The following is a 61,691-nucleotide window of genomic DNA, read 5'->3' on the forward strand; positions in this document are numbered from 1 at the left end:
CTCACGGCACATGCCTAAACAGTGCCCAGCGTTTGGTAAGCAATGCTCCAGTTGCCAAGGCAAGAATCATTGTGCTAAACAGGGGAAGAGAGGAAAAACTGTAAACTTAGTGGAGGATCCAGATCTCAGTGACACGTTCTTTGTTGATATGCTGAATTGTGAAAGTGAACAAATAAAGAATCCAGACAATGTAAATGATGTCACTAGAGAAGACAAATGGATAGCTCCTCTAATGATAAATGGACTTGTTTCATCTCAAGGGTTAAAGACTATTTGGTGGTAATGGATTACTACTCAAACTTCCCTGAGATGGCGCTACTAGCAAACGCAACATCAACCTGTGTCAAAACACATGCAAAATCTATCTTCGCCAGGCATGGCACTCCACACACTGTGGTGAGCGACAATGGCCCCTGCTTCAGCAGCAAAGAATGGCAAAAGTTTGCAGGGAAATATGATTTCAAACATGTGACATCAAGCCCACACTATGCACAGTCAAACAGCCAAGCTGAAAAGGGAGTTCACATTCTCAAGCAACTCCTAAAGAAAGCCGCTGACAGCAACTCGGATCCATATCTGGCTCTGTTGAGCTACAGAGCATCACCTCTTCAGTGCGGTCTATCACCAGCTGAACTGCTGATGAAGAGGTAGCTAAGAACAACCTTGCCGAGTCATCCAAACGACAAATTAAAGCAAAAGAATCCCTCAAAGATTAAACAAAAGCTACAACAGCAGAAAATGATACAAAAGTCATTCTATGACAGAAGAGCCAAGCATCTGCCTCCACTGACTACCAAGAACACAGTCAGGATTGAGGATGCTGATGGATGGATTACAAAAGTAACTGTGCTGCAAGAAGTTGCTCCACGATCATACACTGTGAGAACTAATGATGGACAAATCCTTAGACGCAATCGTCGCAGTCTGTTAAAAACTCCTCAAGGGACTGTTGGTGAGCTCAGTGTAACCTGTGGTGAATCTCAGGAAATACCCACACCTGCTATGGACTGTAACACTGACTCTCACACACCTACTCCAAGTGAACCTGAGTTAAGAAGGTCCACAAGGGAAATCAGAAAGCCTGATAGATCAGAATGTGTTCTGACTGGTCTAGTGTTGGTCTAGGTTTGGGTTATGCAATTTGATACACTGGTTATACTGCAGATGTGTAGCAGAGTTATGCTGAAAGAAAAATGGTTAAAATGACTGACACAACTAATGTGATAGTCAATACTGGGCAATACTGGTTTTGTAATTAACTTACCGTATCAGGTAAGGGGTTTGTAAAAGAAGACACATGTATGCTATGGAGATAAAAAAGTTAAAAGTAAAGAGTTACTTGTTAACAACACGGCCTCATCCTTCAAACACGAACATGACAGGATCCCTCTCCCAGGACGGACAGACGTGCAATAGATGTCACGTGTACAGGACAAATCAACACAAACTTATTGTACAATTACAATGACTGACAAAATGACAATGAATTACAATGAATGATAAAATGACAATGAATTACAATGAATGATAAAATGTTTACAGCAGCAGTGGAACCTGTGATAGAGATAGAGAGACACAGATGCACAGCAGCAGCAAATCATAAACTAATTATAAAAAATGCTGTAAATTAATAATGCTTTAAAAAATGTCAATAGTAATTGTTTATTTCTATCAATTTACAAAATGCAAAGTGAGTGAACAAACGAAAAATCTAAATCATATGACTGTTTGGTGTTATTGCCCTTTGGTATTTTGTAGAATTATGATCAACCAGTTATACCAAAGAGGTGCTAATAATCAATATCATGTGTAGGTCGAAAACACAATCACTGACTGAAACTGAAACAGCTTCAAACTGGGTGGGAAACATCCAAATTCTGCTACCAAGGTGAGGTTGTGGATGTCACAATCAGTCCCCGCTCCGCCTACTCCAGTCTCCCAGTTTCCCGCCTTGTGTTTGTCACGCCCCTAATAAAATAAACCCTTTCTTTCCCCTTCCCTAGTGCCAGATTGTTAGTGTACCATGTGTCCTACTTTCCAGCGTTTTTCTAGTGTGCTTTTTGGTTTCGACCCTTGCCTATTTTTGGATCCTGCTTTTGCCTTACCCCTTTGGATTGTTTGCCTGCCTTACCTGACTGAACACCTGTGTACTTAACCTTTGCCTGTGATTAAAAACTGGTTACCTCCTGCATCTGCCTCCCAAGTTCTGCAGTTGAGTCCTGTGTCCGTGCCTTGTAATAGAACAATCTGGCCAGCCATGGACTGGTGATTAACAAACTCAAGGACCACAAACAGAGTTTCCAGGGCAGCTGCCCCCCTGGCTCAACCGGATCGATTCTCTGGTGTGGTAAGTGTCGATCATTTCTGGTCCAGTGTAGGCTTCACTTTGAGCTACATGCTGGGAGTTTCCCCACTTAGCGAGTGAAGGTTGCCTTTATAATCACTCATCTGTTTGGCAGAGTGGAGGCCTGGGCCACAGCAGAATGGGCACGGGACTTTCCCATCTGCTACTCTCTGAGTGGATTCGTGGACTCTGAGCAAGATTTTTGACTCCACTGCTCCCAGGGTGGCCCAGGCTCTGATGTCGCTACGGCAGGGCAGACGTCGCGTAGCGGACTACGCCATTGAGTTCCGCACACTAGCAGTCGACAGCGGGTGGAACTCTGCATCACTGTTCAATGCTTTCCTTCATGGTCTCTCCGCCTCTATTAAAGACCTTCTTGTCCCTCTTGACCTCCCCTGCGTCCTGGACTCGCTTATCACCCTCACCATTCGCACCGACAATAGGCTGATGGAGAGGGAGAAGGATAGGGGCCGGCATGCAGTGGTCCCTCCTGGGCAGAGAGGGCAGACGACGCCATTCCTGGGTCACTTGCCACAGTGCTCCAGTGCTGTCAGCTGCAGAGGAGCCCATGCAGCTGGGCCAAACACTGGTGAGCCAAACCATGCCTTACAGCGATCTCTCCCGACCTCCCCTATCTTCCGAATCCGGGGCGGACCCCCTGTGGACACTATGAGTATCTCGTCATGCCTTTTGGACTAACTAATGCCCCAGCTGTCTTCCAGGCTTTGGTGAATGACGTCCTGCTGGACATGTTAAATCGTTATATCTTTGTGTACCTGGATGACATCCTGATTTTTTCCCCGGATGAGGCGACGACGCACATCCAGCATGTGCGGTCAGTTCTGCAGCGTCTTCTTGCCCACAAGTTGTCCGTGAAGGGTGAGAAGTGTGAATTCCATGTGACTTCGGTCTCCATCCTGAGATTCATCATTTCCACTGACCACATTCAGATAGACCCAGAGAAGGTTAGTGCTGTAGCCAAGTGGCCTACCCCTACTAATCGCAAGATGGTGCAGCATTTTTGGGGGTTTGCAAACTTTTACAGGAAGTTCATAAGAAACTTTAGCACTGTGGCAGCACCCTTGCATGTACTAACCTCTCCTCATGATAAGTTGTCCACCTTCCAAAAGCTAAAAGAGAGGTTTACTTCGGCTCCATTTCTTGCCCTTCCTGATTCTCATCTCCAGTGCATAGTGGAAGTGGACGCATCAGATCTGGGTATTGGGGCGGTGCTCTCCCAGTGGTCACCTTCCGATGACAAGCTCCATCCCTGTGCATTTCTCTCCCAGAAACTTAACCTGGCGGAGAGGAATTATGATGTGGGTGATTGGGAACTGTTGGCTGTGAAAGTGGCTTTGGAGGAGTGGCAGCACTGGCTGGAGGGAGCTGAGCAGCCGTTTCTGGTGTGGACCGATCATAAGAATCTGGAGTACATCAGAGCAGCGAAGCGCCTCAACTCCAGGCAAGCCAGGTGGGCGCTATTCTTCAATAGATTCAGTTTCACCTTATTGTACCACCCGGGTTCTAAGAATACCAAACCTGACGCCCTTTCCAGGATGTCCGATCCTGACCCCACCCCAAAGACTCCCTGCACAATTCTCCCTTCCTCCTGTGTGATGGGAGCGGTCACATGGGCTATTGAAAAGAGAGTGAAAGAAGCCTCGGCCAACACCCCTGCCCCGGCAGGGTGTCCACAAAATTGTCTCTTTGTGCCTGTCTCCTTGCGTCCACAGGTGATCCACTGGGCCCACACCTCACGAGTTGCCTGCCATCCGGGGACTGCTCGGACCATCTTCATTATCAAACAGCGCTTCTGGTGGTCAGCGATGGAGAAGGAGGTGGGAGAATATGTGGCTGCCTGCCCTGTCTGTGCGAGGAACAAGGTCTCCCGGCAACCTCCAGCAGTTCTTCTGCAAGCCCTCCCAGTGCCCCATCGTCCCTGGTCCAACATCTCTTTGGACTTTGTGACTGGTTTGCCCCTATCTGATGGTAACACTACCATCCTCACTATTGTGGACAGATTCTCCAAGGTGGTACACTTTATGCCTCTCCAAACTGCCCTCTCTGCCAAAGAAACGGTGGAGAGTCTGTTGTATCATGTCTGTTGTCTTCATGGTTTCCCCAGGGACGTGGTGTCGGATCGTGGTCCACAGTTCGTGTCTCGGTTCTGGAAGGCTTTCTGCACCATCTTGGGAGCCACTGCCAGCCTGTCCTTGGGGTTCCACCCTCAGTCTAATGGACAGACCGAGAGACTTAATCAGGAGTTGGGAACTTTGTGTCTTTGTTGCCTCGTCTCCCAGAACCAGAGATCATGGAGAAAGCACCTCATTTGGGTGGAGTATGCGCACAACACACTTCCCAGTTTCTCTTCTGGTCTCTCTCCCTTCCAGTGTGCATACGGATACCAGCTGCCATTGTTCCCAGAGTCTGAGGTGGAGGTGGGGGTGCCATCTGCCCAGGTGCTTATTCGCCACTGCAGGAAAATCTGGGGCCCGCCACATACTGCTCTGTAGCGCTGCATGGAGCAAGAAAGCTGCAGATCGGCACCGGACGCCAGCTCCTTCATATCGACCAGGAGATCAGGTTTAGCTGTCAACTCGAGATCTGCCACTGAGGGTGGAGAGCTGTAAACTGGCCCCTCACTTTGTCGGACTGTGGAGGGGGCGTGGAGCATTAGCTGTGGAAGAGAGGTGTGGAGAGGGCTCAGGAGAGAGTGATTAGCACACCCGTTTCATGTTGAGCTAATCAAACACAGTAACGTGCTGGACCTGGGAGAGAGACGCACGAAAGACACACACAGCACTGATTGAGCAGAAGCCTGCGAATGACACCGACTGAGCTGTTTGTGTGGCATGAACCATACAATAAACTAAAGTCATCACCGTGTGACCCCTAAAATATACAGCATGCGGAACGGCTGCAGAACGGCTCCGCTCTGGAACGGCTGCGTACTCCGCCGTCCGCCAACTCACACATGATCCGTTTGTGATGCGCTCAGGTGCGTCTCCACAGGCCACCGAGCGTCGCGAGAACGCATGAGATCTCGTGAAGTCACGCATAAACGCGTGATATTGCCGGCTGTAGTCTCTTTGATTTCTGCAATGGCATTCCACGCCGCATCTTTTTTCTGGTGTCCTTATAAAAAGGATGTAAGGTGTATTTTAGGCTTGAGTCTTACCTGCCGAGAAACCCACACTGGCATCAGTCCACACCACATTGACGCCCAACCAACGTGCTTCGGCAGGCAAAAAAAAAAGACAAGGGATGACGGAGCCACAGCAACCGATTATGTTGCTGGCACAAATGCTGGCGGGGATTGCGGCCATTAACTGGGACCAAGTCGTGCTCAGCAGGCAACAGATGGCAGCGCTCCAGGGTCAGGTAGAAAGACAGACCCAGCTGTTGGAGGTGATGATAAACGCTCGTCGGACGCACGCTCCACAAAATGTCTGGACACGACGACCCACAGACATTTCTGGAAATATCTGAGGCGACAGCAACAGCATGCGGCTGGCCGGGGGCGGATTGGGCCGCACGGCTGCTCCCCCTGTTGTCGGGGGATGCATAAACTGCGGTGCTCGGCCTGCCTGCCCCCTCCCGAGGACATTATAGGGACATAAAAAGGGCCATCCTCGATCGGCTGGGTTTCTCCGCAGAGGAGCATCGCCGCAGGTTTCGGGGAGCCAAGCTGGGACCCGCTGATCGGCCGTTTGTCTTCACCCAGCAGCTGAAGGATGCGGCAACTTGCTGGCTGCAGCCCGGGGATTCCGCTGGCGAGGGCCGGTTAATGGACAAGATAGTATTGGAGCAGTTCATGGAGGGGCTCCCAACTGCCACCTCGGACTGGGTGTGCTGCCACCGCCCGGCGGACCTAGCTGTGGCCATCACCCTGGCAGAGGACCATCTGGCCGTTCTTTCCAGAGCCCGGGGACATGAGGGTCGGCCAGCCTCTCCCACCTGTCCCACGCCGGCACCCTGGAGAAGACCTGCGCCTGGCCCCCTGCCACACACACCTGCTCGACAGATTATACAGAGTGAGCCATGACACTAGGACAGTTATCACGTGAGAATTTGCTCTGGGGCCAGGAACGTCAGCAGCGGCTGTACAACAGAGGATCTACAATTCTCACCGGGAGATAAAGTGCTTGTATTGTAAATGTAAATGTAAATGTAAATGTACTTTATTTATACAGCCCTTTACAACAGTCCTTTCAGTGTACCAAAGTGCTTTACAGCAGATAACAAATAAAGAGAACAATAAGTAAAAACAATAAAGGAACAGTAAAAACAATAAAATACAACAAAATCAAATAAGATAAGATAAAAGTGTCATCATACTACTGGGCAATAAAAGCCACCCTAAATAGGTGGGTTTTTAGCTTGGATTTAAAGAGGCCCAGGTCAGAAACAAGACGCATCTCGACGGGGAGCTTATTCCAGAGCCTGGGGGTGGCAACGGAAAAGGCTCGGTCACCCCAGTGTTTATATTTTGACCTGGGCACTTCAAGCAAAAGTTGATTTGTAGACCTCAGAGCTCTAGCAGGATTGCAGACAGTTAAAAGCTCAGATAAATACGATGGGGCAAGGCTGTTAAGAGCTTTAAAAACAAACATTAAAAGTTTAAAATCAATTCTATAAAGGACAGGAAGCCAATGAAGGGAGTTAAGAACAGGAGTGATATGCACACGTCTGTTGGTGTTGGATAAAAGACGGGCAGCAGCGTTTTGCACAAGTTGAAGGTGACTGAGAGAAGACTGGGAGACGCCGACATGAAGTGCATTGCGGTAGTCTAACCTTGAGCTTATTAAGGCATGGATGGCTTTCTCAAGGTCGTGACGGCTTAAAAACATTTTAACTTTGGCCAGAAGACGCAGCTGGAAAAAAGAAATAGTCCTGACAACTTGCCTGTTTTTGGACCCAGCTTCTGCCTTACCCCTTTGGATTGTTTGCCTGCCTTACCTGACCTTACCTGAACTCCTGTGTACTGAACCTTTGCCTGTGATTAAAGACTGGTTACCTCCTGTATCTGCAAGACACAAGGTAGTTCTACCGCATCAGCAGGTCTCTCCCAGACAAAGATTTAAAATTTCAGATTTCAGATTTCAGATTTCAGGTACACCCGTCTACTGTCCAGAGAAGTCTGGCCAGAAGTGGTCTTCATGGAGGAGTTGCAGCCAAAAAGCCAAACCTCCATAGAAACAAGGCCAAGTGACTCTGCACCAAATGTACCTAGAAGAATTGATGCTGTTTTGAAGGCAAAGGATGGTCACACCAAATATTGATTGATATAGATGATCTCTTCTGTTCATTGACTGCATTTTTGAAAGCATTTTTAGTTTACAGCATTTCTTCACACCTGCCTAAAACACATTACTGCACATATACTTAGATCCTATGTCTTCCCATTTATACTCCATCACCTAACAGCTAGACAGGAAATTTGTTTGTTGTGGCCATGGTGTGCTGTTTCTTGTGTTTATGTTGGAAAATAAAAAATAATATAAAAAATAAAATAAAATTATGCATATATAGTTATTGTTGGAGGATTAATTCAAATGGCCACATGGGTTAATAATATTAATAAATCAGATTTTTTGTATTGTGATGATTCGATCATAGACAGAAAAATTGTAGTACATTTCTTCCAGCCTCTAAATGAAGAAAGTATGTGATGGAGTGTAATATTATACATTATATATAATATTCCACTATGAAGTATTAAGTAGCGGATAAATGTAAATACTCAAGTACTTCACATTTGTACTAGTACTTCAGTAGGCAAAATATGCTTAATTTCCACTACTGCCTTTTACTGAAAAGTTCAACTACTAAACATTCTGATGTACTAAAAGGTCTCACTGGAGGGCAGTGTTTCCCTGCTGTATAAAAGGTGTACGGTGCAGTAAAAACCAACAGACTCTAAATTGTTTCATATCATGTTAATGTAAAAATGAAAGGTCAGCTTCAAAGAAGTTCACACAAAGTTAAACAAGCTGAATGACTGACCATTGTTGGTAAGCTGTCACATAATTTGGAGTGAGATGATGAGAGGAATGGCAGGGTGAAGTGAGAGGAAGGCAAGGGGAGACATCTAGGCGAGAAGATATGGGGATATTCCTTTTTCCTCTTCTAAATCTTCTCTCTTTCTTCCCTCTCCGTCTCCTCTTTCTTCTCTTGTTTCTCTTTTTCCTCAGCTTCTTCTTATATTCATAGTTCTGCTCAGTTTTCCGCTCAGTGGCCACTCTCTTCTCTTTAACAATCAATCGACTCTGCCTCTCTGCACCGATATGGGTCACAGTTTTATCACAGGAACAAACTAAACTCCAAGCATGCCTTAAGGATATAAAAAGTTGGATGACCTACAATTTTCTGATGTTAAATTCAGACAAAACTGAAGTTCTTGTAATTGGACCCAAACACCTCAGAAACTCTCTTTCTAGAGACTCGGTTACTTTAGATGGGATCACCCTGGCCTCCAGCTCCACTGTAAAGAATCTTGGAGTTGTCTTTGATCAGGATTTGTCCTTTAACCGGACTATTGGCCAATAGTCCAGACTACCAGCTGGACTATTGGAACTCTTTGTTATCAGGCTGCTCTAATAAGTCTCTTAGGACTTTGCAGTTAATTCGTAATGCTGCTGCACGTGTTCTGACAGGAACCGAGATCAGAGATCACATCTCTCCCATTTTGGCTTCCTTGCATTGGCTACCTGTTAAATCTAGAATAGAATTTAAAATTCTTCTCCTTACTTACAAAGCTCTTCATGGTCAGGCACCATCATATCTCATGGTACCTTACTACCCCTCTAGAACACTGCGCTCTCAGGACGCTGGGTTCCTTGTGGTTCCTATAGTCTCCAAAAGTAGATTGGGAGCCAGAGCTTTCAGCTATCAGGCTCCTCTTCTGTGGAACAAACTACCATTCTGGGTTCGGGAGGCAGACACAGTCAACACTTTTAAGAATAGACTTAAGACTTTCCTTTTTGATAAAGCCTATAGTTAGGGCTGGCTCAGGTCATCCCTTAGTTATGCTGCCATAGGATTACACTGCCGGGGAACCCCACCGAGGGTTATGCCTAGCCAGGCCCCGTTATGGTTGAAGATGCAGCACATTCCCTTACCGAAAACCCTCCTTTCACTTTCACACTCTCTCTTCTTTCTTTCTTCTTGTTTTCTCTCTCCGTCTCTCCCTCTCTCTCTCCATCTGTGGACAACATGCTCATTAATGCAGTTACAACCAAGCTTCCCCGGTTTCTGTGCTCTGTCGTCCAGCAGGTTCCGTGGATCGTGGCTGTTGCTGTGATCCTGCACGACGTCCACTACAATATTATACTGTCATTATTACTACCATATCTGCAGTGTGGTCATTTTATCATTCATTGTGATTTGTCATTTTGTCAGTCATTGTAATTGTACAATATGTTTGTGTTGATTTGTCCTGTACACGTGACATCCATTGCACGCTGTCCGTCCTGGGAGAGGGATCCCTCCTCTGGGCTCTTCCTGAGGTTTCTTCCACCTTTTTTCCCTGTTAAAGGTTTTTTGTGGGCAGTTTTCCTCACTGAACCGAGGGCTAAGGACACTACATCTTTCCCATACTTCCTGTGTAATTTCTGACCATGAACTGAGTTGACATAAACTGTCCATCTCATTTAGCAGCTTCTTTTTTCTTGCTCCCAGCTGAGATCCCTGTTGACAATCTGCTCCTCAGAGCAGCATTTCTGCAGCCAGCTCCTTGTTTCTGCTTGGAGTCCAGAAGGGCTTGTTGCAGAGAGTGCAGATTTCTGCTGAGAAGAAAGCTGTGAGTGCAGCCAGAGCCACCACACTCTTCAGAAACCTGTAGGTGACGTCGCGGATACTAATCCATTGATACTGTCTATGGTCTGCCTCGGAGTACTGCTGGTCTGCACCAATGGTGAAAGATCATTCAGTTATTTACATACACTCTGTAAATCAAAGAACACATGAATGAGCAATAAAAAATTGTCATAAGAAATATTTACTATTAGTTTTCTCCTTCACGTTTTGTTGAACGGGAGGGTGAGTGGATTGTGTTGAAATCCGTGACTACACTGCTCATTATTTCCTCATCACGACCCTAAACACAGGAGCCTGGACTAATTTATCTTGCTCCGGAACTTTCAGTCAGTCGTTTGATTGTGGTCCATTTTTAAAACAAAACAATACAGGCCCCAACTTAAGTCGGACCCACAAGGTGAGGTCCAAGCGCAGTTGTTGAGCCACCATTTTTCTACAGCACCGAGCAAACAACCCAAAGATGATCTAGAAATGGCTTTTTTTATGTGAATTTCTGCTACTTCACTGCGGGGGCCACTAAATCCTACACACTGGATAGGGATGTAAACGATGCATCGTGAACGCGATTAAAAAATCGGTACAAATGCATGACGACCGCATCCAGTTGACACAAAAAAGGAATGTGTTTTGTTGTTTAAGATGTAAGTTGCACTTTTTATAAGAGAACACAAACTGTTTGAGAGTTTCTGTAAAGAAAGCACCTGAGATTTTCTTCCTACAAATAAAAAGATAATTTTATTCGGTCATAATTTGTCTGTAGCTCATTTTGATTCTAAAAAATCGTGAAAAAATCGTATCGTGAACAAAAAATCGTGACTTGAATCGAGTCGTGAGTTGAGTATCGTTACATCCCTATTGTTCAGGTGTCTCATACAACAGATTTGTGTACATTTGAAACTACTGGAAATTCAAAACCAAAATGCAACCAAAGCTCAACTCTGTATGATATGATGTAAGATATGAACATATTACACAGGGGAAAAGACAAGAAGACTAATGGCAAATTAGTCTGAATGGAGGCCATGGTGTTAAAATACCAGCTTTAGACAAAAGATGAAGAAATAAAAGAAGTGTTGCACAAAAAAAAGTGCCTAGAAGTGATTAGAAAATCTTACTTTGTGTCCTGAGTTGTTGCTTTTTTCCGTATCGAGCTTAACACAGGTAATGTAGCAGTAATGGGGTGGTAGTTTTCTAAGATTTGCTTGTAGTCTGCAGTCTATGTGTGTCTAATTGGAGGTCAGGTTTGAACTAACTGGAGAATGCATCACAGGATTCTAATTCTAGAAATTCTAAAAAAAAAACTTTCTGTTTGAAACAAAAGTCCAACTGCTGTGAAAATAAAAAGGCATTCCCTTAGCTGTGAGTTTTATTGTTTTATTTATTTTGAACTTATTTTGAAGCTAGATTTTTTTTTTATGTTTGGAATCCACAACATACAGACAAGCAACAAATTAAAAGAAAAACCTGAATAAAGACATCTAAAAATGCTGAGCCAGCAGTTGGACTTCAACTTTAACTGTCCCAGCTGGTTGCCATGCCAGCAAAGATTTGCATTTGAGTGTAAGCTACCTTCTCATTACCTGCCAGGCTGTGGTCTTTACAGTCCGCTTCAGGTCCCTGATCCTGTTGCTGTGGTCAGAGCTGGGCAGTATTTCAAATACAAGTATTTAAAATACGTATTTAAAATACTTTAGTGTATTTTGTAATTTGTATTTTACAAGTTTGTTAAGAAGTAGTTTGTATTTTGTATTTAAATGCTTTGAGGTACTGTATTTGAGTATTTAAAATACAAAAATACTTTTCTATTTATTATTATTGAATCAGTAAAAGATAAGCGTCAATCAATCTAGCCTGATTAAACCAGCCTAAATGTGAGACTGGATACGTAAACAATCACCACGAGTCAAGACGTACGCCTAAATCACGTGACACGCCCATTGAGGCTTGAATGGGATCTTGCTGTTTCCGCGCTACGAGAGTCACAACAGCAGTGAATGGCGAAGAGACACTGTACCAACAAGCGGGCTTTTCGAGGCATGGAAACAACACTAAGGTGAAATGCTTTGTGAAAAATATATGGTTCCGTCTTCCCACACACACACTGTCAACCAAATTACACAATAAGCACGAGCTAGGGCATACATTAATTGTTAGCATAGGGCCTACTCATTAATGGTGAGTGTGTTTGATATGCACAGGTTGTAGATAGATGACGGTCGGTTGATTAACAAGTTGCTTAGGTCAGCGATCTTTTTTCTTAGAGGATAACTTATCAAATATCGAGCAGACAGGTCAAACGTGCCTGACTCGCAAAAGGTAAATTAAACACGATATGGCAGTGATGAGGATGATGACGAGGCAGTCATGCAGCTTTCTCTGTCGGATAGCTTGACCTTGGTCAGTTTTTTTTGTTGCCTGCCTACCTAGCGATCGGCAGCCTAGGCTACACAGGAACACTGGCCATATTGTTTGATGTGCAACGAGAAAGTATCAGTTTGCATGATCTACAAATAGTGTCAAATATATGTTCATAGCGGAAACAACCCCGGCCTGTTTCTGTTTACTGGTGTTGTGGGACCTGTCGAGGCATGTTCCCTCCACATAGTGACAGACCTGGCTCGAGACCAAATTCTATTAGCCAAAATTCAGATGAGCCCAGAAGTTGTGCCTAATTGTTATGATCAATGATTTGCACACAAAACCATAACCAGTCAGTAAAGTATTACGGTCTACTCATTAAAAATCTTTGTAATCGCCAAGGCAAGGCCTAAATCATTGCAAATTGTAGGCATACTGTAGCCAATAGAGTATATTATGAAAATTATATTAGGAAAGTGTGATATTGAAGGGCTTGGCATATCTTTTACTATAAATTTTCACAATCTTTGAACTACATATGATTCAGATTCAAAGCATTGGCTATTCACACTTGGCTTATGTAGGCCTGTTTATTGTCATTGTCCATCAGAGACCAGGCATGTTGTAGGCTATATTAAGATTTCTTAAGCATATTAATTCTTTCATATTAATGTATTAATTGAAAACTAATCCTATATCTGTAGATTCGTAGATCTGGAGTCACTGCCTATTATTTCTGATTAAATTTCCTTTTTTGTGATGATGTGATTTAAGTGTGTGTCTGAATATCAACTAACTTTTTTTTTTTAACAATTTAGTGTGAAATGAAGGCGGTCCTGTTGAACTGAAATGAGTGATGATCACAGCAATGAAGAGGTGTCAGATGAGCCTCAAGCCACCACATCTTCAGATGGGTCGAAGTGTGCTATATTGGATGGAAAATTCTTCAAAGTTGTATCTCAAAATCAAAGTGGAAAGATTGAAGCGGAGTGCCAACTCTGCACTACCAAGAAAGTAATTATTTGTGGCTCGTATGTCGCAACAACAAATTTCAAGACGCATTTGAAAAGACGGCATCCAGAAAAAATAGAGGAATTTGAAAATCATAAAAAGGAATATGCCAGTGGCCAAAAGAAAAAATCAAAAACTTTCAGGCAGACTCGTTTGTTCGATCATGCCAGCCCATCAATACCACAAACTAAGGTTGACTCCCTTGTCAAATCCTTTATTGTCAAAGGCATGCACGCACTTGCCACAGTTGAACAACCCGAATTCATTGACCTTGTGCAAGGCCTTACCCCTGGTGCAAATGTTATGTCCAGACGCACACTAGGACGAAGGATTGACGAGGAATTTCTGGCGAAAAAAGCTGCCCTGAAAGAAAGGCTCAGAAATGTGCAACATGTTAGTACAACAGTTGATATTTGGTCTACAAAGAAAACCAGCTATTTGGGAGCAACAGTGCATTGGATAAATGGAGACACACTGGAAAGGCAATCAGCCGCTCTTGCTGTTAGGCATTTTCCCAGCCCACATACTTATAACCGAATAGCTGAGCTTTTGGATGAGATTCACACAGAGTATGGGCTGTCTTCAGACACTATAGTGTCTACAGTGACTGACAATGCGTCCAACTTCGCAAAGGCCTTTGTGGAGTTCAGTGTCACTGGAAAAACAAGTGATCCAGATGAAGTTGAAGAGCTGGACGAAGAACTGACCTTCCTGGTCATAGACCCTGAGAGAGAAGACACATCTGAATGTTCCATCATTTTACCACCACACGTCCGGTGTGCAACACATACACTCAGTTTAATCTCAACTACAGATGTCAAGAAATTGATCACCAGCAATGCTACTCTCAGCAGGCTGAATCATTCAACGATGGCCAAGTGCTCAGCACTGTGGACAGCATCTGGTAGACCAAAGAGTGCTGAAACGCTAGGCGAAGTAATTGAACAGCAACTGAAGACACCCTGCATTACAAGGTGGAACTCCCTGTATGACGCCTTGAGCCAGCTGTCATTCTTACGTGACAAGCTCCCTAATGCCATGATTGCCCTGCAACTTCCACCATTCAGGGAAATGGAACTTGACTACATTGAAGAATTTTGCAAAGTGTTGAGACCTATTGCCATCTCAATTGATCGTCTTCAAGGTCAAACCTCTTGCTACTATGGCGAGCTTTTGCCCACTCTGTTTGCGATACAAGCAAAGCTTGACGACCTGCAAGCTTCAAACCTGCGCTTCTGTTCACATGTGCTACAAGCTACAATAGCGGGCTTCAGAAAGCGATTCTTGAACTTCTTGCAGCTGGAGCATGATGTTAACGAGGCCATCTTGGCAACAACAACGCATCCATATTTTAAAATGCGATGGTTACCCCCAAGGTTGGCTTTAGAAAAGAAAAGAATACAACAACTGATGCTGCACTCAGCTGACGAAATGGGTCTGCTGTCAGAAAGTGACATCACAACATCAAGCACAAGCGAGGGGAATGACGAATTCTTTGTGTTTGCTGATCAAGGTGAGAAGTACTTATTTCCACTTAAAAATAATAAATAAGTCATGTACACTAACATGTTTGTAGCTTTAGTGCCAATTTCTGTATTCATACTTGAACTTATACTATTTATACTTTAATTTATATGAAGAATGCCATATTTATGATTATCTGGTCCACAGGATGGTGTTCGGCCAGATGTTGCACTCTGGTTGTTGTTCATCTGTCTGTTTGTCCTGTCTGGTGAGAACCAGGTTGCTGTCTCTGATTGGCCCTGTATGCCCCTTGTGTGTTGTCTTCAATTTTTACAGGACCAGACAACCAGATGCAGGATGAAACCCTGCCGAGCCACAGCAAGGCAGAATTGGAGACCCTGCACTTCCTGGAAGATCCTAGGAAGGACCTGTCTTCCCTGGATTCATATCCTTTAATAAAACGTCTCTTTGTTAGATTCAACACCACACTACCATCATCAGCCCCAGTCGAGCGTTTGTTTTCTTTCGCTGGACTTGTCAACCGGCCTCACAGACGCTCGTTGACACCTGAAATGCTCGAGAAGTTGGTTTTCCTGAAAAACAACTGAACACTTACTGCTCTAACTGGTCTGTGATTTCTGTTTTGTAGCTTAATTTTTTTAATCTTTGGATTTCAATTTAGCAACCTCCACTTTTATTTGCTGTATGCTCGAAACACTGACTTTTACATGTCATTGTACTCATAGTTCAGTGCAAGCAAACAAATTTCAGCTTGAAGAGTACTTTTTTTGAGAAATAACTTTAAGGTGATGGAGTACCACCATTCACAAGCAATGTTTTGTTGTTATAATAAGAAGAATAAAAGAAAATCCTGGCATTATTTCATGTGTATTTTTGTATTTTCAAAATACAAAATACTTGTATTTTATCTTGATACATTTTCTAGACCAGTATTTTTGTATTTTATTTTGATACATTTTTTGACCAAGTATTTGTATTTTGTATCAAAATACTTTATGATGTATTTGTGCCCAGCTCTGGCTGTGGTTCTGTTTCTGTGTGCTGTTCGGGTTCTGTGGTGGTGCCACCATCTGCTGGCTTGTGTTCTTGTGTTGACCTCGCAGACTACTTATCAGTTATCAGTGCCAATAAGTGTAAAAAATGTAATAATGAATTTACTGTTGTGACAGCATGATGGCATTCTGTAAAACAAGGCTTCATTTGAAACAGTTCTGTCATGGCCCTAATGTGACTAACTAACTATAATATCTACTAAATATGAGAAGAAATTTCTACAACCTACAACAGGATTACAGTGCTATCTATTAGACTCTGCCATCAAAACATTTAGTTTATTGACTTCATCTTCAGCAGAGAGTTATTGTAGTATCTCAGTCTGGAATCAGTTCATCACGAGCCTCTAGAAGAACTTCAGTGCAGTACTGGAGGACTGAACACCATTCCTCCACAAAATACCCCCTCATTTATAGAAATACAACTATTATTTAATCAGGCAGATAGTACAGTACAGAGTACAGCACTTTTGCTCCATGCCACATTAAATACAGTATAATGCTTTGCATCTTTTTGGTCACATATACACCCATATGAATTGTGTTTTGCTGTAGTGCAGAGGCTCTTCTCTTGTGCCACAAACGAACGAAATATCAACGTGCATAAATATACTAGCAAAAAAATCGCCAGTGTTTTTAAAGGGAAGATAACAATATATTGTAGTTAGACACATTGTCGTCAAAGTGTTAAATGTTTTAGGCTGGAGGGGACAGAAGAGGAAACTTAGAAATCATAGACATTAATTAAAGATACAATTATATCATCTCCATTGGTCCTGCATCTTGTGGCTTTACCTGAAAATATGCAGAAGATTCAGTCCACGAGAGGGAGAGAGAGAGAGAGAGAGAGAGAGGTGGCCTGGTTTTGCTGTCTCCAACCAAAGAAGGATTACAACAACACCTTGATCTTCTTCACAACTTCTCCCAAACCTGGGCCTTAACAGTGAATTTAACCCAAGACAAAAAGGATCCAGCCTCCACCATCACAAATACAAACTCTTCCTAGATAAGACGGCACTAGAACATACAAAAAACTACACCTACCTCAGCCTAAACACAGGTAACTTCAATAAAGCTGTAAGTGACCTCAGAGACAACCTGGCTCAAAATATTGGACTCCGTTATAGAACCCATTTCTCTATACGGCTGCGAGGTCTGGGGTCCACCTGCCAACCAAGATTTTACGAAATGAGATAAACACCAAATTGAGACTCTGCATGCAGAATTCTGCAAATTCACAAAACACCAAAATTAACAAAAAACAACTGGTTCTGGGACTCCGTCCACAAACACAAGCAGAGCCACCAAACAGAAATCCCATCAGGCTAAACCAAATTATAAGAAAACAAAAAGAAAACTATGTGACACATTGGAAAGAATCAACCAAAAACCAGAGCAAATTGGAATGTTATTAGAAAATACAGATGGCAGAATACTTGAACACTGTGACTGATCCGAAGCTCAGGAAATCCTTGACTATGTACATGACTCAGTGAGCACAGCTTCGCCATCGAAAAAGGCCGTCACGACTTCCGGTAAAGCGAGTGCCTAAGATGGCCACGTAGGGGAATCCACTACAACACCGTTCACCCTCCTTTATAAAACGAATGTCTTATCCTAAATACATAAAATAAGCATGTGGAGGATTGCAACTTCATGTTAATATGCAACAAGTCCAAAAAACCTTTACACAGTACGGCTTGGGAAGTTTAACTTGACAGACTCAGGAGGGCACAGAGGAGCACATGGCGGCTACCACAGCACATATCAAGCACCCACCACAGATGGATACCGCAGCTGAGCTAACGAGCATTGAAACGCTGCTACAGGGCATCTTATCCAGTATGAGCGGGCTAAAATCAGGCATGGATGCAGTTCAAACGGCAGTGGAGAAACTGGGAGCTTGAGTGGCTGAAGCTGAGACTCGTATTTCAGCCCTAGAATGATCAAGACCAAAGCCGGAGTGTCACGGTGGACATGGCTACCAAAACAATCGCCCAACTTCAGGAGAAAATAACATACTTAGAAAATATCCTGGTGCGTTTCTTGAGGTTTGGAGCCAGAGAAATAGTGCTAAGGGCAGCGAGAAAAGGAGTGTGTGGAATGGATAGGCAAGTGGGTATCTTTTTATTTCTCACAGGACATTATTCAGAGGCGTAAAGAAGCAGCTGCAGGAGAAGGGGCTTTGGTACACCATGCTATACCCAGCCATGCTGAGAGTTGTGGCGGACAATATCAACACACCTCCGCTTCTCCAGAGGAGGTGAGAAGCTTCATCTCTACGACAGCCTTATGAAGATCCCAACGTGACACGGAGGATATTTTTGATTACTGTAGATGTCGGGTGAGCCGTGTCTAGGCTCTGTTTAGGTGAGCCATCACGTGAGTCATTTTGTGTTACCCAGGTGGCTATATTGAGATTTATTATCAGATAATATAATAATAATAATAATAATAATAATAATAATAATACATTTTATTTGCAAGGTACTCAAAGACACTTTACATAAGAAGAACATGAAATCATCGAAACAATATACGATAGTACACTAAAAACACATTAGGCTGAGCTAAACATTAAAAGCAATTTTAAAGGGGGCGGTCAGTAGCGTAGTGGGTTAAGCGGCCGCCCCATGTGTAGAGGCTACAGTCCTCGCTGCAGCTGGTCCTGTATTGGGAATTTAATGAAGGGTCAACATCTAACCCAGATCTAGAATGGGATGCATAGTTCTTATTTGAAAAAACAAACCACTATACAACTACTTGAATTGGAGAAAGAAATTAAAGATCTTGAAAATATATATGCATCCCAATTAGATCCAGCAGTGTTTACACAATTAAACAAAATGAAACTGGAACTAAACTTTATCCTACAGAAGAAGGCAGAGTATGCATTGTTTCCGTGTAGACAGAGGTACTATGAGCGAGGTGAAGCGGCAGGGAGATTTCTGGCCCAGAGGGTGAAACAACAGTATAATCGCACTTTAATAACCTCTCAATGAAACATTTAGAGTATTTTACCAAAAATTGTATTTGTCACATGGAACAATAGACCAGGAGGATAAGTTCTTGTCACAGGTGCATCTGCCGACCTCTAAAGAAAAACAAAAAGAAATAGGGGGAGATATCACATTAGAAGAGGTTCCTCAAGCCATAAAAAATGGACTCTGGGAGGTCCCCTGGGGAGGATGGGCTACCGACAGATTTTTTATAAAAACTTGTGGACCTAATTGCACCAAGGTTGGTGATAGTATTCAGGGATGCAATTGAAAGGGGCAAGATGCCAGAAAGCATGCAATCGGCAGTAGTTACTCTGATACATAAAAAAGGTAAGAATGCGCAGCAATGTGGAAGCTATCACCCAGTGTCTCTAATAAATGTAGACACTAAAATATTGACCAAGATATTAGCTATAAGTTGGTTTTATTCGAGGAAGGTCCTCAGTGGATAATGTTTGTAGGTTACTTCATTTAATTTGGCAAATAGCCCTGAGCCTGTGGTCACTTTCTCTCTCGACCCTGAGAAAGCGTTTGATAGAGTGGAATGGGGATACTTGTTCAGGACCCTATTTAGGTTCGGATTAGGCTCCTCATTTGTTAACAACTGGAAAGGTATCCCCACATTTCCCTTTACACCGGGGTACACAGGGCTGCCCCCTGAGCCCCCTAATTTTTGCATTGGCGTTAGAACCCTTAGCAGCTGTCATCAGAAATAAGACAAATATCAAGGGTATCCAAGCTGGAAAGATGGAACACAAATTACTTTTGTATGCAGATGACATTCTATTACTGACCTCAAATCCAGAAACAGCTTTCCCTCAAATTCTTTCTTTGATTGATACATTCCTACATATCTCAAGTTACAAAATAAATTGGGGAAAATCAGAAGCAAAGCCCCTGTCTAGACTGTGCTGACCTAGTATTAGACAGAACTGGCAGTTTAAATAGCTTCCTTTGGGTCTAGTGTATCTGGGAATAAAGCTTACACCAGGTTAAAAAGACATAATGACAGAAAACATCCTCCCCCCACTTCTGAAAATCGAGAGTACTACAAAACTGGGCTAAAATAGGGTTATCTCTGCTAGAAAAAATAAACATTCTTAAAATTATGGTTGTTCCACAACTTAACTATATCATATACCTATTACCTATGAGCTTCCCTCCCTCACTGTCACACGGTGAGGTCAAGCTGGGTTTTTGTCTTGTCTTGTCATTTCCTGTTTTATTTTGAAAGATAACTCTCCTCTCGTTTCAGGTCACTTGCCCTTCCTCATGTGCCAGAGTGTTTCGTTCATTTCGTTCACCCCAGCCGGTCGTTCCCACAGTCCTTGATCTCCCTTGCTTCCCCACGTAACGTGTGCTTGTTGTTTTTGCCTCCATGTGTGTGATTTGTTGTAAATTTCATAGTATATGGTTATTGTTTTCTGTTCAGTTTTATAGCGGATTAAGCTTTTGTCCTCCCTTTGTGGAGTGATTTTCTGTTAACTTTTTCATCTTTGCTTTTATGTTTTTTCCCTCTTCGGAGTGGTTTTGTTTTGTATATTGTTGAGTATATTCTTGAATAGTATCTTTTTTTTTCGACTCTAGTGTAATTTTCATAGTCTATTCTTTGAGTCACTCAGTGTTGGAGTATTCCAATAAAGTTCCACCCAGTTGGTGAAATCTCTGCATCTGAGTCCTCCTTTGAGTCCAGGCCTGACATTAACTGCTTAAACGATTTAATTCAGCGGTAGCTGCTTTTTTGTGGGGAGGTAAAAGACCTTGTTTAAATAGAATTAAAATGTATTCTGCAAAGGAGGACGGAGGCCTCAACCTGCCAAGAGTGGATTGGTACCACTATGCCTTTTCTCTTAATCAGCTGGCCAAAATATATATTGCAGAGGACCAAGCTCTAGGTTGGGTCTTGACTGAAAAAGAACTTACTGAACCAATCCCATTACAGGCTTTTATTTCACAAAGTAAGGGAGAAATTCCATTTAGGAATCCATTATTGTTGTTTGCAAGAGAAACCTGGAAAGCATCACATCGTCTTATTGGCCTAAAGCCTGTGGTGGGTAAAAAAACTCTTTACTGGAAGTCATGAGTTGAAGTAGGGATTATTTTTATTGGAGATGTTTTCGAGGGTGATAATTTTATGCCTTTTGTGCAACTGGTAACTAAATATAGAATCCCTAAACGAGACTTTTGGAAATATTTGCAATTAAGAAGCTGTATAATGTCTGCACAACAAAAAATTCCCCTACTGCCTCAAACATAGTTACAAAAACTAGTGCAGGGCAATCAGTGGGCTAGAGGTGGAGCATCTAGATATTATAGTCTTATGAGACAATCTCACCCACCAAAACGTGAGGGTCTCAAGAGAGCATGGGAGGCAGATTTACAGGGCAAGATAATTATGAAGAAGTGGAAGGAAATAACAGGATCCTGGTATAAGACATCTAGAGAGATGCAGACCTGCTTAATTACATATAAAATCATACATAGGTTTTATTTGACTCCTTGTAAGATGGCAAGACTAAAGCTCTGTGAATCCAAGCTGTGCTGGAGATGTGAGAGGAGTAGGGGAACACTTTTACACATACTGTATAAATGTGAAATGACACAAAACCTATTGGAAAAAATAATCTTATTCATCAACAAAGTATTCATGATAGATTTATCTCAGAGTCCAGCTCTATGTATTTTGGGCATAATAACAGAGGGAGTAAAGTTATCATTCCAGCAAACCCTATGGTGTCCCTTACTACGGGATGTAGGATTGTTCTCAGACACTGGAAGTCAAAAAAATGTTATCCCATTTAATGAATGGTTGGGAGACATGACCAAAATAGCCAGCTATGAACAATTGATTTTCAGGGTGAACAATAGAGAGGATGTATTTATGAAAATATAGGGTCCATGCATAAATCTCATATGAGATAGTTGATTGGGGGAGCTATGTTGATGGATTTTCATGTAAACAATACCATGTCTGGATTGTGACAAAAGTCTGATATGTTGTGGGGTTTGAAACTGTGAGAGTGAAGGAGCTGAGAGAGATTCTGGCAATGTAAACCATGTGCATGTAGACATATGTGATTATGTTTTATGTTTGTATCAGTTTAGTTTATGCAAGTGTCTCTTTGTGAGTATTTTTTTTCATGTCAGGAATTATGTTGTTTTGTTCTTGTCATTGTTTAAGTTCATGTGGGTTGGTCCTTTTGTTTTGCTGTTGAAAAACAATAAAACATGAATTATAACAAAGAAAAAGGCCCTCACAGACAGACCTGGCTCCCCAGAGAAGACAGACTGTGCACCCACTGCACACAACACGAGGTGGAGACCGAGACACATACTTCCCATAGATCACAAACACCCAGAAAGACTTTTAGACCTTAGACAAGATCAAAAAAACTTCCATACCTGCTGGGTGAAGTACAGCAATGTGCAAACACAGCAGCAAGATTGTGAACTGCTGTGACCACGGAAGGATGTCCAGCAGACAGGACAGACCTAGACCATCTCCTCCTGCTGGACATCATTTACTTTGTATACATTTTCTTATTCTTACAAAGTTAACGTTTAACTTATATGCATGTAGGCCCTTTATTTCACAACTATTATATGCCTTATTTATAATATTGCACATCTGTAATATAAGCCTTTGTACAGGGAAAGCACAATTTCCCATTTTTTTTTATTTATTTTTTTATTCCTGTATTTTCTGTTAAGACATCTATCTATGCTTTTTGTTAATGTCACACTTTTTTTGGCAATGTTAACATGTTTCCCATGCTAATAAAGCTGTATTGAATTGAATTGAGAGAGCACATCTCGACGTTTCAGTGACGTAACCAGAAGACGACGTTTCCGTAGCAACTGGGGCCGGAGCTGCAGCTACTGCTGTACTAACGGAGCTCATCGAGGAGCGGGGGGGATTGTCGTCGGTAACCGGATACCTCCTCTGTCTTGTGGGGCGTAGAGGCACGGGGTGACGCAGTATCGAGGCGGCGAGCCCGCAGTTCCGTGCGGAGATGCTGAATATGTGGAAAGTCAGAGAGCTGGTGGACAAAGCGTGAGTACTGACGGAGGCGCAGGTGGAGCTGCCTGCACTAGCTAAACCGCTAAGTGGCTTCCAGGCTAGCTGAGCCGGCTATCTTAGCTTAGCCGCGCAGCATCAGCAGCTTTTACCGTGACGTCACGGCGATAGCCTCTCAGCTGGTAGCTCCAACTAGCTGGCTAGTTGCCAATCCTCAACCTTGTGGCATAAATAGACATGTGTGTTTTGCAGTGGCATCCTCCATTGTGTACTTTTCCAAATGGACCGCAGAGGTGAAGAAAATAGAACATTAATAACCGGAAATTAATTTGTTTTCGATTTAGAACGAAAGCTATACAGTTAGCTCGTCCCGTTAGCCGTGCTAAGCCCAGGTCGGCGGTGTGTACTGTTCTTACCACTGCTGCAGAATCACGCCCTGTCCCGCCCAGAGGATGCCCGCTGCCTCTGCTATGCATTCACTCAACATTATACCTCAGCTAGAAATCCGAGTCTTAATTATGGCGCGCTAAGTCGCTGGGTAATTGTATTGTAGTACATTTCCTGCCATTGAGCTGCCGACCATGTCTCACAGTGTACAGTGTACACAGTGAAGACCGGTCTAACGAGGCCCGAGCCCCCGTGATGGTCCCGGACAGTGAGACAAGAAAACAGGTCGTGTTGGAGCAGCTAATGCTGGTGTTGCAACCTACTACATCATGTTTGTTTGTACACGAGACAATGCTATATCGATTTATACATATATATTGTTGTGTCATCATCATCATTGTTGATGCAATGAAGCAAACAAACAAAACAAACAATTGCTTTTTTTAAAATTATTATTATTATTATTATTATTATTATTATTATTAATAACTAAACTTTCCATGTGGACACTGTCACTATCTAGATGGACAGCTACAACAAAAACATTTTCATGTAGCTTTACAAGTCACTTGTTTCATAGAGGAACAAAGTTAAAGAACATATGTATATATGAACATTAGAATAATTTTCTTGGCTGATATTAAGTAAAAATCTTATTTTCTTAAAAGTAGTACCCTGGAATCAGACTGCAGTCACACATCAACTTCTCAGATGCTTAAACATTATAACGCTGAATGTAGTGCCAAGCTCCAAGCACCTATTCCACTTATTCTGCTGAGTCTTCTAATCTTACTTTGACTTGTGTCCATAAAACTGAATCCAACCTTCTTGTGAAAACACACTCTGATCACAAAGTAATGAGGAAGGTAAACTTGAAGGATGATTAATTGAACATTAACAACTTTAATGTCACTAAAATAATCCAAAATTATTCCCACATCTCTTGTGGGAGTGGCTTAATGCTCTTGAATCTGGGATAACATTATAAATCAGAAAAGACTTTTCCATGTAAAATAATACCTAAGCTTTGTGTTGTATTATTTATTTATTTATTCTGTAATATTACCCACTGCTTTTGGCCACTGTTGGACTGATATCAAGTGCAGCACTGCAGATCAGTCCATCACCTTATTGCAGAGTAAACTGCAGTTTACAGTACTGTGGCAACGACTGTATACAGCTTCCCAGGTTTCATAAAATAAATGCACAGCACAAAGGCAGTACATTATTGATAATTTGCCATGTCAGACACAGACACAGTGCATTGTTGAGGTAGTGTTCAATTATGTTAGAGGTCCTGAGGTGTATTTTAATCATGCTGTACCAGAAGCAAAGATATTGCAACAGTGTGTGTGTCTCTCGGAGTAGGTTGGGGGCCCTTGGGGTCTAGACAGCATCAGACACATCAGTTTTTGTACAGTTATGGTCAGCTGACCACAGATCATTGGCATAGATTGTGTGCTTTGGATCAGTCAAAATCAAGGACTATTATTCTTTAAGAAAGTTATTTGTTAAAGAAAGCAGCCTTCTGTACCATGTGTGAATGCTCCATCATGTCAGTCTCAAAATCCCATTTCGAGTTCTTATAAAGCCTAAGGTAATCCGACATAGCAGCTCAGCTATGAATTTGACCTTTACAAAGATAATATAGATAAATATTGATTGATGCTGTCAGAGAGGTATTGGTTCAACTACGTTTATTATTGTGACTGTAGTTTGCAGTGCTGTTCAACTGGACTGCATTATGTTGAAAGATGGTTCTAATGTTTTGTTTACCAATTTGCAAACATGAACGGCAAAAAATATTAGAAAGACTTTTAAATGTAACGTAGTCCAGTACAACATCACTACGTACTGTAACCTCAGCAATAAACATCTGATGCTGTTGAATGAACACTTCTGTGATAGTTAAAGGTAAAACTGGCCATTCTGTTTGGTAAAGGTTAGACGTGGCAGAGATGTTGTAAGATAGGGGGCAGTCCAGGACAGAGCTGGACCTCTTGACCAGTTTGTTGAGTCTTTGTCTGTCCCTCTCTCAGACGATGCCATCACAGAGTCAGAAGGTTTTTAACAGAGTCCTGCAAACTCCAAAGGACTTCAGTCTCCTCAGTTAGTGGAGATGACTTTGACCCTTCTTGTACAGGACGTCTGTGTTGTTAGACCACTTCAGTTTGTTGTTGAGGTGATCACTCAGGTATTTGTACACTCCCACCATCTCCATATCCAATCCCTGTGGTCTGAGGCGTCTTCCTCCTGAAGTCCATCTCAATCTGCTCATTTCCTTCTAATACAGGGCTATTCAATTCAATTGGATTGGGGGCCAGTTCATGAATCTAAGGCAAAATAAGGGGCTGGAAAATCTGAGTAATCACAATAACAAACAAAGAAATTACAACAACATACTGAAGGAGTCAGCATATCCTATAGCTATTGGATTTTGCTTAATTGAATTAATAACGCTTTTTTGCAGTGGATGCAAGCATACACTCCTTGACTGTCTTTGAGTCTGTGAACGGATTTTTCTTTTTTCCCTAATATCCATGCCACTAGTAACGATACCACGTTGCTCTCTCTTGCTCCGTACAAGCCCGGAACAATATACAGCGTCTGAAGAGCGTCTTTGCTCAAAACAAAATGTAAGCCCCGATATCTTCTGCCTCCGAGCAGCAGAACCCGGTGGGAAAGTAGCATTAAAGTTAGCATGTGTTAAATTATATACATACACGGCGAGGCACTTGTTGCAAATTAAGCACACAGGATTCACATTAACAGCAATAAACGTGTATTTCGCTGTCCATTCCATTCCACTGCCTGTTCTCTGAGTCAACTTCTCTTTTTTTTTAAGGTAGAGAGAGACATTTTGTCTTGTTAGCCAACCTTCATGCTTGCTTGAAAGAAACAAGTCAGAGTGTTGCACTAGAGCGTGCTGCGAAGGGCGATTTTTGATTGGTCATGTGCGGTCCCCCAAAATATATGTCCAGCTAAAACAGGTATATTCTACCTGTTTTTCCACCACGACTTAAACGTGCGCATACCACCTCCTCCTGCACAAGAGAATGTACAATTAGTCATAGTTATGCACTATATGAGACTATCCATATGTAATAATTACAGTACACTCTAAGGGCCAGTACAAAATTCCTCAGGGGCCGGACCCGGGTATAGGTGTGTATAGGTGTACTTAATAAAGTGGCCATGGCCAACAAATCCATAACTTCATTTTTTTGTGGCTTTTTTTTTCTGACTGGATAGTTTCCTTAGTTGTTGTCTTAGTTGTTGTGAGGTGGGTAATTAAAAGTTGGAGGTTTCAGCTCCCTGTAGGTTGTTAATGTGCTACACTATTAGATACATGCTGTGTGCGACTGTATTAGCACTCATACTGTACTTACTGCATCCACACAACACTGAAACCTTGAAATGCTGTAGAAAAACACATTGTACCAGTTGGTTCTGCCCTTTAAAGGACCAATTATATTAGAAATGTGATAAGGAAAAGAAGAGGAAGTGGGTAGAGAAGAGATAAGTGAAGAGACAGAAGAAAAGGAGATAAGAAGACAGAATACATGAAAGTAGCACAGAGTGAGAACTCAGCAGAGCTTTAGATGGAGTCATAGACACCAGCTCCCATCAGCTGTTGGTTGTGCCTGACTGGGCATGATAAATACACTCGATTATTGATCCACCTCAGCAGAGCTGGCAGCGGCAGCCTTGCTTTTCCTGCAGATTAAGAGTCGTACTATTATGGCGCTCTCATCGTCGGTGTCTGCCTTATGTGCTGACAACAACACAGTCAAAGGTAGCTGCTGTACATGTACAGGTGCCTCTCAGTTCCCTTTAGCTTGAAAGGCAGGAATAGAGAAACTGCTGAGGAGTGAAGGAGTGATGATAGGATTGAAAACTGTGGGAAGTGGGGAGCGGGAGATGAAAAGGATAGAAAATAAAGTGATGGATAGGCATATTGAACAACAAGGAATGGATGACAGGGTGATAAGAAGAGGTGTGTTCAAGCTGCAGTGTTTTGGCTGTGTCTGTAGAGCAAGCTGTGTTCAGAGATACAACACACACACACACACACACACACACACACACACACAAACAGGAAGCAGACAATTCTCATGGAAAGGTTTGGCTCACTGTTTACACTCACACAGACACTCTGCTCACCTCACGTCTGTCCTGTGAAGTTCAGTGGTCAGAAGGCAGAGCTTCAGAAAGCTGTCATTCATTATTCAGTGAGCTGAGATTCTCCTTGTCTTACTTAGTTTTGTGTTTATGACACGTGAATGAATACTGTGATAATCCTGTTCTCCACACTTCTTCTCAGCTTCAGTGTGTGTGCATGAGTGAGATGTAGTGGTGTGTAGAGAGTGTATGTGTGTAGTAGTTGGATAATAGCTCTGCCGGTCATTTAGTACTTGCCCTTGTGTTTTGTTGTGTGAATATGTGTGTGTTTTAATTGTGTGTATTTCCCTCTGCCTGACCTCTGAAACTGTGACGAGTGAAGTGTGAAGGGAATCGGTACAGAATGAGGCTGGCCGAGCGTTAGGCTGACAATAATAAGCACTGTGTTCACTATAAGTGAACAAATGGACATGAAAGGGAAGCCACAGCATTTCACCTTTATGTTGAAATATTCATGGTAATATGAATATTTTATGGGTGTGATATGTTTGTGTCAACAGCACCAATGTGGTGATGAACTACTCAGAGATCGAGTCCAAGGTGAGAGAGGCCACCAATGACGACCCCTGGGGACCCTCCGGACAACTAATGGGAGAAATAGCCAAGTATGTTTCACAACCACATACACACAGTTACTGTATGTTAGTGTGTGCTTGTTGTCACTTAAGGCAGCAGACAATCTAATATATTTAAGTGTGTGTGTGTGTGTGTGTGTGTGTGTGTGTGTGTAGATCTACCTTTATGTATGAGCAATTTCCAGAGGTGATGAATATGCTGTGGACCAGGATGCTGAAAGACAACAAGAAGAACTGGAGGCGAGTCTATAAGGTAATGCTGTGTTGTGTGTGCAGCTCAGTTCTGTATTGTTCAGGACTGATTAAAGCTGAGTCTTGTTGCTTCTCTGTTCTTGTATAATTTGAACATGCCAGGCATGCAGTGCTTTTAGTAGGAGCAGTCTGTCAGTGTGATTCTCTGCTGTACTGAGGCAGCGCCTTGGTTCCTTCTTTAATCCTCCCTGAATCCTGTGTATTGCAAAGATCAGAGCAGTACATCTCATTCTTGTGTCCTGCACACATAATCATGTGAAAATGATATGCAAATATTATAAATTATGCAGTAGAGTTGGGTGATATGTTAAAATTTCCCAGCCAGCAATTGCCAATATATTCACACAGGAATGTGTGCCCCCCCCCACTGGAGTTTCAGCTGGGAAATGTGTGCAAGAGGCAGGTTCACTAAAAAATAAACAAAATAAACTCCCAAAAAGTCAAGAAAGGAAATGTTCTTACTAGTGCTGTCAAAATTAACGCGTTAATTTTGTCGATTAATTTGAAAGAATTAACGCGTTAAAAAAAATTAACGCAATTAACGCGGTTTTGTTTACTTCCGGTGGCGGCCGCCATTTTGGATGTGGCAAAGTAGAGCTTTGTTTCCCAGATATATTAGTGTGGTGTGTGTGAATGGTGTGTATAGAGGCATTAACTTAAAGCCCTCACGGAGACTGCGCCCTGCCGGTCGCCCACACTGCCCACAGCTAAAAAACGGCCCTGCTTGTTTTAGTTTACGGGCAGATCTGCCACATCCAATATGGCGGACAGGTTAACGTATCGCAACAACGGACCAACCTGCTCAATGAGGCATCTATGTATATATGTCTATGATCTATCCTAACTAAAGGAGAGTCTATGTATATATGTCTATGATCTTATCCTAACTAAAGGAGAGTCTATGTATATTGTCTATGTCTATCCTAACTAAAGGGGTCTTTGGTGTAAAGATGGATAAGGACAGACTTTTAGGGGGAACATTTCATTTCAAAATGTTGCCCGACGGCTCGTTGGACAAAAACAAGGCAATTTGCACAGTTTGCAAATCCGAATTTAAATTCCACAGAAGTAACAGGACTTTAACATATCACCTCAAAGCAAAACACCCAGTCTCACTACAGGAGTGTGGCACTCCTCAGTATATTTCCTCATTCTGGCTTTTTTTCTGTTTGCACTGTGCATATGTGCAACATAAGCCAATAAAATGAATGAATTTAAATAGATTTTCTCTGTGCTTATTCTACATTAATTTGATCATTTTACATAAATAAATATTCATTATAAGCTTCAGTCTCAGAAAAATGCATTTAATTTATTGATATATTTATTGATAGATTAATCGCGATTAATTACAGAATTTTTTGCGATTAATTAGTTAATTTTTTTTAATCGATTGACAGCCCTAGTTCTTACACATACTTTGCCTGAGGGTGGTACAGTGGTGCATTGGTTAGCAAGAAGGTTCCTGGTTTGAACCTCTGCTGGTTCTTTCTGTGTAGAGTTTGCATGTTCTCCACGTGTCTGTGTGGGTTCTCTACAGGTACTCTGGCTTCCATGGCCTTAACAGGTTAACTGGTGACTCTAATTTGTGTAGGTGTGAATGTGAGTGTGAATGATTGTTTGTCTCTATATGCTCATGTTCATGTGATGAACTGGCCTAAGCTGGGATAGGTTCCAGCCCCACTGTGACCCTGATGAGGATAAGTGGTTACAGAAAATAGATGGCTGGATGGATGGATATATTCCTTATTAAACAGAAAGTTTCTCTTCATTTAAGTTTCTGTTGTACTGAACTCAGCTGTGGCTCAGGAGGTAGAGTAGGCAAATTGCTCCTGATGCTGCACCATTGTTGTGTGAATGTGGTGCTATATAAATACGAACTTAGGGGGCGGCTGTGGCTCAGAGGCAGAGCGAGTCATCCACTAATCAGATGATCGGCGTTTCATTCCCCGGCTCCTCCAGTCTGCATGTCGAAGTGTCCTTGGGCAACATGCTGAACCCCAAATTGCTCCTGAAGGCTGTGCCATCGGTGTGTGAATGTGTGTGAATGGTTAGCTCCTCAAACTGATGAGCAGTTGGCACCTTGCATGGTAGGCAATGCCATCAGTGTATGAATGTGTGTGAATGGGTGAATGAGATATGTAAGTGCTTTGAGTGGTCGGAAGACCAGTAAGGCGCTATGTAAATACAGTCCGTTTACCATTTAAATCATAAAACACACCTCAATGAAAGACAGAAACAAAATAAAACTTGTTTTGGCAAGTCTTTCTACTCTTCTGTGTGTGTCTGTTTGTCTGTGCGTTTCTGTTTGTCTGTGCGTTTCTGTGTGTGTATCTGCGTGTGTCTGTGTGTGTGTGTGTGTGTGTGTGTGTGTGTGTGTGTATGTCTGTGTGCATCTGTGTGTGTCTGTGCCTCTAAACATGAGCCTGTCAACAGTAGGTCCTACTTGCTTTTCAGCAGCGGACCATTACATTAGCGAGGTCAAATGACAAAAACATTGAGCAATGCTGACTACATCCACCATAGTGAACTCTCGTCTCTTATCCTGTCTCTCACTCCATCTCTCTGCAAGGCTTTACTGCTGCTTGCCTATCTGATCAGGAATGGCTCTGAAAGAGTCGTCACCAGTGCCCGAGAACACATCTATGACCTGCGATCTCTAGAAAACTACCACTTCATTGGTGAGTTTGAAAATACATACCCTAACCCTAACCCTTTTGTTTAAACTTCTTTTACTTCTTTACTTACTGGGTGAATTCTTACACTTCAGAAAGATCTGTGTGTCTAAAATAGAAAGGAGTATACTGTATTCATACTCCCCAGAGAATGAACACAGTATACAGTAAATTTCAAGCCAGTTTGTCCATATTGATAGACATTTTGACCTGATGGTGTTTCTAAAGGAACTAACCAGAAACACAAGAATTCTCTGCGGACCATGAATATTTCTATCTACAACAAATGCCAGAACATTCTGGCCAGAAGTCCTCCTCATTTACTTTTCTGTCTTTGTGTGTGACTGTCCAGATGAGAATGGTAAGGATCAGGGAATCAATGTGCGTCAGAAGGTGAAGGAGATGGTGGAGTTTGTCCAGGACGATGACAGACTGAGAGAGGAGAGAAAGAAAGCCAAGAAGAACAAAGACAAATACATTGGAGTCTCCTCCGACAGTATGGGTGGAGGAGGAGGAGGAAGCATTAAGAACTGTAAGTGTTTTATTGCATCTCCTTCCAGTCAGATGATATAACTATCCAGTTTTTGTAAAGCAAGCACACTTTTGAAAGACTTTTTGAGTGGCTTATCTTATTGTTTCTTTTGGTGTCCTGTGTTTATTGTAGTTTGTCAGTTATTACAGTCTCTCTCTTTTTTCTCTCTGACTTTGTCCCTCCAGCTAATGAGTTGGATCGGAGTAAGTGGGATGAGGACTGGGACAAGAGCAAAGGAGCTTTCCCCTTTAGTGAGAAGCTCGGAGAGATCAGTGACAAGATAGGCAGCACCATCGACGACACGCTCAACAAGTTCCGAAAGAAGGAACGAGACGACTCACCAGACAGAATCAGGTAAAGTGCACATTTAAACAAAACATGTAAATGAATGCTTATTTTGAAATGGTTTTTGAAATGATATAACTGCCTTCCTTATTACAATCCCCTTTCCAAAAAAGTTGTGTAAAATGTTAACAGAAACAATCTGATCATGTGCAAAATTAAAACTCCATAATTAATTGAAAACTTCATAATGACAGTGTCAAGTAAAGTCTGTAAAAGTTGTGAAATACTGAAAGAAAGCAGCTGCTGGAACATCTCACAATGAATGAATTTAAACTATCAACAGGTTAGTAACATGACTGGGTCTAAGAAAAACATGTTAAAATAAAGAATCTGTGGATTTCATCATCTACAGTTCATAATATCATAAAAAGATTTAGAGAATCAGAAGAAACCTCTGCACACAAGGGACAAGGCTGAAAGCCAATATTTCACCTATAAACCAGATCCAGAAATGCCTTCGGTAGAGCTGAGCTCATTTAAGATGGACTGAGCTTATATTCTTTCACATGGTAAATGTGCCTGGTATAGCGCCTTTCTAGTCTTCCGATAAAAGCGCTCTACACTACATTCTACATTCAACTGCTCATCAGTTTAAGGATTCAAGCATTCATACGGGAGCAACTTGGGGTTCAGTATCTTGCCCAAGGACACTTCGGCATGCAGACCGGGGAGCCGGGGGATCGAACTGCCGATCATCTGATTAGTGGACGACCCGCTCTGCCTCTGAGCCACAGCCGCACATGTCTTTGTGCTACTTTGATTAAATATGTTTTTCAGTGTTTTCATATCATTTACATTTTATACAGCATGCCAACTTTTTTGGAAACATGGTTTTAATAGTTGCCCCTTTAAACTCTGAATCTTTTAACAAAAATAAAATAATGCAATGAGTCACCCACTTATAGCAAATCAGATGTTTTTTGGTCTCTCTGGCATGTGTTTAAAATATTTACACCATTGTGTCTTGGATCATCCATTACATAACCAAATGTACACACAAGGCACACAAGAATTGCAAAGCAACAACTACAGTAAGTAGTCAATAGCGAAATCTCCTGAGTGCTGCTTATCATCCATCCTTCGTCTGGTTGCCATAGTGACAATGAGGAGGACAGAGCATCGAGAAATGGTAGGCAGGAAACCCTTGAGTTCAAAGATGAAGAAGAAACTGTCACGACGAAGAGCATCCAGATCACACAAGCAACAGAAACCACAACCACGACAACACGGAAACGCAGCGGAGCCACAAGCAGCAAGACACTGGACCTGGGTGCTGCAGCTCACTACACTGGAGACAAGAGCCCGGAGGACATGGTACTTAGACAGACACTCATGCTTTTCCAAAAGTATTCCAACGGTATGCCTTCAATCACCACATCTCTCTTTACTCCTGTCTTCAGTCATCAGTCAGGCAGTCGTCCAGTAGCGGACTAGCTGACCTGCTAGTGATTGACACTTCATCCAATCAGGGAACTACAACGGGTAACTACAAACTTTTACACACACATAGATGAGGAAAGAATTAAGGATATGTTGTGTACCTGTCTCTTGTTGTTGAACAAGAGTTTTCAGTCCTTTGCTTTTTATCTGCTATATGTGTGTGTCCGTCCATACAGGTGGAAGTTCAGACCTCATTGGTGGCTTTGCTGACTTCTCCTCTCCTGCGGCCTCTGCCAGCCTCCCAACCTCCACTGGTAAACTTGTTTTTTTGCCTTTCTGTAGTAATCTTAAACTGCTTTTATATCTGTAGTTCAGCTTCATTTGGCCAAGAGAAAGGATGATACATTGCTGCATTTTTAGTTGTGGTCCAGTTCATGTTCACACTGGCTTTTTATGAGTCAGGAGGAGTAAGTCCGTATTCAGACAGGATGCAGCACTGCATTCATTTGAGTGCGTTATTTGGGTTGTCTTCAGCAGTGCGGGCGCAGGGGTGTCCACCAAAAAACACAGCCTGACGTTACATTGTGGCCACCGATCAGACACTCACACAGGTCAAACCTCCACATAGTGACACAAAGAAGTAAAATTTGATCTCTGTCCGATTGTTTGAGAGGGAGACAGAAAGAGCACTTTGGTCTGTTAATAGGAGTGAGCAAGCGCTGGCCTCAATAAAGCTGGTTAATCAGAGAAATAAGTTATTTCTTGATTGTTTCACAGCAGTTACTTTCAGCACAAACAGACACATCCCAGCAGACCACCTCAGTCAGCAGATGGGTTAAAGCTATTGAATTCATGCTAACATCACATATCTACTATCACAAAGTCCTGTGGTAGGTCCAGTTGCTTTCACACTACAAATGAACCATAGCAGAGTCCACTTGAAAGCGGACCAACACCCTCCTTTTTAAGTCCACAACAGGGTTCAATTGATTATACTAACCGGGTAAACCCACCATTGCTCTTTTTAACTGACCCAAGCGGGTTATGTGTGACAGCAACCGTAGGTGCTGAAATATGCTCTGAGAACAAGTTCAGATGAGGTCACTGTTTTTTTTTTTTGTTTGTTTTTTTTACAAAATGAATGTAACACACAGTGAAGAAGAAGGGCAGTTTAAAATCAAGATGAATGTTAGAACCACAGTTTAACATAATCACTGCACTCTTGTGGCCAGCTGCTGCATCATCCAATGGAAATGGAGAATTTGGAGACTGGAATGCCTTCTCAGCTAATCCACCAGCTACGTCTAGCTCTGTTCCCTCCCAGCCTGTCACTGACCTTTTTGGCGGCGTCCAGTCACCCTCAGCCTCTAATCCCACCGCTGTCCCACCTTCTGCCGAGCTCTTTGACCTGATGGGTGGAGTTAACCATCAATTAACCAATCCACATACAACACTGAGTGCCTCTCAGAGCATGACTTTCTCTTTGGGAGGGGCGACGCCAGGAGTTTCTGTTGCTATGCCTACTTTGCCACTTTCTCGCTCTCAACAGGTAGGTACCGTACACATCACAGGTCACATAGTCGGTCTTCAGTTGTTGTAAATCAACCATTCTTGAGAATTGGGACAAATCATGACCTAAAAAAACTAAAATTATTACTTTATCTTTAAATAACACCCTTGACCCACACAAGATTTCACAACTTCAAACTGTTAAGATATGTGCCAAAACTCACAATACACACTGAAAACATAGATGTAAAAATGAAATTTGTTTTAAAATATATCTGAAAACATAGATGTAAAAATGAAATTTGTTTTAAAATATATATTTTTAGGGCTGTCAATCGATTAAAAAAAATTAACTAATTAATCGCAAAAAATTCTGTAATTAATCGCGATTAATCTATCAATAAATGTATCAATAAATTAAATGCATTTTTCTGAGACTGAAGCTTATAATGAATATTTATTTATGTAAAATGATCAAATTAATGTAGAATAAACACAGAGAAAGTATATTTAAATTCATTCATTTTATTGGCTTAAGGTGCACATATGCACAGTGCAAACAGAAAAAAGCCAGAATGAGGAAATATACTGACGAGTGCCACACTCCTGTAGTGTAGACTGGGTGTTTTGCTTTGAGGTGATATGTTAAAGTCGTGTTACTTCTGTGGAATTTAAATTCGGCTTTGCAAACTGTGCAAATGACCTTGTTTTTGTCCAACGAGCAGTCGGGCAACTTTTTAAAATGAAATGTTCCCCCTAAAAGTCCATCCTTATAAATCTTTAAGCCATAGACTCTCCTTTAGTTAGGATAGATCATAGACATATACATAGATGCCTCATTGAGCAGGTTGCTCCGTTGCTGCGATACGTTAACTTGTCCGCCATATTGGCTGTGGCAGATCTGCCTGTAAACTAATACAAGCAGGGCCGGTTTTAGCTATGGGCAATGTGGGCGACCGCCAGGGCGCAGTCTCCGTGAGGGCTTTAAGTTAATGCCTCTTATACACCCATTCACACACACACACTAATATATCTGGGAAACAAAGCTCTACTTTGCCACATCCAAAATGGCGGCCGCCACCGGAAGTAAACAAAACCACGTTAATTGCGTTAATTTTTTTTAACGCGTTAATTCTTTAAAATTAATCAACAAAATTAACGCGTTAATTTTGACAGCACTAATATTTTTATGAATATGCTGACCCTCAGCAGACCCCTTAGCTCAGTTGGTAGAGCAGCCGCCCCATGTACAAAGGCTCAATCCTTGCTGCAGAAGCCCAGGGTTCAAGTCCAACCTGTGGCTCTTTCCTGTATGTCATTCCTCATCTCTCTCTCTCTCCCCACATTCCTGTCACTCTTCAGCTGTCTCTGTCAAATAAAAGCTTGAAAAGACCAGAAAAATATCTTTGAAAAAAAGTGGACCCTTTTTGATAAATTAATTCAATAATATTGTTATCAGGTGTGTTCCACCCATAACAGGTATATTATATTTTCATAATATTATTATATTTTGTCAACTCCGTCAGATATTTTAGAGATGACACCTATGAGGTGACATAACTCTGATTTTTCTTTATTAGTGGTTTCTATGGTACGTGTGTGTTCTTTGTGTTAGCGTGTTGTGTCATAGTGTGACACAAACTGCTCATTAGGGCTGCAAAGATTAGACAAAGTAATCCATGACGTTGACAATAAAAATCCGTCTGTGGAATTTTAGCTTTGATGCATCGTATTATAAAACCCCACTGTATGATCATATACTGTTAAATAAAAGATTTCAGAAAAGATTTAGGCTGTTAATGGTGGGTTTTTTCCCTATATGTCAGAACTCGTCGTGCCTGCTTTACCTAACTGTATTTAAAGTGTACAATATTTGTCATTTATTTCAGAGCTTGGGTGGCATGACATCCCAGCAGGCCATAGCACAACAGCAGAAGGTCGGTGGCGTTGGAGGTCAGGGATCGTTGGGGTCAACCTGGTCTGACCCCTCTGTCAACATCAGCCTTGACTTCCTATCAGCAGGCCTCAACCCCATCAAGACACCACCCACACTCAACAATATCATCCAGCAACAAGGTACCATTGTGTAATTCTTTCTCTTTGTGCATTTTTAAAAAGAGAAAAAAATTAAAACTCTGCAGAATTAATACCAAGTGTTTGAATGTATGTTGTTTGGATTAGAAGTTTCAAAAATGACCAACCTGCTACACTTTATAAACCAAGTTATGACTTCTTTAACCCCCATACGTGTCTGTGCAGGAGTGCCTCCCGTCAACTTGTTGGCCCAGAACTTCGGAGGACTGAACCTCAGCTCCCCACCCCACGTGACACCCATCAGACCACCAGCCAATCCCATGATGGCGGGCAATGCCATGACGATGGGCATGCCTACGTCGATGGCGACTGGCATGCCTGCTTCCTTGGCAGCGAATATGCCCCCTTCAATGACAACGGGTACCATGGGGATGGGAGGAATTCCTGTAAACCAAGGCATGATGGGAATGAACATGAGCATGAATATGGGCATGGCCACTCCAGTGATGATGGGTGGTATGGCTGGCATGGGAGTGCCGGGAGTAGGGATGGGCCTGACGCACTCCATCACCCCAGCCGTGGTTCCACCCAAACAAGATGCCTTCGCTAACTTTGGCAGTTTTGGGAAATGAAGGAGTAAAAGTGTGTGTGTGTGTGTGTGTGTGTGTGTGTGTGTGTGTGTGTGTGTGTGTGTGTGTGTGAGTGTGTGAAGGGGAGAGAAAGTGTCTGATGATTTGAGTGTGAACCACTGAAGGACTGCTGTACTTGAAGACAACCTTGCATGTTTCTCTTTCTGCTTCTGCTCTCTTTGGCACCAGTGATCGTTGATCACGATCTTGAAGGTGGGGGAGAGCGCCCACTGGTGCCCCTGACACACTGCTAATTTGATGACAGAGGACACCACAAAAGCAGGGAGGGTGAAAACCCTCAGCCTCTAGTCATTACTTTCCTGTGGGAAACCTGGTTTTATAGATGAACTACACTGTAGACTGAGATGTTTTCTATCATTTCAGCCAGAATCAACCGCAAAATTTAAGCCATTACATTATTGCCCAGGCATGACTTTTACTTCCTCTTACTTCTTGTGCAAACACTTACAATGTCTGGAGTTGACAGAATTCACAATATAGTCCCCCTGCAGAGGGAAGGATGGGTGTATGTGTTGAGAATATGGTCATACTTATTCGTGCCATATTAGGGTGAAGGATTTGGATATTACACCCTTCTTCTCTGTTTCCCCTCTCCCCTTCCGATCAGGCTCACGGCAGCTCAAGGTCACTCACTGTTTAAAGTGATGTTTGTCATCTCCTTTCCATTTTTTCATTTTGTCAGGTTCATGCTCAGTGAGAGGGACAGTCAGTATTTTCTTCAGTATGATTCACTGTCCCTTTTATTTCTGACTTACATACATCTATTGTGTCTATTCTACTTTCATATACTGATTATGAATAGGAACGAATAGGTACGGAATAATGTTTTTTAAAGAGTATTTTCTGGCTGTGGGAAAAGATTAAAAATCACAATCCTTTAAGTTTCCTCTATGTTTAAGTCACTGACAACCCAGCAATGTACCTTTTGATTACAAAGTTGTTTTGCCAGCAAACATTTTTCACCCTGCCGCTCACTTTGGGCTCTCTTGGTGCGTGGCTTGCATATCTTGTGCCCCCCAAACTGAAGCACATTAATTTTTCATATGGATTAGATAAATCAGAGGATTTTCTTTCACTGGTTGAGTTTTAATAAACGATTTCTACAGCTAGCTGAGATCAATCTGAAGGGTTTTCGCAGTCTCAAGTGAAATGTTTGTCTGGGAAAAGAGTGAATGAGTGTGTGTGACTTTATGTATGGGTATAGTTTTCTCTGTTTGATGTGCAAACACAGCTAAGCAGAGCCTTTTGTCATTTTCTGAGGCACTGCACTCCAAATGACCAAATCTTTATTTTGTTACTCTCAGAAGAATGATTCCATAGCTGTTAGTTTTTATCAGTTTTATTTTATTAGTTTTAAGTTAATGTTCATATGGGAGAGCTACTGCACTAAAAACATTGTTTAGTTGACAAGAATCATTATTTTGTTTTCTCTTTGGGTACAGCTTGTTTTATTTGATTGTACTCTATTTTCTGTACTTCGTTCAACATGAAATTAAATTATAACATTAAATATTCTGTTTCCTCATTTTAGAGTTTTATTCCTGGCTTTGCATGGAAGCTTTGAAAATCATTTTTAGACAATCATATTGTGATATAAAATATATATGGACCATTTACCTAAACAGCTAACAAAACCAATAAAACAAAGTTTGGTATTTATGGCAAAGAAAGGACGTTTAAATTGGTGGCTACAGCCCAGTGTGTCTATTCCTAGATCTGTGTCAGTCAACAGCAGGAAATGTCATGATGTTATTTTAGGTCGTAAAACTCACATTAAAATGCTATAAAGCAAACAGCTAGAGCTTCAGGACTGAGGCCTCCAAAAAGTTTATAGTCGAGGTAACAAACAGTTTTTCATTTATAACAATTTGTATAAAACCCTGAAATCCAGACCACGCTGGCAGGTAAAGCATACATGGAACACCATAACAAAGTGGCTGGAGTAGTGAACAGGAACATCTGAGTATGGGCTGTAAATCCCAAGGTCAGAACGGAAGACACTTCCCAAGGCGGTTGAGAATGACCGAGCCAAGATCCTGTGGGACTTCCAGATCCAGACTGACAAGCTGGTGATGGTTAACCAACCAGACATCGTGTTGGTGGACAAACAACAGAAGCAGGCTGTGGTGATAGACGTAGCAATTCCGAATGACAGCAATATCAGGAAGAAGGAACACGAAAAGATCGAGAAATGCCATGGGCTAAAAGAGGAGTTAGAGAAGATGTGGGGAGTAAAGGCAACAGTGGTGCCAGTGGTAATCAGAGCACTGGGAGCTGTGACCCATTAACTGGATGACTGGCTACAGCAGGTTCCAGGTACAACACCTGAGGTCTCTGTCCAGAAGTGTGCAGTCCTAGGAACAGCTAAGATACTGGGCAGAACCCTCAAGCTCCCAGGCCTCTGGTAGAGGACCTCAGCTTGAGGAAGACACACCACCTGGATCTACCATGTGTAGCGCCTTGAGCTGCCTCAAGGTGCTCTGACATGTGATATTGTCACCAGATATTGTCACCAGTCAGCAGCTTTCTTTTTGTGAGAATGACGTTTATGTTGCTGGACTGGAAAACAAAATGTTCAGTGACTGTTCGTCTGCTGGGAGCAGGCTCGGACTGGCAGTCTGTGCTACCAGGCAAATGCCAGATGGGCCGGTCCATCTCGGCCACATTTGGGCCGATGGCCTCCGGTGTTTTTTTGTATGTATGTATTTGTTATTTTGTAGCCTTTGCAACATTTGCCCAGCAGCCCAAAATGGACTTGCGGCCCATTTGCATCCATTTGGAATAGGCTTTGGGTTGCACTGGCTAATATCGGTTAATATTTGCCTCTTCATGACAGGTTCAGAAGTTACGATTTACACCCCCCCTCCCCTGCCCCCTCAATTGGATGCGTCCATGCAGCCGCTAGGTTTATATGTCTCATATACAGTCTATAGATAAACTTCATACTGTATGTTGCACGAATACTAATTACAATAAATGATGGACGACAGAGGTTCTAAAAAGAGGAAAGGAGGAGTACAGAAAATGCGGGAAAGGGCTAGAGAGTTAAAGAGTTAAGATGCGGGAAAGGGCCGCACAGGTCAAGAGTCGAACCTGCACCTCCACAGTGAGCTGTTCTGTAGCTCAAATCAATGCTGTAAGTAGACTGTTTCCAAAGTTTAATGAGGTGTAGACATGTACAACATGATCTTCATTGAGCATACTATGATCTGTGTTATTTATAGGGTATTTGGGGGTTCAGTATGGGTGGGTGGGAGAATGTTTAAGTGCATGTGTTTTGGGGGCGGGTTCATCGGTCCAATGGTGGGCCGGTCCAGAGGAAAAATGCCAGGGTCGAATTTTGTTCCCAGTGCGACCCTGGCTGGGAGTGCTGTGTATTTTTTGAATACAAGACACCTAACATGAAGAATGCTGTTCACTGACTGTAGCACAGCATTTGATACCGTTGTCCAAGCTCATCGTCAAGCTGAAAGACACGTAACTTAACACCACCTAGTGCGACTAGATCCTGGCGGGCAGACCCCCGGGCTGTTCGGATAGGCTACAGAGGGTGGTGAAAACTGCTCAGTGCATTACCATGGAAGACCTCTACACCCAAAGTGGTGTAGGAACAGGGCCAACAGGATCACCAGAGACTGTTGAGTTCATCCATCACTAAGTCACTTTACTCACACCATATTGACACGTATTGACACTGCTTGCTTACTTACCTGGTTTCTTTCTGTTTATGTCATAGTATGTACTTACCTGTTTATCCATCACAGTATTTGTACACTGCTCAAAATTAAAAATTAAAGGAACACTTTGAAAATACATCAGATCTCACCAGGAAAAGAAATTACGCTGGATATCTTTCCTGATATGGACTGAGTAATGTGTTAAAAACGAAAGGATGCCACATCATTAATGGAAATGAAAACTATCAACCTACAGAGGACTGAATTCAAAGACATCATCCAATGAGAACTCACGGAGCCGGGGGCTGCCCAGACCATCACTGACCCACCACCAAACCGGTCCTGCTGAATGATGTTGCAGGCAGCATAACGTTCTCCACGGCATCTCCAGACCCGTTCACGTCTATCACATGTGCTCAGGTTGAACCTGCTCTCATCTGTGAAATCACAGAGCACCAGTGGCAGCCAATTCTGGTGTTCTGTGGCAAATGCCAGTCGAGCCAGGCAGTGAGCACATGGTCCACTACAGGACATCGGCCCTCAGGCCACCCTCATGAAGTCTGTTTCTGATTGTTTCAGAGACATTCACACCAGTGGCCTCCTGTAGGTTTTTTGTAGGGCTCTGGCAGTGCTCATCCTGTTCCTCCTTGCACAAAGGAGCAGATACTGGTCTTGCTGATGGGTTAAGGACCTTCTACGGCCCTGTCCAGCTCTCCTAGAGTAACTAACCATCTCCTGGAATCTCCTCCATGCTCTTGAGGCTGTGCTGGGAGACACAAGAGACACAGCAAACCTTCCGGCAATGGCACATTTTGCTGTGCCACCCTGGAGGAGTTGGACTATCTGTGCAACCTCTGTAGGGTCCAGGTACTGCACCATGCTACCAGTAGTGATACTGACTCTAGCCAAATGCAAAACTGATGAGAAATTGGTCAGAAAAGATGAGCAGGTTAAAAAAAGTCAGCAGCCTCCACCAGTAAGACTATTCCTGTTTTGGGGGCCGTCTCATTGTTGCCCCTCTAGTGTACCTGTTGTTAATTTCATTAACACCAAAACAGATGAAAATGATTAGCAACCCCCCAACTACTTACCCGATCAGATCAATATCCCAGAAGTTGAACTGACTTGATGATATACTCTGATTAAAAAGTGTTGAGCAGTGTATTTATGTGCATATGTTGACAATCTATTATAATACTTATACTATATTTACTGTTACTGCACAGCCTGCTTACATTACAGTGTATAAATTTTACTATTACTCACCTGTTTTGAAATCATACTTTATTCATATATTTAGTTGTTGGACTATTTTATGTCAGAGCTAATCGCTTCGACTGTCATTTTCGTGCATATGACAATAAAAACTCAAAAAGTCGTTTTCATAGTGGCACATTATTCCAGCACTGCTCACAAGAGTGAGCACACAAAATAACCCAAGCATAGAACAGCCGCTGCAGTAAACATACAGCGGTACCAGCAGCAGGACATGCAAACAGTGGGAGTGATTCCAGTGGAACTTCACCAACAACACCCTGCAGCCTGCACACTAACGGAACAAAGACTCGAAGGAAATTTGGACCGAAGCAGACCAATCAATGCTCGGCCAAATCCCCGTGAGAAAGTCATCATCCAATGAGAACTCACGGAGCCGGGGCTGCGCTCTGATTGACATCAAAGTTTAGCGAATAGGAAAAAGAAAAAATACTTTAGGGGCGGTTCCAGGAAGAGAGCGCTTACATTTTCCTGTAATGGCGGACCAGGCAGAGAGCGAGACTATCGGCTTCAGCGACAGCAGGTCAGAGAAAAGCAGAGATACGGTTCAATGAGGTGCACAGTGAGGCACGGGGCGACGGTTAACGAGCAGCTGCTCGCTGTGGTTTCTGTCAAATCCCGCCTTTCACTGGGAATGTAGCCACGCTAGCTAACTAGCTCCTAGCTAACTAGCCTGTGTTGTGAAGCGGTCTGTGTCCGGTATCGGCTCGTGGCACGCGGTAAACACAGCCAGTCAGATCAAACACACACACACACACGGTTTCACGTCTTTCACCAGCCTGCCTGCCTTTCAGGCCCACACACCGTTCACACACACACACACACAACTCTGCCTCAAGTTTCCTGTGCAGAGGTGTTCATCTACAGCAGCCAAATGCTAAGCTAAGCTACATTCATTAACAGGCAGCAGCTCTGTGTGTGTGTGTGTGTGAGAGAGAGAGTGAGTGAGTGAGTGAGTGAGTGAGAGAATGAGTGAGAGAATGGAGCGGCTCTCGTTCACTGCCTGGCTGTCTGATGTGACATGTCAGCTCACGGTCAGCAGATGAAGAGCTCCGTGTTGAAACATGTGGAAGAACAAACCGCTCACAGCTACATGACGCGCTACACCCAGTGTCATTACGGCAGTGCTGTTGCATCTTTAGCCCGATGGTTACAGGCAAACAGCAGCACAACGTTTTTGTAACGATCCGCTGAACTATTCAGTATATCTTCCTCTGCATGCATACAGTGCAGTCTGTACTGATGTCAATACATTGTGTTCATACTTTTCATCTTGTGAAGCAGTTTTGATCTCTTCACTAACAATGCAGAGTCATTAATAAATGACTTAAGACTGGCAGGAGAAAGAGACAGCTTTGATCTAAATTCATGTTGTCATGCAGATTTTGTGATGCTGATGTTGCATGTAACCTAGTCTCCTCTGTACTCAGTTAGTCTAGCATTAGAATGACCTGCACTCTTGTGTAATCGCTTGGCAGCAGATTAGCATGTTGATCAGAGTGGTTATCACACTTTTCGGTAATGCTGCGTTGTGATCTGTGATCTGCCGTCCAGCACTGGTTGTAACTTGATATTATTTTTGGTGTTCTAGAATGGCGCAGCAGGCAGTGCGGTTCCGTGGCCCTGCGCCTACACCTGGGCCTGCCCAGCCACCAGTGTTACGAGGCCCTCCGCCACTCCTAAGGCCACCGCCGCCTCCTTTTGGGATGATGAGGGGCCCCCCACCGCGACCCCCCTTCGCACGTCCGCCCTTTGACCCCAACATGCCACCCATCCCACCACCAGGAGGCATGCCACCACCCATGGGACCTCCCCATCTACAGGTGACTGTTTCCCAGTATTGCATAACATGCATTTTTTTCTTTACAGAAGTGTTGGGCTGAACTATGTTAATCTTGCCTGCAGTGATGTACAACACAGCGTTTATAATGAGACTGAAAGACTAAAATAAGCATGTTGATGTATGCACATAATGCATGTCGTCTGCAAACTTCTCACTGGTCAGGTAAAACAAAAATCATATAACACAACAGAGACTGGCTTTCTTCATCAGCAGTCAAATTTAACTTGCCAGAGTTCTTAATTATCATATTTTTTAATATCATATTTTCATGGTCACATGTCACCCTGCTGCTCACCGAGCTCCACTGTCTACCTGTAGCAGCCCACATTAAATTCAGATCACTAATGCTAAATACGAAGTAGTCTCCGGTTCTGCACCCACCTACTTGAATGTCCTCATACAGACATATGTTACCTCCTACACCTGGCTCTGCCACCCGTACGCTCAGGACAATCCAGACTCTTCTTGTCTGTTGTTCCCCATTGGTGGAACGTCCTACCAGTTCCTACCAGATCAGCAGCGCCCCTCTCTAACTTCAGAAACCTCCTGAAGACTTCCAGCTCTTCAGAGAGAACCTCCTCTCCAACACTACCAACAACTGGACATGCCAAATCTATCCCCTCTAAAATTGTCACTTGCTTCTATGTGAGTAGTATTTATTAATGCACTAACATATCCTTGCCCCACTGTACCTTGATTGTTTCCTTTTTTTTGGTCAGCTAAATGACTATTCCTTTTTTCAATCTTCATTCTCAGCGAGGATTTGGTGTTATGGCTTTCCAGATTTTGCGGTAGCTATCCCCTAATAAGCTTCTTATAAAAGGCCGTTGTGGACAGTCCTACAGATCAATCAGTTAATGAGTGAGTGTCTGGAAGGACTTTCTTTAGCTGTATTAGCCAAAAACCAACAGTCCCATCTGTTTTTGTAGCCATCATGTTTTAAATAGATCATTTAGCAAGAGTACAATATCACAGTTCATATTGATGAACATAAAAAGATGACATATACTGTAATTAAGACATCCTCATGTCTAACTCACTCAGACTGACATTCTGATGTGGGTCAAACCTGTGAAGTGTCGTTTCTATAAAGGATGGAGCTGTAAATAAATGTAATGATGCCAGAGTTTAAACATTGAAATCACTCCCTGAAAAGGAAACAAGAAGAAGGGAGAGAGCAATAGAAAGCATGAATATGTGTGGCATGTACCTGCACCTCGAGATACCATTCAATCCTACACACTGGTCCTTTAAGACCTGCATCTGTCTTGCAGCTCCTGTTTGCTTTTGGATTTCTATCCATGAGTGGTACAGTGAGTCTGCAAAGAAGAGCAATACTGAGAGTTAGAACAAATCACAACCAAACTTACCGCCTTCTTCTTCATCATTGATTCTTCATTAATTCTCTCTGATGATCCAATATTGATGCTCAAACCTCCTAATTTTGATTGTTTATAAGTGCTGACTAAAGGGTCCCTTGTTTATCTAACTGGCCACTTTTCAATATCCAATGAAGTCACGTTTTGTTTTTGAGGGAGGGAAGGCTGTTATTCAGTGATTTCTTTTCATTGTCCCAACAGTCTAAAAATTGAATCCTGGCTTTTTATCATTTGTTGCAGAGACCTCCGTTCCTTCCCCCTCCCATGGGGAACCTGCCGCCTCCTCCAGGGATGCTGTTTCCTCCTGGGATGCCCCCCATTCCTGCATCTGGAACCCCTGGACTTAACCCTGCAGAGGAGATCTGGGTAGAGAACAAGACACCAGAGGGAAAGGTAAGCTGGAAGTCATATGTAAGCACATAGAAGGGTCCCTATACTGTTTTACACAGTCTGGAAAGGTATGTAGACTTCATAAATGTTCTAGTTGATGTTTGAAGTTACAAGTGTTGTTGTCTGTTATCTACAGGCATATTACTACAACGCCAGGACCAGAGAGTCATCATGGAGTAAACCGGATGGTGTGAAGATCATCCAGCAGTCTGAACTCAACCCTCTACTTGTAGCCGGAGGAGCAGGGACGAGTAGTGTGGGGGTAACTGTAGCTGCCAGCTCAAGCAGTGTCAACAGTACAGCCAGCACAGGGGCAACTGCCTCCCCCACCCAGGCCCTGTCCTCAACCCCCTCCCGCACGCTCACCTCCAGCCCAGACTCCACCACCACCCTCTCCCCCTCTGTGTCTATTGCAGGTAATTACACAGTGTCATATCACACACACACACACACACACAAAGAGGCTAAACTAAAAATTCTCTCTTTTTGTTTCCACTAAAGCCACTGCTGTAGCAGACCTAAACCCTGTTGCCACAGTGACCTCAACTGTTGCTGTGTCTCCGGTCACTGTGGTAACGGTTTCCACGGTGCCATCACCTGTTACAGCGGTGCAGACTGTGCCTCTGCTGCCTGCAGCCCTGCCTCACAGTGTGGCCCAGCCCACGGCAGCCATACCTGCCTTCCCCCCCGTCATGGTGCCACCTTTCAGGGTACCCTTGCCTGGCATGCACATCCCTCTACCAGGTAAGAACCAGCCATGATATCTAACCTCTTACTATGCATATATAGAGAGGAGGGCCTGAATCTATCTGATTTTACATTCATGTGCTATTATTTTTGATCTAATAATAGGAGCAGCCAAACAGTATATCTGCATATAAAGTGCAATAACAGAGCAATATGACTTCTCTCCCAGTTATTCAGTTATGATGAGTTAGGGTTATGATGCCAATAGGCTACCTAGCTGCATTCATGTTTTAGTTTACCCTGACTCAGCATTATGGCTGTGTTTCTGATAACAAACTCTAGCTGTTATTGGAACACCACAGGAGGGTGGGATTATTATTTTGTGGTTTGTTTATGAGCGTGCATTCAGACAGGATCAGGCGATCACTGCAGGGTTGTGCAGCATTTTGGCCACAGCGCCAAAATGTCTGAATGCGGCCTTATTGAGTTCACTCAGCACAGGTTTGTCAGGCCACATTTTGTTTCAGGGTCACACCACAACAAGTCTTGAGTGTGGTGTCTTCAATTTAAATGTAGGCTTATGTAAACGCTCCTGTTAGTGCGCTGTGTTTGCTTTCTGACTTTTCTCTGTGTCCTTCTCTCTTCTCCTCTGTTGTGTCTCTTATTTAATTCCTTCTTTCTTTTCCCTGTCCCTCATTTTGACATAAATTGATTGAAAAAGCTCATTGTAGACCATTTCCTCAGTTTATTGTTTTTTGTAGAGTCAGAGTGGGGCCAGGTCTAGATAGAGTGGATTTTTTTTCAGCTTACAAATATCAGACTGACAGATTCCTGATTGACGTTAAGTTTTGTAGTGTTCCAACATTACAACATTCTACATGCAGTCCTTCAGAAGAGCTTTTTTACTGTTTTATTTTTTTATCATTAATGTCAATGTGATGGCCAAATAAATGTAAATGTACACATAATATCTTCCTAAATCCATTACAAACACATAAACATCATCAAAGACTCAAACTGTTTAAAACCGGGTATGTGTTTGTCTGAGTGGGGCCACACACCGTGGTAGTTGATGTCTAGTGTCCTGCTGTGTTCAACCAGATGCTTGCTTGTCCGTTGTTCTTGCAGGTGTAGCAATGATGCAGATAGTAGGTGCACCCTGTGTAAAGGCAGGCCCCAGCGCCAACGGTAAACACCCAGCCGCTCGCCTCTCAGACCTACAGTAGATGGCATGGTAGTGAATGATGTCTACATGAGTCATATGTTATATATGAGAGTTCTCAAACAGTGGCATGGTGGTGAATGCTGTGAACACGATCCATCCAATGTACAGCAGTGAAAGTTTCTCCATCCCAGCAGTTAGGAGCAGAGCTTAGAGCTTGATTGTTGTGATTATGTTTTATAGAGTGAACATGTGGAGTTTACTGTCACATCAACATTTCATCACCAGCAGAGCTTTAAGATGTTTTACAGGAGAACGTGTTAAAGTCTAGTTTTCAGCATTCCCTTGTTTCAAATCAACAGGGAACAAACAAACAAACTAGTGTTCAGCTTTCACTAAATGATCAGTGCACTTTGCTTGTGCGTTGTCCTCAGGAACTGTCAGCTAAAGTGTATGACTTCATTGTTTTGCATTGGTTAAATGAGAGGACACCTGAAGATCAGCATCTAGATAGTTACATTGGGAGTTGCTGATTGTTAGGATCAGTCATTTTAAGGTGTGTGGTTGGTGAGTGTAAACCAGATGTGATAGAATTCCTCTGTAGGACATGTCAGATAACTCCAGCTGCTGTGGCCTGTAGTGATTCAGTAGTGTAGCAGTTAGGGCTACATGTTGTGGTCATGGTGTTGTCTTCTTTTGTGGCATGGTTGTAAGTGTGTTTGTGTGTATGTAGTGTGTGGGTGTGTGTGGTCATTCCTTTATTGTGGCCTGTGTTTGTTGTCAATGTTATGTTTCTTGAAGGAATCTTTCGACTAGGGCTGGGCGATAAATCGATTTCATCAATTAATTTGAATTCATGATTTAGGACAATGTTCAAAAATGAAAATCGATTTTCACTTTAACTAGAGTAATTACGGTACGGCTCCCTCCAGTAACACCCGGCTCCTCCCCTGCGCGAGATGACCTCTTCTCAGAGACCGGCAAAACGTCAGCGTGGCAGCACATGCTAAAAAGGCTCCGTCTCCTCAGTGGTATGGAAGTGGTTCAGTTTTACAGCAGATGACACCGAACAAACCCCTGCCGCTCTAAAGTTTGTCCAAAGTCAGTGGCAACTAAATGTAGCAGCACCTGAAACAAAAGCACACAGCTGATTGGGACCAGTGTGTGCCACTGCGAGCTGCACAAGATGACGACAACCTTCAAAAAAACAGCAAGAACACAGGTAACATTAGCGGCTAACATTGGCAAATGTGGTGCCCATATACACAGTGGAAAATCCAAATATGAGCTACCGAACCGCAAGTATTTCGCTGAAGTTGCCCTACCCCGTCCATACAACAGTACATGTAAAAAAAAAAACCTAATAGGTAATAGGAAAATTCATCCTTCTTTATTCAAGAGGGAACTTTTGGAGATTGGTGAAAGTTAGGTTTGCACTTCAAGTCCAGTAGGGAAATTCATAATTTCAATAGTTGTGTCAAATTAAAAACAAAGCTTATTTGAATGATTTCCTTGTCGTTTCTAGAAAAACAAAGCTTATTTGAATGATTTCCTTGTCGTTTCTAGTTTTTAAGAAAAAAAAAATTGATTCAAATTGTAAATCGGATATTTTGTGAAAAATTCTGAGATTTTATTTTTAGGCCATATCGCCCAGCCCTACTTTAGACTTGAGCACACTGGATGATATTTCTGATACACTCATTCATCTAATAATGTGCTGTAGATGAGCCACACCTCTGTGCAGGGACAGCCCTTTGTAAGTTGCAGTGAGTCTTGTTCACCCTGCAGAGCTCTCTGTCTTACCTCTGGTTTTGCTAACATGTTTTTGATTTCAAGTGGGCAACCTGAGTTATATTTCACAAATTGATCTATAAACTAATACCTTTACTAGAGTATAGTCCACTGCAACTAAAGTAAGTGGCTCAGACAGAAAGAGGACTCTCGGCCAATCACGGTGTGTCTCTTTCCTTTCTCACTAATGACAGGCATGCTTCCTGGCATGGGCCCACCTTTAGTTTCCATGATGCACCCACAGCTGGCTCTTTCAGCGGCTCCAGCCTCCATGCCTGGATCTTTGCAGCTCCCTGAGTGGTCAGAGTACAAAACAGCTGATGGGAAAACGTACTACTACAACAACCGAACACTGGAGTCCACCTGGGAGAAACCACAGGCCCTGGTGGAGAAAGGTAGGCACTGCTGACATGGTGAGATGACCCACTAAATATGGGCTGGTTTCCAGTACCACTAATGTCAAAAGCTTGATCCACGTTGATTCACCAACAACACTGTCATTTGTCAGACAAGAAGATGTGCAACCAAACACACAAGAGCCCTGATCCCACACATTGTTTTTATCCTCCTTGTCTACAGAAAAAGAAATCGAAAAGATGAAGGAGCGTCTGGCCCAGGAGGAGGCTGAGGCCATGGAAATGGAGGACGAGGACAACAAAACAGAAAACACTAATAATGAGAAGGCGGTATGTGAGGAGACAACAAAAACATTTTGTTTACATTTAGATGTGCTTTGTTTCTGTAATTTAAATAATGTGCCATGTAAGCATGTTTTAAAATGTTACATTCTTTTACAATGTTTGAGAAAGTAAGAATTGACGTACGCCTCAGTCTTTGTAGTAAAATAAAAGACATTTAAAGATGGAGCTCAGCAGTGTGAATGTAACGGTCTCTTTTTTTATCAAGGAGACTAAAGAAGAAGAGATGACTGAGGAGGAAAAAGCAGCTCAGAAAGCCAGACCTGTCGCCACCAACCCTATCCCCGGCACGCCATGGTACGCACATCACAGCTCACACCACCTCTCCAGTCCACTCTGCTGAAAGAAATCTAACACATTCTTTTGTTTTCTCCTCTTATCACTGTGTATGTTCGTGTGTGTATGTCTCTCCATGTATATCAGGTGTGTGGTGTGGACGGGTGACGATCGTGTGTTCTTCTACAACCCTACAACACGGCTGTCCATGTGGGACCGGCCTGAGGAGCTGGTGGGTCGGGCTGATGTTGACAAACACATTCAGGAGCCACCGCACAAGAGAGGCCTGGAGGACGGCAAGAAGACAGGTGTGGACAAACACATGCGTTCATGCAGCCAAGCTAATTGTTAGTAGCATTGATCATTTGAAGCAATCCTGTTACACTTAAACACTGTACACTACAGTGTGTGTATTATTTATTTTGTGTGTGTATTTGTACACAGGTGTCATGAAGGAGGAGCCAGAATTATCCATTGCTACTGAAGAGAATCAGGATGAGGAGCCAACCAAAGCCAAAAAGAGGAAGTAAGTTGTGTGTCCCTTAGTAAATGCTACAGTACTGCACATGTTTATCCCTCTAAAAATATGTGGTCTCCTTTTTGTTTGTGTCTCTCTATTTTCATTTCTGAGGCTCTCCACTCATGACCTTTTGTGGTTTCACCTTCACAGGAAGGAGGACGTGAAGGAAGCAGACTCCGAGAAGGAAGCCGCAATGGAGGCAGAGCTCAGAGCTGCCAGAGAACGAGCGATAGTGCCACTAGAGGCCCGGATGACCCAGTTCAGAGAAATGCTGCTTGAGAGAGGGGTAACCAACTTTCTACTGAATTTACTGCATGCACGAGTTTTATGTGTAAGGACCGGATATTATGGTACTTTAACAGTTATGAGGTGTTAACTGGCTTTATGAGGCTGACTATAACATATATCCTGCATCACTCACCCACAAAGGGCCCAAGCACACACACGCACGTCTGTCTATGTAGACAGGAGAAGATGCATTATAACATTATCACTTCTTGAATGGCTCATACTCATTTTACATAATGCAGTGTGTTTTCTGTGAAGTTAAATGTAACGTCATACAGTATCTGTCTAATGCCGGTGTTGTCTGTCTTTAATGTAGGTGTCTGCTTTCTCGACTTGGGACAAAGAGCTTCATAAGATTGTGTTTGATCCACGTTACCTTCTGCTCAACCCAAAAGAGAGAAAACAGGTTCAGTTTTGGCCACTCCCCTCACTGTTACACATTCTCATTTTCTCACTCTATTGTCTCGTAAATTGGCCATTTAAAAAAACTTAACTTCCACTTCAGGTGTTTGATCAGTATGTGAAGACACGAGCGGAGGAAGAGAGAAAAGAGAAGAAGAACAAGCTGATGCAGGCCAAAGATGAGTTCAGGAGGATGATGGAGGACGCAAAGCTCACACCAAGGTAAAGCTACAGGCCACTTAAGTTTTTAGTATTTAACGTAATACACTCCTGTTGTTGTGAAGAGAGAATGTCATGAGACGTCTGTAACTGCAGTATTTGTTTTGTTGTTTACAGGACAACATTTAGTGAATTTGCAGTGAAGCATGGCAGAGACCCACGATTTAAGACCATAGAGAAGATGAAGGACAGGGAGGCGATCTTCATAGAATTCATCACGGCTATGAGGAAAAGAGAGAAAGAGGACTCCAAGTCCAGAGGGGAGAAGGTATCACTCTCACATTCCAAAATCAGTATACAGAACTCTTTCTCTACAACAGGAACATAGTGTTTTCTAGGCTAAAGAGGTCGATTGTTGTGATTGTTAAGATTTCTGATTCATTCTGATGTGTGTTTTGCTCCCAGGTCAAGCAAGACTTTTTCGATCTCTTAAGTGAGCAGCACATAGAGGGAGGCCAGCGGTGGAGCAAAGTAAAAGAGAGGCTAGAGACTGACCCACGATACAAGGCTGTGGAGAGCTCTGCACTCAGAGAAGAACTTTTTAAACAGTACATGGAGAAACAAGCCAAGGTAAAAACAGTTCTGTGTGTAAGATGATGGCTCTTCTTGCCCATTGATAACTTTTTTGTGATGAACTAACCCAGATTTAGAGCTCATTATTATCACATGACAAACTAAACGTGTCATCCTCCCCAGAGTGTCGACATCGAGAAGGAGCGGGAGATGGAGCGGCAGGCTCGCATCGAGGCAAGTCTCCGAGAGAGGGAGCGGGAGGTTCAGAAGGCCAGATCGGAACAGACCAAAGAGATCGACCGAGAAAGAGAGCAGCACAAGAGGGAAGAGGCCATCCAACATTTCAAAGCTCTCATGTCTGATATGGTGAGCAGCTTTTTTCTTTCCCCACCAAACAAATGCATCATATTTGAATTTCCTATTTGCTTCATCAACAGTCATGTTTTCACAAGATTTTCATCAAGATTTTATAGCTAATGACAGTTATTATAGTTTTTAGTTTTCTCTGAAATTGTATTTATTCATCAGGTGCGGTCTTCAGATGCAACGTGGTCAGACACGCGTCGCAACCTGCGGAAGGACCATCGCTGGGAGTCTGCGTCACTGCTAGAGAGAGAGGAGAAGGAGAAGCTGTTTAACGAACATGTGGAAGCACTGGCCAAGAAGAAGAAGGAACACTTCAGGCAGCTCCTGGATGAGACCAGCATGGTAATCATTTGCATAATTCTTATATGGGTATTATAACACTTATTTTGATGGACTTGATTTCTGATTTCTTTCAGAAACTTATTGACAAAAGATTTTTGCTTGTGTTGTAGATCACTCTGACAACTACATGGAAGGAGGTGAAGAAGGTCATCAAGGAAGACCCTCGCTGTATTAAGTTCTCCTCCAGTGACAGAGTACGACTTTTAATAAGTCACCTCCTGCAAATATTATTTTGTTTGTGTAATTACAAAATGCTAAAACCACTTTGCTAACAGCCAATCATCACCAACAGCAGACCCAGCAGCAGCTAATATCACTGACTAGTCCAACAGCAGTCAGCCCAGCTCGGCGTCTGTCTTTCAGCCTTTTATTTCACCAAGCTCTCACCAACCACTAAAAGTCAGTCCCACATTTACTCTTGTCCGGCGGCTTCTTGCTCAGTCACTTAACTTCCTCTGATTACTTCACTTCAGTCATTATGTTCATAGAGGCTGCTGAGCCCAGTTACAGTGCCCACTTGCTTATCGGCAGTTCAGGCACAACACCGGCAGCACTCCCCCACACCCCCAGGGATGAGAACCTCCTCTTCTTAATGGTCCAAAAGGCCCATCGTACACTCTTGAGCTTACAGTCTGGGCAGCTCTGTTAACAAACTGAGCTAACAGCAGCTACAGTTGGTAGCAGTTTACTTCACTGTCCATTGGAAAACTCTGTAACAGTTAACATTGATGTAGCAAAATTGAAATCTGTTATCTTATGGTAGACAGGTTACACAACAACTTTTGACAGTAATTTCCTGTAGTTTTGTAACTTGTGAGTCTCTTCATCTGTAAGGTAGAGTAGATCATCAGACCAGTCATAAAACATTCCTGAACTCGCCCAGGTCACTCAACCTTTGTGACAGTTCAATGTATTTTCAGTTTGATGCAGTCACAATTCTGTTACCTCATCTCAGGCATACAACAAGTCTTGACTTTAAAGATCTCTACATTGTTCCAGATCTGTGAGGCTTGTCTTAACTCAGGCTGAAGATAATGGTTCAGTCAGTGGTCTCACTGGTCTACTGTTTAATGTCAGCTGGCTTCTTTCATCAAATCAAAATCTTGATCAGGGGGTGGTTGATATTTGTATATCCATTTTCTCAGATTTGGTGTCTGATGTGTTCATCTGTGTCTGTAGAAGAGACAGCGGGAGTTTGAAGACTACATCAAAGACAAGTACATCACAGCCAAAGCTGACTTCAGAACCCTGCTGAAGGAGACCAAGTTCATCACATACAGGTCAGTACACTAACTTTAAACATGACAAATGTTAAAAATCCTTTTCACACACGTATGCTGATAAGATTGCAGCCCACGAATGGCCCTGTTACTGTGTATGACAAAAGTAAATTTTCTGCTTTATTTAGACGCAACATTTATATTAATTTATATGTGGAATATGGCTTTGTAACTGGAATATTCTTAGACAAGTAATATTTGAGTGGACACAGTTGCAAACTGTGATTTGACACATCTTGTGTCAGTTATAGATATATGTATTTTTAGCTGAGCAGTAAAATGTTGCAAAAGGAAGTCTGAATGAAGAGAAGTACATGCTGAACAGCAGCTGCTGTACTTAAGGAGGGAGAGGATCCTGTTCAGTGTTCCCATCATACATCCTGTCTTCCACCAGGTCGAGAAAGCTCATCCAGGAGTCAGAGCAGCATCTGAAAGATGTGGAGAAGATCCTTCAGAACGACAAGCGGTACCTCGTTCTGGAGTGTGTCCCTGAGGAGCGCAGGAAGCTCATCATGTTCTACATCGAAGACCTAGACCGCCGCGGCCCACCGCCTCCTCCCACTGCCTCTGAGCCCACCCGACGCTCTACCAAGTGACCAATCATATCATCTTCTCGGCCGGTGCCCTAGTCCTCGCCCTCCCTTTGGCCAGAGCATGACCTCCCCCAACACCCCCTGAACCCCGCCCTCCAGCCCCATGGCTGGCCTTGCAGTGTTATTGCTGGGGGTCATGTTGCTTAGAGATGTACCATAGAGATGAACGGTTAAGGTCTCTGTGTTATGTCACCTCTTAGCCCTGAAAGAGCCCTGCATTTAAGGCATCAGCAGGGGAACACAAGTTACCTGATCTGAAGGTGACCCTTGACCCCTCACCTCTGACTGACCACATCAGAGGGAGAGGGATAAGGCTGCTGTCCGAGCAGCCGCAGAGGTGTAAGATAGCTGATGTAAATGAACGTTGAGTGTTAGTCAGAGAGTGTGTGTGTGTGCGTGTGTGTGTGTGTGCGTGTGTGTGTGTGTGTCTGTCTGTGTGTCTGAGGCGTCCTTAAGCCTTACTGCTCCACTGTGCCAGTCATCGTTTCAGCGGCTCAGTGTGAATGTTAGTTTCTGCTCAGTGGTTTCTCTGTTGAATAAAATAAAAGCAACTTCCACTGTTTTTCAACACGTCGTCCTGTGGCTTTCTTCTGCATTACATTAACGTCTCACTCTCATGTGCTCCTCTCTGGAGCTGCTCGTATGAAGGAGAGGCATACAGCTGTTCCTGTGAGGCACGCGTCGTTTGAACGTTACACTGACACCTGAAGGACTGCGTAAAGACGATCACTGTGATTGGTTGAAACAGCTCGAGACAAGCGCGTCTGTGGGGTCACGTGATGTTTCCGGACGTGTCGGACCGTTCATTGGTGATTTCCTCTGCATCGTCATGGCTGCAGCATCTCTAACGGTTTAACACCGTGTCCGTGTGGAGCGGCACAGCGGGCCGACATGTCCGCGAGGAACAGAAAGTGAAGGCGCGAACGTTCTTCGTTAACCGTCGCTCCGCTGCATCCTCTCTCCTCCTCCCGGGTATCTCTGCTCTGTTTGCCGCTATGGGCTGCTCTCTTCTCCCGCTGTTCGTCGTCGTTCTCTCAGCCTGCTCGGCTGGAGGAGACCCGTCAGGGTCGACGGATGTCGACGGAGCTCCGCCGTCGAAAATAGGCAAGAAAGGCAAATGTATCCGAGCTAATGTTAGCCACATTCAGAGCGCTGAGGCTAGCCTGAGTGAGAGACAACGAGCTAGCTGACTCTGTTACAGTCCTATAGGTCATTACAGTACATAGTATATTATTACATCTGCGCATAGTTCATCACATGTTAAACGGCTGCAGTTTATTGGCCCTGTGAGTGAAAGGCCCTCCCTCTGTTTAACCTGGCAGCATGTGTCCACCTGCTCACACACACAGTGCTGCATGGTTGACAGTGAAGGCGTTTTCATATCCATCTGTCTGTTTCATCAGTACATTTAACAAATACTCTGAGCTTCTCTGCTCAGTCTTCTGTCTTATTATTTTTATTAGTTTACATTAAGAACAGAGCAGCGTACACGTTCTTTTTCTCTTTGCAGCTGTAGACAACATTTGTACACATTAGTTCATAGATCACAGTAAAAAAAACAGAACAACTACATTGTATTATTATATAAATTAAATATTTATTGCAATTTTCCAAATCAGGTGTTAGGTGTTAGAAAACCCTGAATGTCTTTAGTTTGGGGCATAACCAGCAAATATGGGTGTGATTGGTAGTGTGTGCTGCACAATTCCTCCAGCTTGAGCTAGAATGTGATTGGCTCATTTCTGGTGTCCTAAAATATTCCACTTAAATTCCCTCCATGTATTTTAATTTGTAAGCAGGTGCGCAGCATCGCACACCTCCTCGCAGGCATCCAGCGATATGGCCACGTTCATTTCCGCTAAGTCATCATTTTGACAAAGACTATTTGTGGTACAGTTTAAAGTCAGTTCAATTCAAAGTAACCAAAGGGCAGTGTTGAAAAACAAACAATACAAACTGGGACTAAGCCTGCAGCTAAAAATGGTCTAGTCTAAATTGTTTGAGCATTAATTAGGACATAGCAAATAGTTATGTATGCCCAAAAGCCAAAAAAAGGCAAAGATGTTAACCAATCACAGTGGATTGTCTCTATGGGTGAAGTTCGTTTGATCCTGGACACCCTCGTGATGATCATATTTAGAGTACTGTTAAAGGTAATCCCTGCCATGGAAAAAATCCTCTGAACCAGCAGCTCTGCCAATCACTACATCAACACTGCACATCTCGGTCCAGCTGGCAGTGTGATGACTCACCTCTAAAAATGCAAAATAACAGCAAACTATATTACTTTTAAATGACTTCATTGTGATTAGTTTATTTCTTCATATGTGCTATCATTTACACTGAGGCCATATTTTTAACACCCAGATGCCACACAATAATCTAATCTAAGGTCTGATTTCACACTTCCCTTCTGTCGCTGGCTCTGATCCTCTGCGATGCAGCGGTGGTCGGGGCAGGAATAGGAGGCAGTGCTACAGCCCATTTCCTCCGGCAGCACTTTGGCCCTGAGGTCCAGGTGGATGTGTATGAGAAGGGGGAGGTCGGAGGCCGCCTTGCCACTGTGACTGTCAATCACAATGACTACGAGTCTGGAGGATCCATCATTCACTCCCTCAATCTCCACATGCAGGAGTTTGTCAAACAGCTAGGTGGGTTTACACTCACACACACAAGGCAGAGGCGACAATAAATAAACATGACGGCAGATGATGTATTCAGTACTGTTTTTTTCTAGTCATTGAAATGTTGCATGGTTGCATGTTAGATAGTCAGAAGTTTTTCAAAAAGGTATTTAAAAAACAGCAGCGAAGGACTCCCAGCAGTTTCCAACATCTGTTCAGCTAAAAAAACAGGTTTCCTGGTGTTTTGTTGTAGAATACAGAGATCGTGTGAAAGATGCATTTGAGATAAGTATGTAGTATGTGATGAGCAGATTGTAGACTGAGCAGGAAGGGCAGTCATCAGTCAAGACAAGTTGATGGTTTGAGTTCAATAACTAATAATAAGTCTAACTGGAAGATGAATCATTGTTGTCTTGTCAAATTAATCAGACCACATGACTGTTTACATCTTGTTATGGTGAATTGTAAATAGATCATAAGTGGATAGTTCTATAAAAAAAAAGGAATTGTCAAATGTCAGCACATAAATAAATTCATAAATTCCTCCCTTTGTGTATTTTTATTTGTCCTTGGTGTCACCATGTGTCCACCCCTCAAGGTTTAAAGTATCGCCGTAGCATGGCGGGTAAGACAGCTGTGTTTAACGGCGAGGAGGTCATTCTGGAGGAGACAGACTGGTACCTGCTGGACCTGTTCCGGCTGTGGTGGCGCTACGGTATCAGCTTCATGCGCCTGCAGATGTGGGTGGAGGAAATCATGGAGAAATTCATGAGGTAAGTCAGAAATCTCAATGATTGGTTTGCTGTCTGCTAGTCTCATGGTGTCTGCTTGCCATGCTGGGTACTTGACAGTCAGTAGAAGAAGTAAGCCAGGTGAGCTAAAGCTGTCCCCGTGTCAAAGTCTCTGTGGAGGTCCGTGGCGAGGCCCCACATTAGCTCGTTTACCTGCATCTCCTAATGAGATAGATGATTGGTCTGCCTGGTGTCAGTAGTGTTAGTTGATGGTGAAGATATTATGAAGCTGTCTAAGTATTTATCACCTGTTAATGATGCTTAACGAGCTTGCATTACTGATCCAGCAACAGCATTTCTGGTTTCACATGACAGAATGTATAGACTGAATGGAACACTGTCTCCCAGTGTTGCAGTCTGTTGTAAAGCCTATGCTGAGCTATTTGCTATGTGCTAACGCCTGCAGCCGTAATCGCTGCAACACTTCGAGTCAGTGTGTTTTTACCAACGAATGCAGACAACCATCTGCCTGGAAAAAAAAAATCAACAGAGCTGATATCTTTGATCAGCCTGTCCTCAAACTGTCAGATCAACATCTTTTGTTGCTGTCTGTTACGTGACTCAGTTTGGGCTCCAAACATGAACCAGCCTCAGATTTGCACTTCACCCCTCCACCATCGCTGTTCACAGACCTCGATTTCCTCCCTCAGGAAATGATTTATCTCTGTATCGCTTCTCTAAATCAACAACACTGAGCCTGTATGTCTCTCTCTCATGTCTTCATTACGTGTGAATAATTACTGAAAAGTTTATTTACAAATCTCAAATCTACAGTCTACAGCTATAATTAGTTTGAACCATTTGGTGTGTGTGTGTGTGTGTGTGTGTGTGTGTGTGTGTGTGTGTGTGTGTGTGTGTGTGTGTGTGTATAATATAGGATCTACAAGTACCAAGCTCATGGATACGCCTTCAGCTCAGTAGAAGAACTTCTGGACTCACTTGGTGGGAGTGGCTTCATCAACATGACCCGAAGGCCACTCTCAGATTCGCTGCTGGAGCTGGGTGTGTCCCAGCGCTTCATCGACGAGGTCATCGCGCCTGTGATGAGGGTCAACTATGGACAGAACGTCAGCATCCCTGCCTTTGTAGGTCAGATGAGTGTTAAGAAATGAACAGTAGAAGAAGAGGGAGGGGTTGATGAGTAGGAAAGGGGAGGGCCGGTTATGAGCCGAACATCTAGGTCTGATGTAGGTCAGCACAGAGGAAAGGAAAAGAAAAGGGATACAGGAAGGGTGGAATGGGCTGTCAAGAATAAAAGAGGAAAGCAAGGTGAAAGGAGGGGGCAGTCTGAGTGAGCGAGAGACCAGGAAAGTGTGTGGTCAGATGATAATCGTTTTTTAGCACTTGTACGGTCTGTTGTGAGTGTGTGTCTGTGTGTGTGTGTTACAGGCGCTGTGTCTTTAGCTGGTGCCCAGAACAACCTGTGGGCAGTGGAAGGAGGCAACAAGCTGGTGTGTTCTGGCCTGCTCAAGATGGCTAATGCTAACCTGCTGCAAGCACAAGTTAGCTCCATCTCCCCAGTCTACTCAGGTACTCCACCCCGATGTTAGCTGAGTGGAATCATGTCAGTACTGGGATGTTTTGGATATACAGTCATGGCCAAGAATATTGGCACTGCTGCATGATTTCAGTTATTTCTTCCAAAGGGTGTGCTACCAGATACTAAGTTGAAGGTGTCAAGCACTGCATTATGTGACAGACATGCAGGGTGCCAATATTTTTGGCCATTACTGTACATCTTTCTAAAAGTGGGACTGCTGCGGCCGACATTAGTGTGGAGATAAAGTCAGGCCATGACTTTTATAACAACTGATTTAGATTCAACTTTAGATTAGACGATTAAGATCACATGCACACTGCAGTCCAGCCAAAAGTGTCAGGCCGGGACTCAAATGAGGACTCAGATGCAGAGTTGGGCTGAGCGTTGCTTTATTCAGGTCTACAAGATCCAACGAAAGAGTGAGGCTATAAAAATAGGCCTAAACTATGAGAAACAAAAAATCACTCCGAGGAGGAAAAACTCTGAACTACGTCTATCAAAGATTAACAAAATCAAAATCACTCACAACGAGGAGAAAACAAAAGACTATGAAAACATTAACTAAGGACGCTCCTATGAGGCTGACAAAACACTAGACTAAACACTTGGAAACCAAAAGGGCTAGACTAAGATAAAACAACAAAAAATCACTCTTGCGAGGAAGAAAACAAAAGAACACTAGAGCTATAAGGCTAAGGCTGAGGCTATGAAATTACAACAAAAAATCACTCTTACGAGGAAGAAACAAAAGATCACTAGAGCAATAAGGCTGTGGCTGTGGGCAAGGAACTAAGGCTTTGGTGAACGCTACGAGAGACGAAACACTTTGGCACAAGACAAAGGGAGACGCAGACAATATATACACAAGGTAATGGGGAACAGGTGGAAACAATCAGGGCGGGGAAGACAATCAGACCGGTGACACATGAGGAAGGGCAAGTGACCTGAAACGAGAGGAGAGTTAACTTTCAAAATAAAACAGGAAATGACAAGACATAACAAAAACCCAGCTTGACCTCACCGCGGTGTGACAATTGTGAGCAGGGTGAAACCTGATATCTGCTGATAGCTGATTTCTTTTACTTTCACTTGTCACAGGTTGTACTTTTCCAGAGTTCAGACAGGCTGGTCCAAAAGGGTTTACTTGATTGCAGGTAAGACTTCTGTCTTTTAACTTGTACTGGGAGTATCAAATATTAGGCCTGATACTGTACATTTATTTTGTAATTCTAATGTGTTACTTTTCTTCACCTCTCTCCACCAGTCTGCCATGCCCTTAGGCTGTATACCTGAGTGTTGTTCTGTTCTCAGCCAGCCCCCTGAGTAACGTGACTCCCTCCGTTTATATATGTGTGTGTGTGTGTGTGTGTGTGTGTGTGTGTGTGTGTGTGTGTGTGTGTGTGTGTGTGTGTGTGTTTTTTGTGTGTGT

At 43.1% G+C, this 61,691-nt stretch overlaps 4 protein-coding genes across 9 annotated transcripts; all 4 read left to right on the forward strand.

Annotated features, from left to right (window-relative positions):
- The first annotated feature begins 11,996 nt into the window (after positions 1 to 11,996).
- LOC113744317 (uncharacterized) lies at positions 11,997 to 15,693 on the forward strand. The gene is made up of 3 exons (XM_027273328.1): positions 11,997 to 12,215; positions 13,339 to 15,044; positions 15,332 to 15,693. The coding sequence occupies exons 2-3, from the start codon at positions 13,370 to 13,372 to the stop codon at positions 15,601 to 15,603; spliced, it is 1,947 nt and encodes a 648-aa protein (XP_027129129.1). The 5' UTR covers positions 11,997 to 12,215; positions 13,339 to 13,369; the 3' UTR covers positions 15,604 to 15,693.
- Positions 15,694 to 22,887: 7,194 nt separating this feature from the next.
- On the forward strand, positions 22,888 to 39,116 carry LOC104938447 (clathrin interactor 1). The gene is made up of 12 exons (XM_010754842.3): positions 22,888 to 23,121; positions 28,155 to 28,259; positions 28,386 to 28,482; positions 31,054 to 31,162; positions 31,509 to 31,688; positions 31,874 to 32,042; positions 33,131 to 33,347; positions 33,434 to 33,515; positions 33,650 to 33,727; positions 34,646 to 34,962; positions 36,812 to 36,998; positions 37,182 to 39,116. The coding sequence occupies exons 1-12, from the start codon at positions 23,081 to 23,083 to the stop codon at positions 37,586 to 37,588; spliced, it is 1,989 nt and encodes a 662-aa protein (XP_010753144.2). The 5' UTR covers positions 22,888 to 23,080; the 3' UTR covers positions 37,589 to 39,116.
- Positions 39,117 to 42,954: 3,838 nt separating this feature from the next.
- On the forward strand, positions 42,955 to 55,875 carry LOC104937467 (transcription elongation regulator 1). 5 transcript variants are annotated; one of them, XM_010753695.3, is made up of 21 exons: positions 42,955 to 43,081; positions 44,150 to 44,381; positions 46,021 to 46,173; positions 46,307 to 46,586; positions 46,672 to 46,914; positions 47,986 to 48,045; positions 50,005 to 50,205; positions 50,390 to 50,496; positions 50,717 to 50,805; positions 50,932 to 51,131; positions 51,229 to 51,310; positions 51,455 to 51,590; positions 51,909 to 51,998; positions 52,098 to 52,216; positions 52,331 to 52,481; positions 52,619 to 52,783; positions 52,910 to 53,092; positions 53,255 to 53,434; positions 53,545 to 53,628; positions 54,614 to 54,714; positions 55,109 to 55,875. In XM_010753695.3, the coding sequence occupies exons 1-21, from the start codon at positions 43,035 to 43,037 to the stop codon at positions 55,308 to 55,310; spliced, it is 3,105 nt and encodes a 1,034-aa protein (XP_010751997.2). In that variant the 5' UTR covers positions 42,955 to 43,034; the 3' UTR covers positions 55,311 to 55,875. The 5 variants fall into 5 exon arrangements, with proteins under 5 accessions (XP_010751997.2, XP_010751998.2, XP_027129242.1 ...); XM_010753696.3 differs by having other exon boundaries at positions 50,932 to 51,092; XM_027273441.1 differs by having other exon boundaries at positions 50,720 to 50,805.
- A 134-nt stretch (positions 55,876 to 56,009) lies between these two features.
- On the forward strand, positions 56,010 to 60,287 carry LOC104937469 (prenylcysteine oxidase-like). 2 transcript variants are annotated; one of them, XM_027273442.1, is made up of 5 exons: positions 56,010 to 56,411; positions 57,752 to 57,958; positions 58,530 to 58,704; positions 59,600 to 59,811; positions 60,112 to 60,287. In XM_027273442.1, exons 1-5 carry the CDS (start codon positions 56,303 to 56,305, stop codon positions 60,270 to 60,272), a joined length of 864 nt encoding a protein of 287 aa, XP_027129243.1. In that variant the 5' UTR covers positions 56,010 to 56,302; the 3' UTR covers positions 60,273 to 60,287. The 2 variants fall into 2 exon arrangements, with proteins under 2 accessions (XP_027129243.1, XP_027129244.1); XM_027273443.1 differs by having other exon boundaries at positions 59,600 to 59,807; positions 60,112 to 60,253.
- Positions 60,288 to 61,691: the final 1,404 nt, after the last annotated feature.

Source organism: Larimichthys crocea, chromosome XXII, assembly GCF_000972845.2.
Source record: "Larimichthys crocea isolate SSNF chromosome XXII, L_crocea_2.0, whole genome shotgun sequence".
Taxonomy (NCBI): Eukaryota; Metazoa; Chordata; class Actinopteri; family Sciaenidae; genus Larimichthys; species Larimichthys crocea.

Excerpts from the sequence above, each read along its gene's own strand:
- LOC113744317 (XM_027273328.1), top strand. The coding sequence starts at position 13,370 with ATGAGTGATGATCACAGCAATGAAGAGGTGTCAGATGAGCCTCAAGCC. Across the intron at positions 15,045-15,331 it reads CTTTGTGTTTGCTGATCAAG|GACCAGACAACCAGATGCAG; the intron begins GTGAGAAGTACT and ends CAATTTTTACAG.
- LOC104938447 (XM_010754842.3), top strand. The coding sequence starts at position 23,081 with ATGCTGAATATGTGGAAAGTCAGAGAGCTGGTGGACAAAGC. Across the intron at positions 23,122-28,154 it reads AGAGAGCTGGTGGACAAAGC|CACCAATGTGGTGATGAACT; the intron begins GTGAGTACTGAC and ends TTGTGTCAACAG. Across the intron at positions 32,043-33,130 it reads GACTCACCAGACAGAATCAG|TGACAATGAGGAGGACAGAG; the intron begins GTAAAGTGCACA and ends TGGTTGCCATAG.
- LOC104937467 (XM_010753695.3), top strand. The coding sequence starts at position 43,035 with ATGGCGGACCAGGCAGAGAGCGAGACTATCGGCTTCAGCGACAGCAG. Across the intron at positions 46,915-47,985 it reads CATGCACATCCCTCTACCAG|GTGTAGCAATGATGCAGATA; the intron begins GTAAGAACCAGC and ends TTGTTCTTGCAG. Across the intron at positions 52,482-52,618 it reads CCAAGTCCAGAGGGGAGAAG|GTCAAGCAAGACTTTTTCGA; the intron begins GTATCACTCTCA and ends TTTTGCTCCCAG.
- LOC104937469 (XM_027273442.1), top strand. The coding sequence starts at position 56,303 with ATGGGCTGCTCTCTTCTCCCGCTGTTCGTCGTCGTTCTCTCAGCCTGC. Across the intron at positions 58,705-59,599 it reads ATCATGGAGAAATTCATGAG|GATCTACAAGTACCAAGCTC; the intron begins GTAAGTCAGAAA and ends TGTATAATATAG. Across the intron at positions 59,812-60,111 it reads CAGCATCCCTGCCTTTGTAG|GCGCTGTGTCTTTAGCTGGT; the intron begins GTCAGATGAGTG and ends TGTGTGTTACAG.